General features: G+C 48.9%; 1 protein-coding gene and 1 long non-coding RNA gene across 2 annotated transcripts; both read right to left on the bottom strand.

The window, feature by feature from the left end:
• Nucleotides 1–39363: 39363 nt before the first annotated feature.
• On the bottom strand, nt 39364–41666 carry KCNF1 (potassium voltage-gated channel modifier subfamily F member 1). Its single transcript, XM_081587454.1, has one exon. The coding sequence runs from the start codon at nt 41174–41176 to the stop codon at nt 39689–39691; it is 1488 nt and encodes a 495-aa protein (XP_081443580.1). The 5' UTR covers nt 41177–41666; the 3' UTR covers nt 39364–39688.
• A 7038-nt stretch (nt 41667–48704) lies between these two features.
• Nucleotides 48705–70745, bottom strand: LOC145545013 (uncharacterized). Its single transcript, XR_014081790.1, has 6 exons — nt 69592–70745; nt 68677–68851; nt 66118–66253; nt 61209–61272; nt 53259–53378; nt 48705–52096 (listed from the first exon to the last, which is right to left on the bottom strand). It is a non-coding gene; the product is annotated as an uncharacterized LOC145545013 (long non-coding RNA).
• Nucleotides 70746–71477: the final 732 nt, after the last annotated feature.

Genomic DNA, 71477 nt, shown 5'->3' with positions numbered 1-71477 from the left:
AGCCTGCATCAGAAATCAAGTGATTTCATTGTGAGAAGAAGAAGAGTCTGGGGTCCCAGAGGATTGGATACCCTTTCTGATTATTTGCCTAAATGAAGACTTTCTTTAATAAAAAGGAGGATTTCTAGTTGCCACAAACTGTTTTGGTTTTAAGAAGGATATTAAGCCGCTATTACATTGTACTGAGTAGTTCCTCAAGCTCGTTTATTTTTTGGCTTGTGCTCATGAGCCATTAATTGCTATGCTAGGGTGACGTTACCAACCTTCCATTTGGAAGGGGAGGTGGTAGAAAGGAAAGGAACTTCGAACTGCTTTTCTGAGTACGAGTTTAGTCTGTCAGCTTTGACCTTTCCATTCCAACTCAATGCCTATTCAACAAAAACCTTGACATTTAAAAAGGCAGCATATCCAGCCCACATCTTTATCTTATAGGCCGACCACTTTTCAGATCGTTCTTTTTTCAGAGCTATAGCCAAAAAAGCAGCCTGGCATTTCTGCTTCTTCTGTTCCTCAGCTTTCTAAAAAATACAAGGGAGACAGGAGGTTGAAAGATGAAAGTGTCTGTTAGCCGATGTCCGTTCCCTAAATGCACTTGCCTTCGCTGGTGGGCGTCTGTGTGTCTGCACACAGCTTTATTTTGCTTTGAAAAGGAGAGGACCGCAGGTGTCAGGAAGCAAGAGAAGACAGGTGGAAACCCACTTCAGTACACCTATTTTTAGTTCAGATTCTATTTAAGTGGAAGTGATAACTCCAAGGTAACTGGCAAAAGAGAATGAGTCTGTTTGCACAGTAATTGTTTTGCCCAAAAAAGGAGTGAGCATCCTTCAGGTATTCCAAAGGCTGAGCGAAGGAGGAAACCAAAGCAGGTTACTTAGAGAAGAAACTTTAAAGAAAAAGGAGGCTCTTTACAGGAATCAGTGGAGTCAGAAAAAGATCCAGTGATGACTAATGACATCTCTGATGGACTCAGGACCAGCCGTAGGACTGCTGTGTTATTTTCCTCTCTTCTGGGCCCCTCCTGGGATTCTAGGTGCCCCAGCAGGGAAAGGTCACTAGTTATGGAGTCTGGTCAGTGCTGGAACTTACCACCACCCAGAGGCATACCTGCCCAGAAATCTTGAAGCCTAGGGTCCACTCTGACCACAGTCTCTAACTCACTGACCCCTCCCTCTCATTGAGGATGCACGTGCAGGTGGACCTTAGGGAGACCTCCCCTCTCTCTCCCTTCCATACTCTCAGCCCTCATCTTGACTACCTTCCTGTGCTGGTGCAGCCTCCATGGAACAGTGCTTAACCACATTCTTGCCAAGACTCTCAACTCCCTTGTACCCCAGGTCATTCCAACCACTTCCCTTCTAGTGCAGATCTCTCGCAGTTCTGGCTCACATCCACCAGGCACACTCTCTCCAGTTCTCTCCCCTTTTCTCTTGGTTAAAGGAAGACAAGGGAGTGAGAATTTGTCTTGCACACCCCGGGGACCTCCTTTAGCTTAGTCCAGTGCCCGGCACCTAGTGAAGCATATGCTGGTAACTGTGTGTAGAGAAAGAAGCATTTCCTTTGTCATATTAAGTGGACATCACGGCAGAATTTAAGCATTTTGTTTTTTTTTTTTACCTCTGCTGATGCTTGCTGTATGGTATGGGATAATTCACCAGCCTGTCTTCCCAGTTTGCTCAAGTACATCTGGGAAGGAAATTATGGCACAAGAGTGGGTTAATTCTGTTAATGGTGATACAGGATGAGCGAAGACAGAAGCTTGACCACCTGAAGAGAGTAGTCAGTCATGAACATGCATTGAAAACCTGCCATAGACAAGATGCTCTTGTGGGTTGCAAAGAGGGTAAAACTCCAGCCTGTTCTAAAGAGGGCAGAACCCCAACGTATCTCCTCTTGGAGGGAAGAGGATCAGGGAGATGGAGATGAGCAGATGGTTGCCCTAGAGGGGAGGGCATAGTGGAGGAGGCAGTGAGAACATGGAGATGGGGAGAGGGCACCTGGGGTCCCAACTTAGCTCTGCCAATGCTCTGGGTGACTCCAGCAAGTCCTTCAACTCCTGGTTTTTCCCAGTAAACGATGGAGTCGCTCTGATCCCTTTTGGTTCCGACCCTCCACAAGTGAAGTCTCATCCAGCTGACGGGTTGTTGGAAATTCTTCCTGGGAATCAGAATGTGTTTGGACCACATGGCTTTCCCTGACTTCCTCCCCCAAGAAAGGAGACTTTCCAGGGTCTGAGGGGAGAGCCGCGAAGAGAGCATTCTGTTGACTTCTGCATGTGTTCTGCACCAATTCTGTGTTGAGTGTGTTGAGTGAGGATGCAGGAAGACAGTCTTCTTAAAAAAAAACACAACCTTTTATTTTATATTGGAGAATAGCTTATTAACAATGTTGGGATAATTTCAGGTGGACAGCAAAGGGACTCAGCCATACATATACAGGTATCCGTTCTCCCCTAAACTCCCTCCCATCCAGGCTAAAGGGCAGCCTTATGAGAAAAGAAATCTGGAGGTCTGAGGCTGAATGAAGCCAGATGAATCTTATTTTTCTATTTGGAATTTCCTTCCAACAGAAACAGATGTTCTCTCCATCCCTCATTTGTAAAAGGGACCTAATAATAATGATTAATAATAATAATAATAAGCATGTCAATGAGTTGTCACGAGCCCTGGGAGATGACACATGGAAAGCTCTGGAACAGGCCAGTCTCGGTGGAGACTGTTATTAACTTCACCCTCTTTCCTGCCACTTAACTTTTCTCATCTCCATGAGTTCTGAGAAAAGCCCCCTAGGGCGCTTCAGTTTCCAGCTTTTCTCCTGGGCAAAGCCACTTTCGTTATTTTTGCTTTGAATTCAACTGAATTAAAAAAAAAAAAAATTAGTTCCTGTTCTTGCTACTGTGTCTCTTCCTTTCAAAGAATTTCACACAAGCGAATGCAGCCTTGGCAGCCATATTATATTTCAAGAAAATTAAAAAGAAGAAATGTTATTTGAAAATTATAGAAAATTGGCAGGTAATGGGGCACAGCTCTGATTCACATTCAGGATAGACTTCCTCTTGTTTGGCAAAGGATAGGCTGAGGGAGAGCAGGCAGAAGGATATGAAAGGCAGAGAAATGCCTAGAAATGCCTCTTACTTTCCCTTTCTCATCTACATTTGGGGACAGTTGGTAATCCCTTTCTGTCTCTTTTAGGGGAAATATAATTCTGAAATAGTGTGTCTCCTTCTTAGGAACATTCTAAAGTCATTGGAACAGCAGATCCTCTTTTGAAATGACCCGCATGTAATGCCATGTAAAGAACAAAAATGGAAACCCCCAATTTCCAAAAGATAAACGGTAGATATTCGTTACAAAAACACTGTTTTCAGCAAGCAAAGGATCAGTTTGGGAATAGCTGTCACTTGTGAACCTAATTGTAAAGTTAAACTTCAAGCTTTTCAGTGAATCACAGGGGAAAAAATACCTTAGCCCACCCTTAATATTTTCAGGAATCTTTCTCAATTTTCAGTGAAGCTTGGATTTGCCTAAATGGATGAATCAAGTCCAGAAAGACAGAAAGATCAGGCCCAGCAGCGAGCAGGGGAGATCCTGAGTTTTCTGTCACTGGATTCACTGGATGCTGGAAGGGGCCTCCTGGCCTCCTTCTGCAGGGACGAGAGGCAGTGCCGGGTTCTCCTCTGCTTTGTTTCACTGTCAGTTTTAGGTTTTGAGGTCAACTCTTTAATCAAAGTTTGGCTATTTCCCCCCAGGGACCACATCAGCAATTCTTGCACTTGTCACTTGGGGATGGTGGAAAAGAGGTGGCACTTCTGGCCCCAAACCACGTTCCTAAAGGTCATTTAGCACACAGCTAACTTCCTCTGACAATCACGCCCTCGCTACCCAAATACTCTTTGCAATAAAATGACAAGCCAAAACATAAACAGTTTTGAGAGTTTCCAATATATCTTTAAATAACTTCCTATTGTTTCTTTCTCTGTTGTATGTGTTTGTTTTGTACTACAAAGGTAATAAAGTATTTTAAGGATTGTTTAGAAAATGCAAATTTTAAAAGGAGGAAATAACAACAGCTGCCAAACTTTCTACTTCGGGATAAGACTATCAATATTTTGGTGGAAGCTTTGTGTGTATGTGTATAGTATGCACATATTAGCCATTACGTCATCTATTCCTTTGATAAAATATTTATTAGTGCACATTTATTATATTCTTAATCTATGAACAAAATCTGCATGAAACATACTGTTTTGAAATGTAATATTTTCACTTAATATCCTTGCATAACAGTAAACAACCTCTTTCAAAATCATTTTAATGGCCTCATAGCATTCCACTGACACTGGCATGCCTATTGGTATCGAAGCAGTAGGTCTCTTGAATTAGTAAATAAATACATACAAATGTATTACTTCAATATGGCTCAATATCCTTTCTCATCCCAATCAATATCCTATTATTAATATTTGTACTAATAGTATTATAATTCTAATAATATTAATAGTAAGATCAACAATGAATTTTTATGTGCCTGACATTGTTAACTGCTTTACATGAAATATTGTATTTCATTTAATAATAAATCAAATTAAATAACACAATAATCCTATGAGGTATCTGTCAATATTATTATTACCTATCAAATCATAGCATCCAGCCTAAATTCTCAGTGCACTGGGAAAATTGGGCTTTTTCAACTCTGAGTCTTCAAATTCTGGTTTTCTAAAGCCAGAGAGAGATGATAAAATAAAGCTATTTTAAAAACCAATAAATGTACCAGGAAATACAACTTCAAGCAGTACGTAATAGCATACATTTCCAAGGTTAAAAACTGTTTTTGCTTTGTTTTGTCTTGATAGTATGTTTAGGCTGTGCTTCTGCTGTTTAATCTGAAGCAGTATTAACTGACTACCATTCACGAAGGCTAATAACTTCGGATCACTTTCACTACCCTCCACCTCCTTCCCTCAACTCCTCCTCGCAATTTTCAAAAGGGGATTTATTTCGGCTATGGTGGGTCTTTGTTGCTGCGTGCAGGCCTTCTCCAGTTGCCACGAGCAGGGGCCACTCTCCAGTTGCGGTGCGTGGGCTTCCCTCAGTGGTGGCTTCTCTGGTTGTGGAACATGGGCTCTAGAGCGTGGCCTCAGTAGTTGCAGCACACGGGCTTAGTTGCTCTATGGCGTGTGGGCTCCTCCGGGACCAGGGATTGACCTTGGTGTCCCTTGCATTGAAAGGAAGATTCTTAACCCCTGGGCCACCAGGGAAACCCTTCCTTGAAATTTTAAAGTAATATTTATACTTCTTCTGTGGTTATCCAAGAACCTAATAGTTACCTATGCTGTGCTGTACTAAGTCTTTCAGTCATGTCCGACTCTTTGCAATCCCATGGACTATAGCCCACTCCTCTGGTCATGGGGATTCTCCAGGCAAGAATACTCGAATGGGTTGCCAAGCCCTCCTCTAGGGGATCTTCCCAACCTAGGGATTGAACCCAGGTCGCCTGCATTGCAGGCAGATTCTTTACCATCTATGCCACCAGGGAAGCCCAAGAATATGGGAATGGGTAGCCTATCCCTTCTCCAGGGGAACTTCCCAATCCAGCAATTGAACCAGGGTCTTCTGCATTGTAGGTGATTCTTTACCAGCTGAGCTACCAGGGAAGCACTAATGGTTACCTACTTCAGTTTACATAATACATGTAAACATTTATTCATTGATCCATCAATTATAGGTCTTGTCTCTTCCTCCCCTACCATGTGAGATGGATAATTAGTGTCCCTGCATTTCTACCCACCTCTGCTCACTGCACCCACATCCCAGTTTTTTATTTCACCATCGCTTTTACATTGTCATTCTTCAAACATTGAATTTCTGTCTTTTACTTCCAATTTTTAAAATCTTCCCCAATTTCCCTATGTATTGAACACTGAAATCAAACAAACAATGCCTGTACTATAATGACTGTGTAAATGATATTCAAAGTAGAGCCAGTTAACAGAGGAGGAATTATGTTGCCGATTCTATGACGCTGGAAATATTCTAAACAAATTGTATTTTCTTACATTCTCTCAGTTACTCAAAATCATTTCTTGTTTCATTATTACTTTTTCCCTACAAGATGAACCTCCTTACAATGAACCTCACTTTCCTGTTCTCATGCCCTGTGTAGTCCCTCCTCTCACTCAGTCATGGTTGACCCCTGGGGCCAAGAAACACTCTGGCAGTGACAGTGTGCTATTTCCGAGGATAAGCCACAGAAGCCATCACCATTTCCTCCTTCCCGTCTCTGGATCACTTGTTCTAGGGGAAGCCAGCTGACATGTTGGAAGGATGCTCAAACAGTGCTGCAGTGAGGAAGGGAATAGAAGGCTTCCACTGGCAGCCATCATCAACTTGCCAGTCACAAGAGAGGGGCACCTTGGAAGCAGCTCCTCCAGCCCCAGGCAAGCCTTCAGATGACTGCAGCCCAGGCTGACACTGACAAGCAATCTTCTGGGAGACCCTGAACCAGAACTGCCAAGCCACTGATTTTCTGACCTGCAGAAACTATAAGAGAAAAGAAATGTTTATGATTGTATTAAGCATCTAAGTTTTAGGGTAATTTATTCTGTTAATAGACACTCTGATGCTGGGAAAGACTGAGGGCAGGAGGAGAAGGGGACAACAGAGGATGAGATGGTTGGATGGCATCACTGACTCAATGGACATGAGTTTGAGCAAACTCTGGTAGATAGTAAAGGACAGGGAAGCCTGGTGTGCAGCAGTCCCTGGGTCCCAAAAAGTCAGACATGACTTAACGACTGAACAACAACAATAGAGACTTTAGTACTTGGAAAAAGAGTGTGGCCACTACAGAGAAGCTAAAAGTATAGTGAGATGAGACACTGGGCGGGGGGTGGGGGGTGCTTAAGAGAGTTGAGTATATACTGTTCGTGAGCTTCAGCAGTGAGAGAAGGAATTTTTGCTGTCCTTCGTTCAGATCTTCTGGAACAGTGCCCGGCATAATACTGTGCTCACTCGCTCAGTCGTGTCAAGCTCTTTGCAACTGTAGCCCACCAGGTTTCTCAGTCCACGGGATTATCCCAGGCAAGAATACTGGAGTGGGTTGCCGTTCCCTTCTCCAGGGGATCTTCCCGACTCAGGGATCGAACCTGCATCTCTTGCATCTCCCGCATTGGCAGGCGAATTCTTTACTGCTGATCCAGCTGAGAAGCCCACCTGGCATATTATTACAGGTACTCATTAATGTCTATTGAACAACAGAATAACCAGATACATTATGTATCTTTACTAACCCCTGATGATGCAATCTCACTTCCAAATATATTTAAGAGAAGACGAGAGGAGGATGTGGTCATCAGTCTCCTCTCCTTCCAGCTCAGTGTGTCTCAGAATCATCTTCTTTATCATTCCCCGGGGGCTTTTTAGACTTTTTAGATTTTCCTGTTTGCACCAACCCCCATGAAACCTGAATACCACAGATATACCGCATATCTGTTTATGCTCTGTATGGCTTCACTCTCTGCTTTATACATAAAAAGAGTAAAAAAAATGTGTTTACCCTGAGAACTGATTTTTGCCCTCTTGGAGGTAATATCACTCATGTTGGGTATTCATGATCTAATGCAGCAGAATATTCCAACTTTAAAGGATGTAAGTAGGTTTCAAAAAACAGAGCTGGGCTGCAGCATTGTGATAGAAAGAGGAGCTTAGTCATTTGAGGACATGTCTGAATTCTGTGCCATTAATCCTACTGTGGGATTCCCAGATGGCTCAGTGGAAAAGAATTCTCCTGCCAATGCAGGAGACGCAGGTCTCCTGAGTCGAAAAGATCCCCTGGAGAAGGAAATGGTAACCCACTCCTGTCTTCTTGCCTGGGAAATCCCATGGACAGAGGAGCCTGGCGGGTGGGCTACGGACCCTGGGGTCGCAAAGACTGACACGACTGAAAGTGAACAGGCACACACACAATTTTATTGTCGCCCTTGTGCCGTGAAGCCCCTCCTGACAGCTTAGCTGAGCAGAAAGCCAGCAAGTACCCCTGCTGATCTCAGGAAAGCTTTGTCTCATGATCACTCCCCGGGAGCATGGAGCCGAGACCCATGCTGAGTATCTATTCAGCCCTGGGCCTCCTGGACACACTGTGAGCTGGGAAGCCATGGTCCTGTCCCAGCCAGGAGTCAGTTCACAAATTCGGGTGGCCAATACCTCGGAACACAGTGACTTCTCACAGAGACGAGAGTCAACCAGGAGAACACTGATCCTTCAACCTAGAAACATCTGGTCCTCCTCCCCTATTTGGTCCCCTTGATGCCCCAGCTGGAGACAGCTGAATCCTGACCGCGCCCCCTCGGCCCCGTGCCGCCCTCTGACCCCAGCATCTGGCACGCTCATTGCTCTGTGGTTCACTGACCCTTTCGTGCACGTGCTTCTCCTCCTAGAGGGTCTCGCTCCCCTCCCTACCCTGGCCCAGAGCCCCAAGCACAGTGGGCTGTGGGCTCACGTCTGAAGCAGGAACCGCGGGGGCCCAGGGCCAGCGCTCTGCGGTTAAGGACACTTCTCCATCTGCCTACGGGAGAAGGTGCTAATTAGACACGTGCAGATGCGGGGAAAGAACACCAACCCAGAATGAGTCAGCTTTAGATCATCTAAGTATTATTAAGGAACAGCTGGACAGCTGATTGTCCAGGGAATAGCGGTCGTATCAAATTACATGCTAATTTGAAGAAACTGATAGCGACTCATTACTGAGGTCCCCCTGTGGAGGTCAGGGACGCTCGCTGTGTCTTTTCAGTGACTTTCAGAGTTTCTGTCCACACTGCTCAGCTCGGTCACCAGGGTTGTCCTTGCAGCCTCAGGTTCCCGGTTGCAGCTGGAGTCCTAGGAAGCCCACCCTGGAGTCTGAGGGAGGTAGAGGCCGAGGTCCGGGGGGAGGAGGGCCTGGTTTCTCCCCATCGCCCAGCTCTCCCAGTGAATTTGAAGGCTCAGACATGTTGTCTTGGCCCTTTGGACCCACCACTTGTGATGGGGCCTCCCCCCTCTCTTCCCTGTGAAGAAAAGCATAGTTTTTCAAAGAAAAGCCTTGAGCAATGAGAGTAATAAGGCTGGGCTGTCTGGGCCCGTGCATCACAGCAGTGCCAAAGCCTCCTGAGGTCCAGGGGAGCTCGCGCGGACAGGAGCGGAGGTGGGGGTGTGAGGGCTGCTGGTAGCACTCCTGTGCCGCTGGGGTCCAGAAATGATGGGCAGAACCGCTCTGGCTGCCTGGGAGCCTGGCCCTGTCCTCTTGCTCTCCAGACGGCCTTCACCTACTGCAGCTTCTCATTCTCCATCCAGGGTCCCAGAGGAGCTGTGATGGAGGCGGCGGCAGGGGGCAGCCCCCAGGCCTATGCAGTCCTGCCATGCATGCTGCAGGGCAGGCCCACCCTCCAGACTGGGGGGACCTCATACCCTGTGTCTAAATATATTCAGGTTGTGTACCGAGCTGACAAATTCTTAGGTAAAACACATCCCATTCTATGATCTTGGGCTTCTCTATAGCTCAGTTGGTAAAGAATCCTCCTGGATTCCTGGGTTGGGAAACCCTGGAGAAGAGATGGGCTACCCACTCCAGTATTCTTGCGCTTCCCTTGTGGCTCAGCTGGAAGAATCCACCCGCAATGCGGGAGACCTGGGTTCGATCCCTGGGTTGGGAAGATCCCCTGGAGAAGGGAAAGGCTGCCCACTCTAGTATTCTGGCCTGGAGAATTCCATGGACTGTATGGTCCATGGGGTCGCAAAGAGTCGGACATGACTGTGCACCTTTCACTTTCACTATGACCTTGACCAATATACCTTTATAATCTCAAAATGAAAAATTATCTGTGATGATAGAGCTTACAAGCCTGGAATTTAGTAAAACATGAAAGATGTCAGGAGTTAATATTCTGTGTGTCTGATTGTTGATGGGGTGAACCCATTCTCCTTGGGGGCCCCCATACACCCTCAGCCCTCTGCCTGGGATTCTGACCCCTGACCACTGCTAGGCTGGGTCCCCCTCATCTTGAATAATACTACTGTACACAGCTGCCTCAGTGGGTAAAGAATCCGCCTGAAACCCAGGAGACACAAAAGACAGTGGGTTCGATCCCTGGGTGGAGAAGATCCCTCGGAGGACAACATGGCAACCCACCCCAGTATTCTTGCCTGGGATAATCTAATGGACAGAGGAGCCTGATGGGCTACAGTCCATGGGGTCGCAAAAGAGTCAGACATGACTGAGGTGACTAAGAATGTAGGCATGTACCTGTTAATCTCTTTGCTGTCTGTCTTCAATGAATGAATGACATACAATCAATGGTGTGAAAACTTTAGAAATTTCTAGGTAAACAGAAAACTAGTCCAAAAGAAAAACATGAGAGACTTACAGGCATATATAAATTGCTTAAAACAGCTTTTGTTTTTGTGCTCAAAATAAAAAGTGTAGGAAAAAGAACATTTAATTGCACTTTTCATTCATTCATTGCATGGTGGACAACCTGGGGACAAGAAGGGGGTCACATCCCAGTGACCACTACTTCACCTTCTCTGAGAAAGACCCCAGCATCCTCAGATGGGCTCCCTGTAGTTTATGGCAAAGGTGTATGCAGCTGTCTTCTGGACAGAATGATGGACATAAGAATGTATACCTGCCCCATGCTGGACCACTCATAGCATCCCGCCCCTCTGGCCATGGTTAATTGGCACCAGGGCATGTGACCAACCAAGAAAAATTGTGAAATTCTCAAATGAGCAAAAACAGATTGGATATCCTTTTAGTGGAATGCTAGACTTTGCCTAGGGAACATTTTGGGGGTTATCTGATCCTACAAGGGTCTGTGTCTTTCATTGTCTTTGATTATTATTCAAATATTTAAAGATTAAACTCACTGTAGAGAAATGAAGGTGATTGCCATTATTTCTGTTCATAGAAATGCAGTTTTGTCCTGCCAAGTTGCAACTGATTAGTATCCTCTGTAGAAGAAGATAGTTTTATATCTAGTAGCAAATTCATTTCTGCCTTCCTGAGTGCATGTGTATTTACTTGTGTACACACACATATGTATCTCCTCTTTGGATTCTTTTTTAAACTTGATCTTTTCCTCTTGCTGGATCTTTCATTAATTAACTAGTTAAATAAAATATTTGACTTATATTCATCTCCTATTTCTAGGAAAGAAACAATTTTACTCTTAAAAGACATTGTATTAATCCTTTGACAGACCCAAGCAGGACCAGCTGGAATTAGGGGATGTTGGTTGCCATACTGCTCTGAGGCAGAAGTCAGCCTGCAGTCAGAAGAAAATAAAACTGACATATCAGGAGAATCACAGAGGATAGAGAGAAAATTTTGGAAGCTCTTGGAAGTCAAGAGGTGAGGTCTGTCTTTAGCCCCCACTTTGCTGACTGCTTGACTCTCCTCTAACCTACTTCAAGTAGGGTTTCCATCAACTGCAACCACAAGAGGGCTTGCCAGTATAGATCTCACACTGAGAGATTGATTTAAGAGGTCAGGAGGAGTTTCAAAAATCCAGCTTGAGCTGCTAGAAAGTAATAGGCAACAGATCCTGGAGGAAGGAACCGAGGTCCCCCCCACATAGGGAAACAGCAAGGAAAAAAGGTGATTCCTTTGGCAATGAAGGTATGAAAATCACTCAAATCTGGAGATTCATTGACTGCCAAGTCTGAGGAGAGAGCTCAGAGTCGAGATGCTCGCTGAAGTCCTGAGGACCAAGGCCTGAGAAGTGCACCCCCAGCAGCTCAGGTGCAGACGCGTGTTGGTGGCCATCCTGTCGCTATGCCTGAAGGACAGCCTCCTCTCTTGGGGACAAAGCACCTGGGCCCGAGGAATTCCCAACCTGGACAGACCACAGCCAGCCCATCTGCCCTGCCCTGGATGTGCCCACGGGGGCTTTGTTGACAACTAATCATTTATGTACATGTGTGCGCACTAAACTGCTTCAGTCGTGTCCAACTCTTTGTGACCCCATGGACCGAAAGCCCGCCAGGCTCCTCTGTCCATGGGATTCTCCAGGCAAGAATATTGGAGTGGGTTGCCATGCCCTCCTTCAGGGGATCTTCCTGACCTGGGGATCGAACTCACAGCTCTTATGTCTCCTGAATTGGCAGGCTGGTTCTTTACCACTAGTGCCACCTGGGAAGCCCCTAATCATTTATATCTAACTTTTAAATATGAAATTAAAGAATGAAATCCACTATGAGGAAACAAAAGGAAGACTCTTACTATCTCATTATTTTTTAGAAAAGTTGTGAATCTTTAAGAAAGTTCACCTTATCCCCTTCTAAAGACACCAAGTGATTCATGGGATGAAGAAATAGTAGCCAAACTTTTCCAAATTACTTTTTTTCTTTGGCTGTACAGCATCTTATTTCTCTGACCAGGAATCAAACCCATGCTCCCTACAGAGGAAGCACTGAGTCTTAACCAATGCACAGCCAGGGATGCTCCGCCCAAATTACTTTTTTTTTTTGCTCTTTTTATTGTGCTTCAACAGGTGGGCCCCTAATGCTTCCTGTAATGGAAATGGTGAGGGACAGGGAAGCCTGGCGTGCTGCAGTCCATGGGGTTGCAAAGAGTCGGACACGGCTTGGTGACTGAACAACAACAACAAAATGGAAATCTACAGTGTAGCGGCAAGTGAGCAGACCCCGAGTCCAAGAAACTTGGATTGGAACCCTGGTTCTGACATGAATGAGCTAAGTGACCTTGGCTGAGTCCCTTAACCTCCGCGAGCCTCAGTTTCTTCATCCAGAAGATGGGATGTCATGCAATTATGATGAAGCACGCCAGGGCCCAGCGAGGAAGAAGGTCTCCAAGTTCAGTAAAGGAATTCTGGGGTCTCTAACTACTCAGTCTTTTCCTGGGAGCCCCTTTCACTTCAAACTTCCAATCCTGGGGGGCAGGAAGGAGGATGCCATTCTTCAGACACACCCTTTCTGATATTTTACCTCAGTGTAAATTGACTTCAACTTGAGAAGAGGGCCAGCTGGAAAGCTATTCCAAGGACTGGTCCCATGCAGCTATGAACAGGAAACAGCTCGTGTGAGGTGAGGTCAGAGGTGCCTGAAGAGGCTGCCCCAACTCCGGCTTCCAGAAATTCCACCTTCCTACTTAATCCCTTCATTCTAAGCTCGCTCCATCCCCACCTGTCAGGGACAACACCTTTCAGAAACAGCAGGCGCTTCAGAGCCAGACATCCAGGGAGGAGTCGCAGGCTTCACCCACCAGCTCCCAGCGCAGAGAATGTCTCAGCCACAGAAGGAAGAAACAGCTGTCGCCAGGGTTTCAGCGAGATGCCGCACATCACGCCTGCCCCGTTGTGCTCTTTCTGGTATTATTATTTAGGTGCTGTTCTCCTGACGAAGCCAGAGGGACGGGGCAAGAGGTCAGCGCTTCCTTGAGGACAAGGGCACCGTGGAGAGGGAGAGAGTCCTGGAACACGGTGCCTGGTCTTCCGGGGAGGGCTGAGCCGGCCAGGGCCACGCGTCCTGACATTCCGCAGGCCCTTAAAACGGCTGATGTCTCTGTGGTCAGGGGTACCTGCCTTGTGTTTGTCACCTGCCCTTGAGCCCTTGGTGGGGGGCCGGGGGCAGCCGTGGCACAGACCCTGTAAGGAGGTGCCCGCCTCCCCCTGGGGAGCCCCAAGCCCTCTCCCTCCCCGGACCCTCCCCACCCCATTCCCGCTGCTACAGCACCTCATTTCCTGAGCCCGGCCACCCCGTCCAGGAGCTGAGCTGTGTTGGGTTTGAATGCCTCAAAAAGCAGGTTGAGCAGTAGAATGAACGTCAGCTCGGAGGGAAATCTGACATGAAAGCCATGTGTAACTGCCCCTGTCCTCACGACAGTGCTGACGGGGGTGGGGAGGGAAATCAGGGAGAACTCGGCTGGCTGGGCTCCCCTCTTCTTTTTACCATGCAGCCATCCTAGGAGAAGCCCTTCACGCTTTTGCTGCCTATCCCCGTGGCCATGGGCACAGAAGGAGATTTCTGCTCAGGCCATAGGGTTTCCCTGGTGGCTCAGCTGGTAAAGAATCCGCCCACAATGCGGGAGACCTGGGTTCGATCCCTGGGTTGGGAAGATCCCCTGGTGAATGGAATGGCTACCCACTCCAGTATTCTTCCCTGGAGAAGTCCATAGACTATTCCATGGGGTCACAAAGAGTCGGACATGACTAAGCGACTTTCACTTTCAAGGTCGGACCCATCTAGAGAAGACATCACCTATGGCCAGAATCTGGCTTTCTGTGACTTTTTATCTGCATTAAACTTATTATGAATAGCTCTCTCTCTGTTCCAACTGCCTCCCTCCCTAGTGACCAATCAGAGATGCCGCCCTTGGAGACCCACAGGGAGGGTCAGGCCCTGCTGTGACCCCCAGGACCTTCCTCCTGAGAACTCTGTGGAGATCAGCAGAAAACTAAAGGAAGAGTCGTGAGAGCTGTCCTTCAGGAAGAACTGGCCCAAGCAGGTCCTGAGGCTGAGGGCATGTGAGCCTGTGGGCAGATGGCTGGGCTGTGGTCACACAGCAATTAACTCCGGGTGTCCAGGGAAAGGGGAGAAGGGAGAAGGGAGAAGGAAGAAAGTCTGGGTGTCCAAGAAAGCTGCTCAGAGGGCAGCTGTGTGATGTTTAAACATCTGTCGATTTCCACAGCTAGACACACACCAGCTCAGGCAAGGGTGCTGGACTCAGACTCGGTGAACTGACCTCTTTCTGTCTCTCAAGCCACATCTATCCTGCAGTCTCCACATTGTGCAATGACCTTTAGAGACCTCATATCTGGGCAGGAGGTACTGCCTACTGCCCCCGCCCGGCCCCCAACATGATGGTGTCCGAACCTCTTGCTTGAGCCTTCTAGGCCCTTCTGCATCCGGTTGGTCTCAGCTCACAGCACTCAGCATATCGCCCTGCATCCCAGGATCCCCTGCATGATTTGCAGTCCCCTAGCCTCAGCTCAGACCTTCCATCCAGTCCAGGAGGCAGGTTTTCTCAGCCTCATTCTGCAACAGGAGTCAAAACCCTGTTCTGCCACTTTCAAGTCATGTGTATGTACGTGTGCTACTTGTCCGACTCTTTGTGACCCCATAGACTGCAGCCCGCCCAGGCTCCTCTGTCCATGGAATTTTCCAGGCAAGAATACCGCAGAGGGTGGCCATTTCCTTCTTCAGGGGATCTTCCCAACCCTGGGATCAAACTCAAGTCTCTTGTGTCTCTTGCATTGGCAGGCAGATTCTTTACCACTGTACCACCTGGGAAGCCCCTTCAACTCATGTGTCCTCTATCAAAATATGTCACTTTATGCACCCCAGCTTCCACATCTGTTAAACGATAGCTGATCCCAGCACCGCCTGATAGGGTGGTGGAGGGTTAAAGGACCCAAAGATGTAAGTGCTTAGAACCGTTCTGGGCACAAACCTGAGCTATGGCTGCTGTTATCAGTCCTGACAACTGTTACTGTGGTTCTTCCTCTTCAAGAACCAGCCCGAATCCCCCCTCCTCCAAAATCCCTCTACAGATGCCCTCCCCAGCTCCCGACCACGGTTCGTCTCCCTCTTACGGATCCCACGGTCTGCGAGCCTCTATTTTCGCCTCATCACCATCTGGCTGGCCCTTGGTTATTTTGGTGAATCTGACACCCTCAGACTGAGCTTCTAGAAGGCTGGACAAGGCTTATCCTCCAGTGCAGAGTGGGCAGCCCCCAGTAGGAGGCCCCAAGGGCAGAAACAAGCCAGGCTGAACCGGCCAGGGCAGGTTGCGCCTGCTGACATCTGGGCTCCGAGGAGTGAGGTGCTTGAATACAAGAAACATAAGGCAAGGGTGGCGTGACTCTGGGGCTGAACGTAATCGCTGTGTAGGATCATTCAGCACAGCACCTGATGCCCAGGAAGGCATGAAGGGTGATTCCTTCTTCCCTTCCTCTCTCCCATAAAACAACCATGAGATTTGCAACAGTATTCTCTCTCCCCTAAATTTTTTTTTAATACCAAATTCAGCGTCAAGCACAAGGTATCTCAGGACCCTGAGTTGGCTCCCTGGGCGATGTCTCAGGAGAGAGATAAGGGCTGGGGTTCATCTGAGGACCCTATGGGGACCCATTCCCCAAAGGGGGCAGTTGAAGGGGCTTCTGTGGCCCAGACTGCAGGGGACCGCAGGAGGCCTTTCCCACAATACTCGGAGGCTCTCTATTCCCGGACGTTGGTGGCATGGCCAGGACCCGTGGGAAGAAGTCTCGGGCAGGTTTGGGCTTCATCTTTGTCTGGAATCTTTAGAAGTGACATTGAGACAAGGCTCAGTTTAGGTAAATCATTAGGGAGATGATCCCAGGAAACGGAGGCCAGTGCTGATGGGAGAAAGCAAGAGAAGAGGGCAGCAAGGCAGAGCGTCCCCCAGTACACCCCACTGTGGGCGATGATGGTCATCCGTTGGGACCTGCAGCTTGCAGCACACACATCTGAGCTCGCCCAGCAGGGGAGGGAGTGGGGGTGTTTACCCCACTCCTATCAGTCATCGGTTGGGGTGCAGGGAGCCTAGGGTGTTAATTTGCCTGTATTCCTGTATGCTAGCCCTAGGAGTCAGTAAAGTGCAGTGTTTTGGTAAGACCTGCAGGCCAGGGACAGGAAAGGAGACCATAGCGTCTGCTTTGGGTCTCCGTGAATAGGACTGTCGAGCCCCTTAGGGTTACTATGGGGAAGTGGCCTCCGGAGACTAGAACTCTCCCCACTACAGTGGACAGTCTACTGCTTCGCAGAGACGTTTAGGTCTCTCCTGCCGTGAGAGCCTACGTTCTCATGATCAAGAGTAAGATAAGCCCCACCTCTCTTCCTCAACCGCCACTCTCAGCTGGTCACCTTCCTCTGCTGCCCTCTTTCTATTCCTTCTTTCCCTTTTAGACACTCCATTCCTGCTGTTGGGTCCCCTCTTCTAGTAAGACTAAGATTATGAAAACAGCAATTATCAGCGTATACTAGCGTATGAGGTAGGTACGAAAATTGCCCCATTTTCACAGTTGAGGACACTCAGGCACAAGAGGGTGAGTGGCCAGCCCAAAGTCATGCAGGGTGTCCAGCTGTGGATCCTCAACCCCTGCAGGCTCATCTCTGAGAGTCAAGGCACCGGGTCTGGAAGTTTCACCTTTGTCTGGGCTCCCCCTCAAGGCCTCAGAGGAAGCAGGAGCTGAGCTTGACTGGGATCCAGGACCAAATAGTCCTGCAGCTCATTCCTACCATTTCAGGACTCCGGGGCTTAGTCCTGATCTGAACTGCGATAGAAGCTTCTAGATTTAATTTCTTCTTTTTCAAAATCTGCGCTGGCTGGAAAATACGATCACTGTTGGGCTCACTCAGAAAGGGACTTACTTCTCAGTGTCTAGTGTCCTGTTTCCTTCATTGACTTTGCTTCAAACAGCAAGTGCCCATCAATAGCCCCTCACTGATGAGGTTTCTAATGAATCCATGGCTGAGTGAGGCAAATGGCTTTCTCTCCTCCTAAATGGGGAGGAAGTTTCCAAATTATGCTAATTGCTTAAGGTTTAATGGGTACACTTAAAAATAGTCCCAAATATCAAATGAGCCAGGACGGTGCTACCCAGAGGGAAGTATTTGGATGAGGGTGATGTTTCTCAAAGTAAAAACCCAAAGCAGAAGCTAGCACCTTTGGAGAGGGTTAGAAAAAAGGAGATGGAAATGGTAAAAAAGCTTAGTATCTGTGTTCTTCAGGGGATAAAAGGCAAGAAGACCTGCTCATGCCAGCTGAGGGGCAGACTGTGAGGAGGTTCTGCATAGGAGAAAAGGGAGATGAAACCTCACACAGATCAAAGTCAGGACTACAACTCAACAACAAAAAGACAGTCAACTAGCAAGTGGGCAAAGGATCTGATAGACGCTTCTCCAAAGAAGATCTGCAAATGGCCCATGAAAAGATGTTCAACATCATTAGCCATCGGGAAAATGCAAATCAATGCCATGTGAGATATCACTTTACACCCACCAGGATGTATGCTATAATCAAAACAACGGAAAAGAAGTGCTGATGAAGATGTGGAGAGATAGGAATCCTCGTGCATTGCTGGTGCAAAAAAACAGCATGGGGGTTCCACAAAAAGTTAAGTATAAAGTTTGCATGTGACTCAGCAATTCCACTTCTGAGGATAAACCTAAGAGAAATGAAAGCATATGTCCAAACAAAAACTTATTGTATGCAAAGGTTTGTAGCAGTGCTCTTCTTAATAGCCAAAAAGTAAAAATAATCAAAACATACATCAGCAGATGCATGAATTAACAAAATGTGATGGATTGACACCATGGAATATTATTCAGCTGTAAAAAGGAATGAAGTCCTGATGTAAGTTACAACCAGGATGAACCTTGAAAACAAATGTCATAAAAAGAAAATAAATGAACACTAAATAGAAAAAAAATTTAATTATTGAGTACAAAAAAAGAGAAAGAAAACAAAAGTGAAAAAAGCCACACACAAAAGACCACATATTATAATGATGCCATCTATATGAAATGCTCAGAACAGGCAAACCCAGAAACTAGATGAGGGCCTGGGGGAAGGGATGAATATGGAGCAAATACTTAATGGAGCAGGGTTTCTTTTGGGGGTGATGAAGATGTTCTGAAACTGGAGTGATGATGGTGGCATAACATGGTGATCTAAAAGCCACTGAATTGTAAACTTGAAAATGGTTGAAATGGTTAATGAAAAACAGAGGCTGCCTTCATAATTCATAGTTTGCAAGGCCTAGTACAAAATGAAAAACCAAAGACCCTAGTTCAAAAAGTATTATGGATTTCAAGAAGGCAGGAGCAGGGCAGTGAGTCAAGCCTGGGGCCCCATGTGACTGCACAGGTCATACTTGCAGAGGCAGGAGTGAACGCCCACCCCAGGGCCTCTGCACACGAGCCAGGACCCCAGCTCCTCAGGCCCAGGCTGCGTTCTGCCCTTCTGGGCTCCCCCCACCTGCTGCTGTTCCGGCCCCAGCTCTGCCCCATGGCTTGTCTCTCCTCAGGTCCTTTCGCCATCCCTTCCCACCACTAACAGTGTGAGTGTGTTAGTCACTAGGTCATGTCCGACTCTTTGCGACCCCATGGTTTGGGGCCCACCAGGCTCCTCTGTCCATGGGATTTTCTAGGCAAGAATACTGCAGTGAGTTTCCATTTCCTTCTCCAAGGGATCTTCCAGACCCAGGGATTGAACCTAGGTCTCCCGCATTGCAGGCAGGCTCTTTACCGTCTGAGCCACCAGGGAAGACTAACAGTGGATTCTCTCTTATGTGTCCACAGGCATGTTCCTAAGATCGGGGTCTGGTGGGCCAGCTCACTTGTGTGTGACAACTTTCCCAGGGACTGTGTCGTAACATCGCTGGTACCTTCCTCCTGTGACTGACGTGGGGACCACATGGTCCAAAGCCTGAGGCTCCTGCAGTAGAGGTGGGGGCCTGGAGGGAACCATATCCCGTGGATGAGACAGAGGCTCCATTTGAAATGTCTGCTGTTCCCAAAGCATCACCCTCATGTTGAGCTTTATCTTCGTTAGAAAATGTGTCCTTTCTCTTAGATTATAGGCAGCTTGGCGCTGTGGTTCATTTGAATCCAATCCTATCCCAGGTGGATGACAGGAGAAGAATCACCATCAGAGCTACCTTCCCAGACCTGGGGCCCAGTGACCTCAAGCCATTTTTCACCTCCAGATGCAAAGCATCTCCTCACACGTCCAGCTCTCTCAGTGCTGCTGTGGGGCTGAGGCTCTCGTGTTTCTGAGGGGCTCCAGCAGGACTAAATGAGCTCTGTGGTCAGTGGGGAGGAAGGCAAGCCACCCCATTTCCCTGGAGAGGCTGCAGGACGTGGTGAACAGAGCCCAAGCCCTCACTAGGACTCCTCACTTCCCTCCCAGGCCGACAGCTCCTCCTGGGCTGGCTTCCCAGGACGTGTTACCCTTTTCCCACCATTGCTGTCCCCTGCTAGTTCCCACCTGCCTCACCAAGCCTGGACCATGGCCACCAGACACTTTCACTCCAATGTGCCCATCAGGATATTGACCACCATCAACAAAGCCATCGCTGGGGAGAAGGCAGAGAACCTGAGATTTTACATTCTAATGGGATTCTACTGTAAAATACACCTCCCTGTTTCACTCCAGAAACAGAGTGGAGATTTTGTTACTGATGCTTTGCTTCAGTATCTTCTGTAGGAGATACTTCTATCCATAAACTGGCATTCCTGGCATCTATTACTTTTATGAACCGACATTTCAGAGATAGCCTTAAGGCAATAGAATCTGCAGTAGTCAAAATGGAGCATTTTTTTCTTAAATACATTTTCTTAAAAGTAGACATTTTCTATTGTTGCAAAGTAATAAATATTCATTTCAGAGAAGAATAGAAAATGCTGAGAACCAAACAGCAGAAAATAAAATGATCCCCTTGGGATTACTGCTCTTGACATACATACGGTGTTTCTTTCTATGCATATATGTACTAAAAAATGAATCAAGGCTTATAATGAATATATTACTAATTTGTAGCCTGCTTTTTTTAGCTAACAATATGCAGTAACTTCTATCTATGTCACTGAATATTCACCTATTACTCATATATTATGAATAATATAACCATATGAATAATATAGATACATTCTCCTAAATATATATCTTGTTAACATATTATTTTAATAATCATATAATATTGAGATAGTTTTAAATTGATCCTCTATTTTATCTACCTGTTTGCTTTTGTGAACAATGCTACTATGAGTATTCTTGTAGCTAAGTCTCTGTATTTACTGATGATTATTTCCTTGTAATAACTTTCTGAAGATAAAATTACTGGGTCAAAGAGTATGCAAAAATTAAAATTTTTCAACTGTGTCATCAAAATGCATCCATAAAAGTTATGCACATTTACAGACTTGAGAGTAGAGTCTGAAATTGCCAATTTATGTCTGCCTTTGCTCACCAATTATTGCCAACAGAAGAATAAGGCAAAATGATAGTTCATTTTGCATATATTTGATTAATATACAGTTGAACATTTATTCACATATTGATCAGTTACATTTGTTTTTTGTGATATCTTTCCATGTTCTTTTACCATTTTTTTTTTACTGAAATATTTTTCTCTTTTCAATTGATTTTTAATGGTTACTTATACATTATGGTTGTTGAAACTCTTACCAGCCATATACATGATAAATATATCTTCCAAGGTTGTCGATTGCCTTTGGTTTTATTTATGACTGATTTGGGAAGTATAGCTGTTCTCTTTTTATGAGCAAATTTATCCATTTTATTTTTTAAATTTATGATCAAATCTGCCAATTTTATCTATCAATTGTTTATTTTATTTTTGATAGTTTCTACCTTTGGTAGGTTTCAGTCTTTTTCACTGAGGGTTGTTCTGCAGATAGTTCTGATTTTGGTGTGCATGTGGGAGGAGGTCAGCTAAGGGTCTTTTTACTCCACTATCTTCACTAGTCTCTTTTTATTTGTGATAGTTTTTAGCTTTGTCATTATGCTGTGTTTTTTCCCCCCCCTACTGGAATGGATTGCCATTTCCTTCTCCAGGGGATCTTCCCAACCCAGGGATCAAAACAGCATCTCCTGTATTGCAGGCAGATTCTTTACCACTGAGCCACAGGGGAAGGGCATGTCATCATGTTTTAAAGATCTTCTTTTACCTTCACTATATACGGTAGTGAATGATCTTTTCTCCCAGTACGTTAATACGTTTAATCCAACTTGAATTTATTCAGTTCTGTGGTATGAGTTTATTTTATTCTACCACTCATCTGAAATGAAAATAACATATTTGAGGCTATATGTCTTTTCCCTCCCTGGCTGTTAGGTATCTTCTGCTCTGACTGCATATCCAGTTTTCTGTTATTTGAAAATCAGCTTTGGTTTCTGCAGCTGAATCCTCCTCCTCAATAATCCCCAGCCCCCGTCCCAGCCCTGCTATGAGACACGTCAGCAGCTACACCCAGAAAGACATAAGAAAGGAGAAGCTTCAAAGTTCATCACATACTCTCTATGGGTTAGCCCGGTGCTTTTGGTCATTTGCGGGATTCAATCCTCAAACAACAAAAAAGTGTTATTATTTCATTTTATGAAGAGGACACGTGAGCCTCAGCATTATCCCACAACTCACCACAGCATCACTTTACATAAATGGCAGAACTGAAGTTCAAATCCAGCCCTCCTCACTCTGAGACCCTCAAAACCCATGACTTCACAGCTCACCCAGCACCTTTGCGAGAGAGGGGAGCAGGCAAACTCTCCACCTGGCAGGGAGACCCCTGGAAGGCTCCCTCCTGCCAGGAGGGAGAGAGGGGTCTATCTGGCTCCAGGAGGGAGGGGCCATCTGACACGACCTGCTCTTTGCTCAGAGACGCGTCCCTCGGAAGAGGGAAATGTCATAGGAAGGATGCGGTCTGCTCCTTAAGACCTGATTTTCCTCTGCAGGAAAGGAAGATGTCTATAAATCCTGTATCATTGCACGGTGACAGAGAGAAATGGCATTCAAGTGGGGAAGTGAGAAAGGATCGGGGAGGCCATCTGTTTGGTGATTCTTATTCTATTTCATTCTGCCAGAGTCAGAAAGGTTTTACATTCACTTTACGATCTTCTTGGCAAATCCAACCAAGGACACATTCTTAATGTGAAATGTCCTTGTGTCCCCGTGGACCCAGAGACGAGCTGCTTTGATTATCTCTGATTTCACAGGGGTCCTCGCCGGTCCCCCACAGGCTTCACAGCACCCCGCAGCATGTAGGATCCTAGTTCTCCAACCAGGAATCGAACCTGTGTCTCGTGCGGTGGAAAAGCGGAGTCTTAACCACTGGAGAGCCAGCCAAGTCCCACCGTCACCCTCTCTTGGAAGCTCTTCTCCTAACTAATAATCTGACCTTGTGTCCCAGCGTTAGACGCCCCAGTCACTCCTGTGTCCTCTGGGATGGAGTTCAACCTGGCGGGAGACCCCGGGTCCTTCACGACATGGTCCCGGCTGCTGCAGCCCCATCTCAGGCCCCTTTGCACACACACTCCATGTGCCTGGGTGTCTTCTGCTTGCAGTGCCCTCGCTGTTCATCTCAACCATCCCCCGCTTGGTGAAGTGCCCCTGTATTCCCTACCCACCCCCCAGCTATTAGCAAGGTAGCAACCAGACACAGCTGGATATGAGGTGGGTGACCAAGGCGAACCTGGGATCACCACTTGATGGATGAGGAAAGTGAGTCTCAACGAGATTGATGTGCTTGGTGGGGAGCCAAACCCTGGGCGGTCGGCTCTGGGATTTAAAACGGTCCAGAGAAACTCCAGGGGGTTGGTATTTATTTTTGCAGAAAAGAGCTGGAAGGGCTGGCTCCAGTAATTACCATTTTTTCTGCACTCTGAGGGCCTGCTATCTTTGGCAAACTAATTACTAATAAGGTTTGCTCAACAGCCAGCGTAATCACTAGAGAAACTGTCTTTAAGGACTTATTCTACCCAATTTGAGGCATGATGTCATAAGCTCATGTTCTGAGAAACCCGTCCTGGGATGTTGCGGGGAGGGGGTCCAAGCGGGGTGCTTCCTGGGCCTGGAAGCCTCTTTGAACCTGTGAAGTGGCCTCCTGCTGTCTCTGAGTGACTGGACTTCATACTTTTAATTTGTACTTTTATGAGTTATCTTAAATTTTTATAATAAATATATATTATATTTATAATAAGAGAAAACACAGAAAGTTCTTTCTGAGTGCTACCCAGAGCCCTTTCCCAGGGCCCCTTTTTCTTTGTGCCAAGGGGCCTGTCACAGTCTTCCCTGGGCTGGACAGAGTCAGCAGGGTAGGCTGGCACTACACCCGACAGGCTGAGAGATGGAGAAAAAGACACGCATGCAGGTGTCCAGGGAGGGGTGGGTCCCAGCTGCCCGCGGGCAACCAGCTCCTACCATGCTTGTGTTAGTTGCTCAGTCGTGTCCAACTCTTTGCAACCCCATGGACTGTAGCCCACCAGGCTCCTCTGTCCATGGAATTCTCCAGGCAAGAATACTGGAGTGGGTTGCCATTTCCCTCTCCAGGGGATCTTCTTGACCCAGGGATTGAACCCGGGTCTCCTGCATTGTACGTAGATGCTCTACCATCTGAGCCACCAGGGACATCCTCTATCATGCTTATTAAAGCATATTCTCCTCTCCTTGGCCCATTAGAGTGTCCAGGGCTGAACGCAGGGCTGCTGGGCCGTGCCTCTGCGTCGTTGGTCACAGGGACTCGGTTCAGCCGTCACACTTTTCCTTGTCAAACACTCAGAACCAAATGGAGATGTCTTACTTTTTCTAACAGGTTCATTATTTCCTCCCCCAAAGCAGTTCCATTGATCTGTTCCTAAGAGTTGGTGTAAATATTCTTTTTTAGTTGCTATTGCAAATCATAAATACGTGTTTAAGTTTTTTAAAAAGACTTGGACATATTTCTACATCCCCAGAGCACCCCTGATGGAAGAAAGGTCAACTGCCTTCCTGTCCAGCTTTATCTCCGGTGGGGTTCAGAGAAGGGAAATGCAGATGGACCAGACTCCAGGGCCATGCACCCTTGGCTCTGACGGCTGTCTGACCTGAGAGGTGGATCCCTTGCCCTCTGGACCTCAATATCCCCCACAAATGCAAGAAAAGCAATGAGCAAAATGAGCTCTCTGCCCACCCACTGTCTGGAGCCCGAGCGTCTATGGCCATGGGGAAAGCTGCTGGCCAGCCCGCTCTGCCCAGAGACCCGCTGGGGACACACTTAAGGACCCTAACCTGGAGGATGGGGGCATAAGGCCTCCTGTGTGGCTCCCAGGTCAGATCTGTGAAAGTGAAAGTCACGTCTGACTCTTTGCGACCCCATGGACTATACAGTCCATGGAATTCTCCAGGCCAGAATACTGAAGGGTAGTGTTTCCCTTCTCCAGCAGATCTTCCCAACCCAGGGATCAAACCCAGGTCACCCACATTGCAGTCGGATTCTTTACCGGCTGAGCCACCAGGAAAGTCCAAGAATACTGGAGTGGATAGCCTAACCCTTCTTCAGTGGATCTTCCCGTCCCAGGAATTGAACCAGGGTCTCCTGCATGGCAGGCAGATTCTTTACCAGCCATGGTAAAGCTACCAGGGAAGCCCAACTGCTCACTTCTTGTAGGACAACACTCTGCACCCAAGTTCCCATTTGCAAAACAAGGAGGAGTCAAAATAATACTGCCTTGGGAGGTATTGTCAGAATAGGCGTGGTGAGGGCAGGAGAGGGAGGTAAGGAGGGTGGGGTTGATGCAGGTAACTTACAACACCTTGCGTGGAGCTCACTGATGTTAGCTGTTAGTGTCTGGGGAAGGGGCCTAGGGCAGGGCGGGACTGCAGGAGGCCCACCTCAGCCTGTCCTATCACGTTCATTGTCATTTTCCCTGTCTTTGCAGCAGAGCCTTAAGATCCACATCAATACTCCACCGTTTAAGACACTGGAGGAACTTTCCTGGTGGTCCAGTGACTAAGACGCCACATACCCAGTGTACCCAGTGCACCCAGGGCAGAGGGCCCAGGTTCGGTCCCTTTCAGAGAAGTAGATTCAATATGCCTCAACTAAGAGTTCGTGTGCCTCAACTAAAGATTCTGCTTGCTGCAACAAAGATCAAAGATTCCGTGTGCTGTAACCAAGACCCGGTGCAGCCAAATAAATAAATAAATATTAAAAAAAAAAAAAAGATGCTGGAAAGACAGCATCTCTGGAGGATGTGCTGGAGGGAGGAGCTCTCCCTGGCTGCATCCCCTCAGCCACACCCGGGACCTGAGCGACCTCAACCCCTGGTTCCCTCCCAGCCCAGTCGGGACTGGAGCCTCCAGCCCTATCTCACTGCCTGTCCAGCCTGGAACCCTCCTCCAGTCACTGCTGGGCTCCGGTCTTCGGCTCCAAGTAGCACCTTTAGCTTCCTTCCTGAGGCTGGGTGCTGGCAGCCCGAGAAACAGAAGAGGTGCCTGGGCCCTTCACTCAGAGGGGGCCCCTCGCTCCATCAGTGACTCGCTAGCTAGGGGTGTGCAAAGTCCACAGACGTTTCTATTGGGCCTTCAATGTTGTCCAGGAGGGAAGAGGGCAGGCAAGGGGCCAGAAAGCAGGAGCAAAGTGGCCATCGATGGAATGGCCACCTCCTCTGCCTCAAACACGAGGCCTGGTTATCTCTGATTCATGCCAACCCTGGAAGGAAGTGTTATTTCTCAGCCTCAGAGATTAAGCAATCCCTCCAGCCTAACAGAATCAGTAACAGTGAGAATCAAGGTTGGCTGACCGATGGCTTTGTACTTTCCACCACTGTGTTTCTCCCAATAACCCAGAGACAGCTAGTTCAAGGGACCAGGTACTCAGTCCCACACCACAGCTTTGTTTAGTAGCAGGAAGATTTGTGTGTACGCAGATCAGACCGCTGTCAGCTTCTAGGACAGTTGATATTTCAAATGATCTGTCTCATTGTCCTCATAATCCTTGAGGATGTCTTGGAAACCCCAGTCTTTGTGCACTCAGATGGCTTCCAGGGTCCCTCCTGCACCCATAAGTATCAGAGGTTCATCACCAGCCCAGGGCCCCACACTCTGGCTTAGAACTCCGAGCACCTTGAGAGTCAGGGGACTTTTTTTCATCTTGGCAGTCTCTCTTGGGATGGAGCAGCACCCCACACATGCGATGTTTCTCTCCTGCCTTCCTAAGGACGGGGCTCTGGCCTCATTCATCTCAAAATCCCTGGACTAGGGCAGGGCTAGCCCAAGGTAAGCCCCATTAGAATAAAAGATGCCCTCTTCACTCTGGAAATTACAAGAGTTTCAGGGCTGCTATATCAGAAACTGAGGGCAGGGACCCAATATATATTTCTTACTTTGTCACAGTTTCCATCCGCCTTAGAGACCCCATCCTCTCAAGGTGAGGCCACCAGGCTAAGCAGCTGCTCTCTGGGCTCAATTCTCTGAGTCAGTGTTTGCTGACCATCAGAGCCAGCACAATGATGGGTCCCAAAGCCAAGTGGCCAAGATCTTGCAGTACTGACCCTGGTCCAGGCTCCCACGGCCCTAAGCCAGTTGTCCTCAAAGTGTGGTACCCAATCAGCAGTGTCAGCATCACCTAGAAAACTTCAAAATGCAAATTCCCAGGCCCTCCTGCACTCCACTAAATGAAAAGCTCTGGGTGGGGCCCCTGGCCTCTGTTTTAACACACCCTGACTCAAGGGACAAGAGTTTGAGCAACCTCCGGGAGTTGATGATGGACAGGGAAGCCTGGTATGCTGCAGTCCATGGGGTTGCAAAGAGTCAGACACAACTGAGCGACTGAACTGAACTGAGAGGCTCCTGATTCGGGCTCCTGTGTGAGAACGCTGCCCCTACACTGCCCTTTCCTTCACATGACCAGAGCACAGCCTCCACACCCAGAGATGCTGTGCAGACCATGGTCAACCAGCCTGGGCACAGGGTGCCATGGAGAAAGTGAACCAGGTGGCTAGAGGGCCAGAGGTAGAAGGACTCAGGATTTGAAAGTGGGATTGGAGCTGATCCCTGAAGGATGTGAGTGAGGATCCTGCCCCTTTGAGGCAGGAAACAGGGGGTCGGAGGCAGGGGTCAGAGCAGGATGGGCTGGGGGGCCAGGAGAGGGGTCAGAGGGGTCAGAGGGCCAGGAGAGGGGTCAGAGTTTCTCCCTGTGGGTAACGGGAGTCACATGTTCTGACAGCTTCTTTCCAGGCAGGACTCCAGGAGACACCGCCCTGAGTGTCTGTTGTTTGCACTTCTGGAGTCTTTGGATGGAAGAGCTTCGGTGTTCAGGTGCAAAGGCACTTTCCTCCCGGACTTGCCTCTGCCCAGTTCAGGTGTCACAGGCTGGACGCCAGTCTCCAGGCCGGGGAGCTGAGAGGGGACACAGACAAAGCCAGGGAGGGCTCCTCTCTCCATAGAGCCACGGTGGGAGGCGAAAGTTGGCTAAGGGAGAGGGTGGGAGGGGGAGGGAAGGGGTGGGGGAGTGAGGGAGGGGTGAGTGCTGGAGGGGGTGGGGCCTTCCAGTCAAGGCTCTCCCACCCCCATAGGACCCCTCCCTCTAGCAGCACAGGCTGGCCCTCTGTCTCTAGGACCCTCCTTGTGGCTTTAATTAGGATGCTGTCTTGGCCTGTGATGGAGAAGGAAATGGTAGCCCACTCCAGTATTCTTGCCTGGAGAATCCCATGGACAGAGGAGCCTGGTGGGCTACAGTCCATGGGGTCTCAAAGAGTTGTGCACGACTAAAGCTGTCCATAGTGTTTGGCCTGCTAAGGCCCCGCCAATCCCATGATTTCAAGGCTGTTTCTCAATTTCTGATTCTGCCTCCTCCAGAGCAGCGATCTGCCTTCTAGGCTTCAGTTGTGCCTCATTCATTCCACAAGTATCCTGGAGCGCTGGCCCTGGGCAGCCACGTGGCCCGTGACCCGAGATTTGAGACAGGCATGACCTCCTGGATATTCTTCTCCTGATGTCCCATCATCTATGCAAAGGATGATTCACAAGGACCAGACACTGGGTTAGAGGAGAAACAAAAACCAAGAGGACGGAAAGGGCTCCCTCAGCCCTGTGAGTTCCTCTGGGCAGGCTGGAGGGAGAAAGTGTGTCCATGTGTTGATCTTTGGCCCAGACAGGTTGGGGGCAGGGCGCATAGGAGGCCCAGGAGGAATGGGCCTTGGATGATGTGGCTATATTCAGATCAATTACACTGTGCAACAAACATTTGAATCACTTCCAGAACCCTAACTGCTTGGATTTGAATATGCATGAGAAGCTGCCCAGAAATGACTAAAATACATTCGTACATATATATAGTCCAAAAGCCAAACAACTCTGGGGTGAAGAATAACAAAAGGCAGTTTTCCACTCTGGTGAAGGGGTGTTGGATTAATTGATGAAGACTCATTCACAGTAAATGCGCAGATCCAGGGCCCACAGGAGCCCTTCCATCCTGGCTGCAAGCCTGAAAGGTAGGAAGCATTTTCCCCATTCACAGATGGGGAATCTGGGACTGTGGGAGTTAAGACCACTGGTCAGTGCTCCAGGCGGAGTTTGAGCTGGTGTCTCTGGGCTCAAAGCCCTGCCCTTTCCATGCAGTCTCTGTCTCAGACATTGAAAAGATCCCACTGTCTCCCTCTGTGGTTCTTCAGGTTCAGGCTCTACAAAAATAATCTTGACTTCTGCTTCCTGAACTTCTGCACAAGAGAGGAGTCAGCGGAGACCATGAGTAGATATTGAACAGGAGCGATCAGGAAAGAAAGATGTCTTGGAAATTTGGTGATAACGCCAAAAAAATTCAGACAGTTAGAAGGATGATAAAACAGGCATAGCCAAACACTGAATCAATAATATAGACAATAAAACCAAGGAAACCTTCAAACACAGGACAGAAGGGCAAGAGAAAGCAAAATATACACACACAAGCAAAGCAAAGTTACTGTTAATAAACATGAGGCATTGGTACTCAATTTCTTTTTTTTTAAGTTTTTATTTTATATTGGAGTATAGTTGATTAACAGTGTTGTGTTAGCTGCGGGTGTCCAGCAGAGTGATTTAGTTATACATATACATGTATCTGTTTTTTTTCTAATTCTTTTCCCCTTCAGGTTATTACAGAGTATAGAGCAGAGTTCCCTGTGCTATACAGTAGGTCCTTATTGATTATCTGTTTTAAATATAGAAGTGTGCACAATTTCTAATGAATCTGTGGAGGAAAAAAACCCAGACATGCAGGAGAAAAAATAAAGCAATAACAGAGGTGAATTTCTCTGTGCTAAAGAAAGACTTAAGTCTCAAATTGAAAGTCACAGCCAAGTGTTGGGAGGAAACCTTAAAAAGAGGTGAGCTTTTTATGTGAAATTTCATGTCCTCAAAGAATTTCAGAATTCCAAAGATATAGAGAAATCCTAAAAGCGTCCAGAGTGAAGAGTCAAATGGTCTAAAAAAGAAACAGATTTCAGACAAATTACTCAGTCCAACTGCCCATTCCTTATAAGGGCAAAATAAAGACATATTCAAACATGCAAAGACTCAGAAGGTTTATCATCCATAGGCCTATCCTGAAAGATACACCCAAGGACATATTTCCAGTAAAACAAAACAGGGATCCAAGAAAGAAAATGACATAGTAGCCAAGAAACTGTACCCCAAACCCTGGAGTGTAATGTAAACAAGATCACAGGATGACAACTGTGACACAGACCTCAAGAGCAAATAGTACAAACCCAATCAGGGTCGCACAGAGTTGGACACGACTGAAGTGACTTAGCAGCAGCAGCAATCAGGACATTGGAAGGCTCTGAAAATAAATGTTGTCAAGAGGAAAAACAGATTCATCTTCAATAAATACTTGTAGGGAAGAAGTGGATACTCCTAGTGATAATGAGGAGGTATATCAAAACATGATATATTAAAAAATTATGCACTGCCCCTTCACCTAGTGACATCAGATTCCATCTCCCCTACATCTGTGATGAAAAGTATTACATAAGCATAATATTTAAATGCTGAGTATTTATTTAAACTTGTTTAGAATCATCCAACTGTCAAAGCAGAGAATAGCAGTCACAGAACAGAGTGTGTGTGTTTTAAAGCGTGGGCCATGAAGAGATTAGGGGCCTGGGGGCCAGACAGTAGGGGAAGAGGGGAGGCAGAGGGAACCATGAGACTCACTCCTACATCACGAGAAGTCAAGAGATGCTGACCAGAGCTAATGTGTTCAGAGACAGAAGTTCCTGTATGTTATAGAAAACAGTAAGAGTAACTATAGAAGTAAACATTTTTAAGCATGACTGGCAGAGATTGTCACTAATGTAGTAGGTAAAATACCTGTTTCCTAGTGAGGGGCAAGTTCTTTCATTTAGTCACTACAAGTTTATTAAGCACAAATTACGTGCTTGGCATTGTGGTGTACTCTGTTCAAAGGTAAGCCAAAACCCAGTCCCCAACCTCAAAGAACTGACAGTCTAGTGAGAGAGCCAGGTGTTAATTATATCAATAAAATCACATAAATAAAGGTAAAATCGCAAGTGTGATGAGTGTAGGAAGAAAGACAGATGGTGCAGTAAGAGGTGTTTGACTAGACAGGGAAACTGGAAGGACAAGGCTAAGTCAGCAAGCAAGGGGGTGAAGAACAGTTCCATCAGAGGGAACAGATGGCGTATGCAAAAGCCCTGTGGCAGAGGAAGCAAGAAACTGAAAGAAAACCAAGATGCTGAAAGACACAGCAAGCGAGAGCAGGCAGTGGAGGGGGCCTTTGGAAGAGGATGTCGGGGACTTATCTCCATGTAGATCGGGGGAAGACTTGGGTCTAAAAGTATCAGGGCAATTACCATGTTCTGTTCCAAAGTCCTCGGTAAGAGAGAGGTTTCCCAGCTTACCCTATGAGGCTGATGTAACCCTGATATCAACACCCAGAAAGAATGGCACAAAACAAGAAAACCGTAAGCCAGTCTCTTTGTGAATATAAAGGCAACAGCCTTAAAACCACAAGAGAAATCTGGCCGGGAATTAAATATCTTATGACCATCTAGGTTTTATTCCAAGAGTGCAAGGGAGAAAAGGGTTTAGCATCCAGTTTAGGCCAGTGAAAATGAAGGGACCATCTGCTGGGGACTGGGGGAAGTTCCCCTCCTCCCTACCTGAGCTGCAGGAGCACGGTGTCCCTCCTCCCTCTGTGAAGGTGAGCACACCCCTGCAGCAGTCAGAGGATGAGGCCCCCTGGAGAGGCAGGGTCAGAGCTGGGAGAACCGCCCAGAGGGAGAGGGAGCCAGGCCCCTCTGACCTGAAGCTGCCCACCTTAGCCTGAGCACCGCCCTATCCGCTGAACCTGTGCAGTTCGCGTTTGCTGGTCACCTGCAGTGAAGCCTCCCAGGGGCATCCCCGACCCCGTGAGCAGAGAGGGGGTGCAAGAACAGCAAGCCACGCACCCTTATCCTAGAGCTCTCAAAGGGATGTCAAAGAGTTTGGACCTCACCCCAGGGATTGAAGCAAGGCGGTGACTTGTTCAATGGGCAGTTTTGACTAAGTCCTTTGTTGCAGGATGTCAGAACTTAGACTGGAGGCTGGGAACAAGCGAATGGGCTTTTATGGTAAACCAGGCTCCGGTGGTGAGGACGGGGACCCCAGAGGTGCCGTCTCCCCTGAGCAACGAGGGATGAAGGCTTCAGGAAGTGCGGGCGCTGGAGGGGTTGAGGTTCCCCCCGTAAACCAGGCACTGCCTCAGGGCATCCAGGGAAGAATGTGTGAGCATAGCTCCAGAGCCCTGCCTGCAGAGAGGGGACCAGCTGCCGGGAGAAGGGGCTTCAGATGTTAAATGAAACAAAATGCTCCCCCACCCAGCTCCCAGGTATGATTCCATGTCCACTGTGCTCCCAAAACTGAGTCCCCCCGACTTGGAAGTGAGGTCCCCTCCCTGCCCCCCTGGGAAGGACAGGAACAGCAAGGCCTGGAAATGAGGCTGTGGAATCCACCAGGCTCTCCGCTCAGGCAAAGTTGGCCGTAAATCTCTCCTTGTTTACACCGCCTGCCCGGAGTGGGCACTGGCTGCGCGTTCAGAAAATTCCCGGCATCAGAACAAGCAAGGCCTAGGAGATCATCCAGGACGCCCGTGGACATGGCCCCAGGTCCTCGGGAACTGGACACAGGGCCGGGCACAGGAGCTGGACCCAGCGGAGTGTGGGCCCATCTGGCATGCACTCTGAACACCTAGAGAGCTGCTCTGTGCCCGAGACATGATGTGAGGCCCAGCTATAGAAGTGGGACACGGGCCCCACTCCCAAGATACCGGACCACCCTGCGCAAAGTGCAAAGGAGCCAGGCTGCCCATGGCACCATGCCGTGCACATAGTGGGTGACAATAAGTTCATCCTGTATTATTTGCTGTGGCCCCATTGTGTGCCAGGCACTGCTCTAGGTGCCCAGAGACACATCTGTGACCCAGATGCCAATCTGCCCTGAAGAGCTCACAGCCCAAGTCACCATCCACAGACAGCAGCACTGGGGAGAGGCGGCCAGGGGGCTTGGACTGCAAGGCCTCCTTCCCCAGGAGAGTCTCTGTCCTGGCCCAGCCCCTCTGCCCACACTAGTGGGACACCCTGGAAAAGTTCATTAAGCTCTCCAAGCCTTGGTTTTCTAGAAAATGTGTGAAAGGGTCAGTTATAGGAGAGACTAGTCCCTCCGCCTGTGCTCCTGGCTAAGAAGAATGTTTGGGGTTCCCATCTCCCATGGGCCAGGCCCCTCCAAGGAGCAGACTGTGGCTGGTGCACCTGGGGACAGAAAGGAGATGTGTCTGCAGGCCCAGCCTTTGTTGGCTGTAAACCAGCTCGGGGAGAAAGGCACGGAACTAGAGCGGAGAGGAGCGGCTTCGGGGTGCACCAAGGGCCTTAGCATCTTCCTCTTTTCATTTAGAAGGCAGGCGTTCATGTGTTTTTGCCTGCATGTGTGCATGCCAACTCTGCCCAGGGGGCCACCTCCCCGAGAGCAGAGTCCGGGACCTCCCAGCACAGTTTCTGCCCCCACGGGGCCAGGATGCTGCTCGACAGGCCACATGGGAGGCAGTCTCACCTCTGAGAACGGAAGACAGCATCACAGCTGGGTCTGGATGCAGGGGTAGAGACCGACAGTGGGAAAGGGGTGGTGGGTAAAGGGCGGCAGGGATGCTAGGGACCCCTGCAAAGGCAGGGAGGGCAGACTCTCCTGTCCATGGGGTGGGAAGAGCCACCTGGTCTGGTGTGATGTCGAGGGCAGTGGGAGATAAAGCGGGAGGGCCTCCAGGAGCTGTGCCCTAGGGACCTTGAGAGCTCAGCTTAGCAGTCTGGACGTCACCTGGGGTTGGGGACACTGCAGGGCAGACAGCTGGGCTCTGGCTCAGGGCTCCCACTCCCACTCAGGTGCGAGGTGTAGACAGAAGCTGGCACTCTGGGGGCTCCAGTTTACCTGCGAGCAGGCTGGGCCTCCCTGGGGCTTGTGCTCCCCAGGGCTGGGTCAGACGTGCCTTGCCAAATCTAGCAAGGAGCTAGACACGTCAAATATGGCCAAGACAAACAGCTTTGAGCAATGGCTCCCAACCCCCTAGCCAGCGTGCGCACCAGCAGATGCCAGCCTGCGTGTTAATATCTGCACCTTCTCTTGGCTGCCACACAGGACAGGTCCCATTTTCCCAGCCAACCCTTGGTCAACAGGCACCCCATTTTGCACTGGGGGACAGAATGTGACTTCCGGCAGCTCCTGTTCAGGGCGAGTCTTTTCCCTCCTAGGCTTTGCCCGGGGAGGGACCCAGAGGCTAAACTTGTTGCTTCAGAGGGGATAATGCCCTACCAGGTGGTGGGCACCAGGTCCAAGCTGGAGTTCTGCATGACTTCCCTTTAGCTGTGTGACCACAGGCACATTGACCCAACACCCAGGTCTCACCCGAGGCCAGAGCAGTCATTCCCTTGGGTTTGTTGTTGACAGAGGGAAATAAAGCCATGGTTACAGCAGCCCCAGCTTCTAAGTCTGGCGGAGAGCCTCAATAACAGTGAAATGATGGAGCATATAGTCTCCTAATTCTTGTTTTCATTTTTTTCCCTTCTGGAACCCCACGGCGTCCCTGCGGCAAGACTTGGGCTGCTATAAGTGGAGGAAAGCACTTACAAGCGCTACCTCCGCAGATTATCGGTGCAGCTGAAACTCCCTTTCAAATCTGCCGCCAGACGTGTTCCCACAGCCCCATGCACGGAGCTGTCATCTCAGAGGCGGAAAGGTGGGAGGTCTCTCCGGAAACACCTGTCTCTCGTCTCCCAGGGAGATGTCAAGAGACTGTTGAGACACTGAATTCTCCTCCCGTGGGGGAGGAGGGAGGACCAGCCATCTACTTCCCAGCCAGGGGGGCGGGTGAGGGGAGGCAGGGGCCCCTGCCTGGAAACCATTTCCGACACTGGCCTGTCATATGCTGAAATGACCCCATTAGAGGGACCCTTTAAGCCAGGTCATGTGCTCCCGTTACCATCACCCCCCAGCAGCTGCCACGGTCTCACCTGCCTCTGTCAGCTTTCCTCAGGGAGCGTGGGTGAAATAATTCCAGGTCTTGCCATTTTCACGGATTTTTTTCGCCCCATTTTCTGGATACTGCATCTCGTAGGTGGTGGTGTGTGGTACCTGCAGACCCCAGATGGTGAGTTTGAAGCTGCAGACACCTCCTACAGTTGCCAGGATAGATTCTGAACCCAGCGTGGACCGAGCATCTGGTCCAGAGCGCCTTGCCCAAGAAAATGTTTTCCTTTTCCTTCTTTTTCTTTCCTTATAAACACCACCGCCAGAACCAGTCCATCTGCAGTGATGCCTTCCTGGGAGATTGGATGACGGCACCCTGAGCCTTATCAGGAAGCTCGGGGTAAACGCCAGGTGGAGGCCCGGAAAGTGTCACCGCCTGGCTCCGAGTGAGTGTGGGCTGCTGATGCTCGGTCAGCTCCTGCACCGAGGAGCAGGACGGCCACCGGCCTGTTGCCTCTGCTCCCTGGGCCTCAGTTTCCCAATCTGAAAAACTGAGGGTGACCAGCTCACTGCGTGATTCGTGTACACACACACACTGCCACAGTCACCATTCTCTATTTTCAAAACGGGTTCGTTGTATGCACCCAGCTTTAACAGAAGTGGGACAAGCGGGAGTCCTCCAGCTGGCCGCGACCTTGAAGACTTTAATTAAAGCCCCCATCACTGGACTGTGCATGGTTTGGAGCCACAGCTTTCCTGTCAGTAAGGTGCAGGGGACGAGGTGGGTGGTTGGACCAGATGCTGCCTATTTTCCTTTTACTCGGATATTCTTGTGATTCCAAGAAACCTACCTTTCTTTCTCTCTCTCTTTCAATAGAAATTAACAGCTCACAGGAGGTTTGTCAGATCCTTGAGAGTCAGAGAAGAGGATGTCTGGTGATGGTTCCAGGATGGGGGGCTGGGGGATGTGATGAGAGGAAAAGAGGCAAAGGAAACACTTCCCAGAGCAGGAGCTAGGACCACAGAACCTCACACAGGACACCAGGAGTTGGGGTGTCTTGGGGGATAGAAGGAGACGATTTGTGATGCCAGGGCTCCACGAGATGGGCATGGTCTCGCCCTCTCTGAGGTGGCCCCACTCTCTGTGTCTTTGCTCACGCAGCTCCCCTCCTTCTGTTTCTGGTGGGAGCCCCACTCATCCATCAAGGCCTGACTTAGAGATTTCCCTGGCAGTCCAGTGGTTAAGACTCCAAGCTCCCAATGCAGGGGGCAGGAGTTTGATCCCTGGCTGGGGAACTTAAGATCCCACATGCTGTGAGGGACAGCCAAACAATAACAACAACAACAACAAAACCCTGACTTAGTGCTCATTTCCTGTAGCCCAGGGTTGGCACACTGTTAATGGAAAGGGCCACGAATAAGCAGTTTTGACTAAGGCCACGTGACCTCCATCACAGCTCTTCAACTGTATCCTTGTAGTTCTAGAGCAGCCAGAGATGACCTGTGAGCTAGGGGCGTTGCTCTACCCCTAAAAGAATTGATTTGAATTTTGGGTGCTTCTCATGTGTCACAAAGTGTTACTCTTCCTTTGATTTAAAAAAAAAAAAAATCATTTTAAAATGCAGAGACTGTTCTTAACTCGGGGTCTGTATAAATACAGGCAAGGGGCCATCGTTTGCCAGTCCTGCTCTGGCCTCTTGTTTTGCAAAATGCAGTTCATGGACCAGCAGTGTCACCCTCACCTGAGAGCATGGTGAAAATGCAGAATTTCAGGGACCACCCAGAGTGACTGATTAGTGTATTTCACTAAAAATCTCTAGATGACCTCTGTGCACTCTAAAGTTTAAAAAAAATACTGATGCCTGGTTGTCACCCAGCTATTGGGCTATAACAGGTGTGGACACTGGGATTTTGTAAAGCTCCCTGGCAGATTCTGATGTGCCCCAGGAAGATCCCCAGGGAGAGAGGGCTGCCCCCCCCCACTTGGCTCCCAAAGACCCCTGGTCACTCCTCCTTGACAAAGTTCGTCACCGTGTGACCTCAGGTCATGCCCTGAGCTCCTCCGGGGCCAAGACGCCATGCAATCTTAACAGACACAGGAGCTCAGACAAGATGCCTGCCCTCTCGGGAGTCAGTCTTCTCCTTAGGATGGATGAGATGGGCTCTGAGTGCTTTTGTAGCCGTGAAGACCCTCTCCCCTGGGAACTCCAATGGTTAGGACTCAGTGCTTTCGCTGCCAGATGCCCAGGTTTAATCCTTGGTGGGGGAACCTAAGAGGGACTCACCAGCTGGCTCAGCAGTAAAGAATCTACCTGCAATGCAGGAGACACAGGTGACTCGGGTTTGATCCCTGGGTCGGGAAGATCCCAGGAGGAAGAAATGGCAACCCACTCCAGTATTCTGGCCTGGAAAACTCCATGGATAGGGGAGCCTTGTAGCCTAAGAGCCCACGAGGTTGCAAAGAGTCTGACGCGACTGAGTACGCACTCTCAGGGAACTAAGATCCTGCAAGCCACGCAGCATGGCCAAAAAAAACCCAAAACAAAATCACTGTCTCTTGACCCCAGAGGAATAGTAGGAAAGACACTCCTGGAGTCTCTCCAACCCCCAGCTTCTCCCCGGCTTGGGGCTCAGGGTCCTCAGACTGGCCCAGGCTTGGGGCTTCCCAAGGACTCTGGGGGCAGTGGAGACAAAAAGATGCAACCTCACCCCACTCAGTCCCATTTGTCACATTCAGCAGGCCCCACTGAGCCCCAGGGATGGCCAACAATTCCCTCTTTCCAACCCCCGGTCGTCCCTCCCACTGAGTCCCACAACCCCAAGCCCATCTCCTTCCTCTGCCTTCCATGGTCCCCTGACCCAGGATTTCCCTGGAGAAGAGGGTGAGGGAGGGGTGCACCAGGTTGGCTCAGGGCCCCGCACCCCACAGGCACAGCTCTGAGTCTCTCCTCCCTGAAAGGCCCCTACCACCTGGGGCCTCCCACCTCCTGGAGCCCCCAACCCAATACATGCACAGCCCTAGACTTCTGAATCCTGGAAGAGGCCCCGAGAACGCATCCCTCTTCATGCACATGGGAGACCAAGTCTCAGAGGAGGAGGGACTCACACCCAGGACAGTGCAGATCAGGGACCCCCCTCCTCTCCCCGCCCCCCCCTTTCCCTTCCCTTCCCCTTTCCCTCCCCTCCTCCAAGAGGGCTTCTCCCTCTGTACCAGCTGCCCCAGGTGGGGAAGGAAGAACGGGGAGCTGGGGTTTGTGGGAGGTGGACAGCCACAGGGGCCTGCTGGGACCACCTCCATGCCAAGGGGCCTGCCTTTGACTGAGGACAGTGTGACAGGGCCCTCCGTCCTCCCCTCCCCTGTCGGCATGACCTCCCGGCCCCGTGGAGGCCAGAGTGGGCAGCTGTGGCCCTCACACTCCTCCCAGCACACAGTAACGGAAACGCCTGCCATTTACTGAGCAGCTACTATGTGCCAGGCACTGTGCTAACCACTGTGATCTTCTGAGGTAGTGCTTCCATTTAATAAGTGATCAGAATGAGGATCAGAGAGGTGAATCAGCCAGACGAAGGTCACACAGCAAGGAAGGGAGTGGTAGGAGAGGGATAGTAGAGAACAACTCAGAGATTGCTCTGAGAAGACATCTCAGAGATTTGAAACTAGACGGCATCTCAGAGATTTCCTCCTCAATCCCTGGAATTCAAACTCAGGTCTGTCTGTGTCTGTTTCCCAGGGGCTCTCAGACCAGGCCGGCAGCAGGCTGCAGGGGCCGTGTTCACGCTCGTCCCTGCAGCTGATCCCTCAGAGGTGCTGGTTCCAGGAGAGAGGATGAGCTGGAGGAAGCTCAGCCGCCCTCCCGGGCTGCAGCTGTCTTCTGTCCCAAGACCTCCTCACATCACAGTGAATGCATATGCTTTGGGTTCAGCAGTCCTGGGACTGAATCCTTGCTCTGTGTGCCCTTGGAACTCAATTTCTCCTTCTGTGAGGTGGGAGTACCTAGCTAACAGCGTTGCCGGAAGCAATGGAAAGAAGTTGTGGAAAGGGCCTCACACAGGTGATAAAGACACAGTAATCCCGTTCTGTGAATTCTCCCTCTCCTGGGAGCAAGCTTTTCCTCAGAAGGAGGCAGAAGGCATGGAGCCTCCTGGAATGTGACAAGGCTCCTTGGGCTGAACCCTGAGTATCAGCCCTTCTTTAATTAGCCCTCAACTAAAAATAACGCCCCCCCGCCCCCTGCCACCCTGGGCTGCGCACCTACTCCTGGGTGGGGCTGAACCACATCTGGGAGTGGAAAGGTGGGTGCAGGGTCAAGGAGCGGGGAGCAGCCAGCCTGTGAGACAGAACCTAGAAGACAGGCGGGTGCAGAGAGCCGGAGGCTTTATTGAAGGAGATACAGAACTGGATGAGGGCTCCTACCATCAACCAGACCATGGCCTCCATCACCCCCACATTGTCAGGGACTCCTGGACACCCGTCCGTCTCCCTCCCCTGCCCCTGGACAACACAAAGGGAATCTTACCCCAGACTCATCAGAGGTGCCCAAGAGGGCCTCCAGAGTTCTGTTCAGGAGAGGGTCGGGGGGGAGGATAAAGGACGGCCCCTCCTGGGCAGTCACGGACAGTCCCGTCACACTGGTCCATCCATCTCTCCACCAGCCGGCCCGTCTGTGCCCAGGTTGGCCCCCATCACTTGCAGCTCTGGAGCCGGGTCCTATGGTGCTTCTCCTCGGTCAGCAGGGGGATGAAGGTGTCGCTGTGGGACAGCTTCAGCCGGCTGCTCCAGCTCGGACCTTCCTTCCCGGAGGGCTCCGGCGGCGGGAGGTGGTCCAGGTCACCGCGGGAGCCCCCTGCCTTGCCCTCGCCGGCAGTGCCGGAGTTGAGCTCCATCAGCTCCAGCTCGTGCCTGGCCGCCGTCTCCAGGACTCGCTGCTTGTTGTAGTATCTGACAAAGTTGTTGATGATGGGATGAATGGGCAGGGCAATGGCAATGACCCCACACAGGAAGCTGATGGCTGCATTGAGCTTGCCCAGGGTGGTCTTGGGGTAGATGTCACCGTAGCCCACTGTGGTCATGGTGATGATGGCCCACCAGAAGGACTGGGGGATGCTCTTAAACAGGGTCTCCGGGTGGCTCTGCTCCATGGTGTAGCCCAGGGCGGAGAAGACAAAGATGCCCACGGCCAGGTACATGAGCAGCAACCCCAGTTCCTTGAAGCTGCGCTTGAGGGCGTAGGTGAGGGTCTGCAGCCCAGAGGAGTGGCGCGCCAGCTTGAAGATGCGGGCGATGCGCATGATCCGCAGGGCCTGCACCGCCTGCTGCACGTTGGTCAGCTCCATCATGCGGGCGCCCAGGTGCGTGAGCGTGAGGCTCACGTAGAACGGGAGGATGGCCAGCACGTCCACGATGTTCATGAAGGACAGGGCGAAGTGCAGCTTGTTGGGCGAAGAGATGAGGCGCAGCAGGTACTCCAGCGTGAACCAGCCAATGCACGCCGTCTCCACGTTCTCCAGCGTCGGGTGCTCCACGCGGTTGCCCTCGGCGTCCAGGACCTGCAGCTCCGGGATGGTGCCCATGCACATGACCACCGACGAGACGAGGATGAGCAGGAAAGAGAGCACGGCCACCACGCGCGCCGGACACGAGGACTCGGGCTTCTCCAGGAACTTCCAGACGCACTTCTGGCAGCGGCGCCAGCGGCCCTCGGCCGTGTCCACGCCCAGGTCGTCCAGGATGAGCTGCACGCGGCGCGCAATCTCCTCCAGCTCCTCGCGCTTCTCGCTCAGGTGGCTCTTGCAGCAGTCGTCTAGGAACTTGAGGTCCACCTTCCAGAAGTCCATCTCATTCTTGAAGCAGATGGGACAGATGCCCTTCTTCATGTGCACCTCCCCGAAGTAGTAGACCTCAATGACACACTTGAAGGCGTCCGGGTCCCTGTCGAAGTAGAACTCGCGCTTCCCCGGGTCGTAGTCGTCGCACAGGGAGAAGATGGTGTCGTAGCCCCCGGCCAAGCAGTGGATGAGCTCGGCCAGCCGGGTTTCGGGGTACCGGCTCAGGAGGTCTCCGTACAGCACCTGCCGCACGCCCCCCACGTTGACCACGATCTCGATGTCGTCTGCCGCCCGGGAGTCCTGGCTGCCCGGCTCCGGGAGGCTGCGCTCCCCGGTCCCGTCCATTCTCCTGGCGTGTGCCCGCGCGGCCTCGGCTCCGCGCCCTGCAGCCGCCGCGGGGTCCGCGGGTCCCACCGGTGCGCGGACCCCGGGGAAGCCTGGCCGGCGCCCGCCTGCCTGGAAGCGCGGTCACAGCCGGCGGCTGCGGGCTGGGGCGCGCCGCGGGGGAGGCATGCACCTGGCGGCTGGGGTCCCGGCGGGCATCCGGGCGCTGGGGGCGCGCCGGCGGTGCGGGGCGGTGGGGAGGGGAGGTTCTCGCGGCCACCTGCCTCGCCCCGAGCACTCACCCCGGTTCCCGGGTGCGGCGATCCGCTGCTTCGGCTCGGCCTCTTGCAGGAGTGGGGTCCCTCCTTGTGGGCGGCAGGCAGGGTCCTGGGTCCCCGGGCGCGCGGGTCCCCGCGTGCGCCCCCTGCGCGAGACGTATCCGGTCGCTGCCGGACCCACGCCGCCCGCCGAGGTGTGCGGAGAGGGAACTTGGGCTTGCTTTGCCCAAGCCGTTTCTAAACACAATAGGAATTCCAGCCTGACGTCAAGAGCTTTTCAGACTGTACCCTCTTCTGGTGAAATTCTGCAAGGCACGCGCGGCAGCGGCAGGGGAACGGGTTAACCCTTGGGCAGACGGGCACAGCTGCGCGCCCGCCGCCACCGCCGAGCGCCTGTCCTCCCCTCCTGGCGTCGCGGGTCACCCGGGGGCCGGGACCTCGGCTTGAAAGCGACAGGCCGGCGCTGGCTGAAAAGTTTCTCTCTCTCTCTGCATCGAGAAGACCGATGGTGAGAGAACAGAGCCGCCTGTTGCTCTGCCCGCAAACCGTGCCCAAGAAAGCCCTTCAGACGCCCTCCCGCGCGTCCCGGCCGCGGGTCCCTCCTGGTCCCCGGATGCTTCCCTCGCTCCCCCTAGGGCGTCACTTTCGACCTTCACCGGAGTGCTGTACAACGGCGACAGCCAGTCCAGCCCCGTGAAGGAGAGAAGGGACCTGCCCAAGGTCACACAGTGAAAAGGGAATGGAACCCAGGGTGGGCGCCTCTTCCTCCAGAGATTCCTGCTGTCCTGGCTGACTGATGACACGCTCCTTAGCGGACCGAAAGTCGGCCTCGAAGTCCTCGCTGTCCACCACTTGCCATTTCTCTGCAATCCATCATCACCACCAACCTCCAGAGCCTTGAACCCCTAGACTCCCACCTCTCCAACTCCATCCTTTGTCACCCAGGCCTGTGTGTCCCTCCCACGAAACGTTGCACACCCTCCTCTCTCTTCCAGACTTGCAGCCTCTGCCTGCACCATTCCAGCAGCAGCAGCAGCATCTACCCTGCAAATTATCAAGCATCACCTGTGAACCGGGGACTGTGTTAACAAAAATATTGTAAAGAGAGGGTCGAGGAGGCAGAGCACAGGGAAGTTTTAGGGCAGTGAAACTACTCTGTATAACACTCTAGCGCTGGGTACATGTCATCCTATGCTTGTTTAAACTGTGGAGTGTGCCACACCAAGAGTGGACATCAGCGTAAACTACGGACTTTGCATGATAAAGACGTGACAGTGCTGTTTCGTTGATCATAACAGATGCACCTCTGGTGGAAGAGGCTGAAGGAATGAGGGGGCAGGGAGTATGTGGGAGCTCTCTGTCTTACTGTTTACTTTTGCTACGAACCTAAAACTGCTTTTTAAAAATCTATTAAAAATATATTCTGTAGGCTGGGTCACTGACAGTACTTTTTTTTTCTTCTTTAATGAGATCGTGTAAAGCTGAATATGTTAAAATACATCACACGAAGACAGTTTGGTGAAACTTCTTTTTACAGATTTTATTTTGTTTCCATTTAAAATCAACCTATGATGTGTTACTACAGGAGAAGAAACTGAGATTCAGAAAGGTTGAGTAAAAATAACAGTTATTATAAATGCACCATGAGCCAAGCACTTGCATCTCCATAGCATCCCTCTGAGGATGCAAGATGTCAGGTAACCTGCCTGAAGCACCCACCCAGAAGGTGGCGAAGTTGCAGTGGGAACCCCGGGGGCCTGCTGCCCCAGCCCACAGGCTTCGCCTCCCTGTCCAGGCTGCTCGGCTGCAGAGGGGGAGCTGGGATTTGACCCCACGCCAATTATTCTCTCTGATATAGTGTGGGACACACCTCCTGCACACGCCCCATATCCATCTTCCAGGCCTTAATCATGTTATTTCCCTTCTCTGTTGTCTTCTCTTGCTCCCTAGTACCTCCAGGGTCAAGTTCAAATTGCATCTTAGCCTAGCTTAATGGGCTATTCAAATATTTATTAACTTCTAATAGCAAGCACACACACACACACACAACACATACCCTACCCTGGTGGGGGGCAGGGTTCATATTCCAGTGGAGAATATATTTTTGAATAACTAATAATCAGTTTGCAGTCATCACAGGCTTCCCAGGTGGCTCAGTGGGTAAAGAATTTGCCTGCAATGCAGGAGACGTGGGTTTGGTCCCCGGGTTGGGAAGATCCCCTGGAGAAGGGCATGGCAAGCCACTCCAGTATTCTTGCCTGGGAAATCCCAGGGACAGAGGAGCCTGGTGGGCTACATTCCATGGGGTCACACTGAGTCCGACATGCCAAGTGACTGAGCAGGCACCCAGGCAGCCGTTTAACAGAGGTACGTGACCTGAAAGGAGTGGTGGTTTCTGAGTTCACCTGCAGGGGGCATCAAGTGGTGGTTGTGGGTTTGGAAGGCTGAGAAAAGGTTGGAAGATGAAGAGGCTGCATTTGCTTAGAAACACAGCAATTTTTGGCTAAGGTGTGCATTTGGGGTGTGTGATGGGGACCCCTCAAACAGGTTGAACCACCCCCTGGCCACCCCTTGATATGGTCACGAGGTCCAAGGTGCTGCAGGAGCCCAGGAGTCCACAGACAGCTCAAAGGCACACAGAGATGGAGGCTGGGCAGGTGCTGGTGCCGAGCCTTGAGGTATGAGGACCTCATCTGGTTGACCTACCTCACCCTGGGGAGAGAAGCCTGTGCAGAGGAAGGCATGTGGCTGGTAGCCCCAAGAAACTGATGGATGAAGCTAGAAACAGACTGCACAGAACCTAGTGTGTCCTGCAAGGAGTATGGACGATAAGCCAGTTTTTCAGACCTCGGGTAGTTGATTGGTTGTGCAATCAATTTATTGAGTACTGACCATCATTTTTATTGAGATAGTATGGAAGAGGAAACATCAGAGTGCATCAGACATTGTAAAAATAAATATGGCTTAAATTCCTGAGAGTAACCAGAGGCTGACTGCATGTGGTCCATTCAGCACATCTCAGGGCCCTACCGGGAAGAAAGCTGGTTCTGAAAGAAAGCAGGAAAGGAGGAGGAGACAGATGCAAAACACAGCTGAGAAAATGTCCCCAGACAGCCCAAAGGAGAGCAGAGGCCTGCTGACAACAGGACATCAGAGAGATACAGCGGTAAATCACAGATCAGGACAAGTTGGAGGAGTGGTAAGCAAAGAAAAGCAGGGAGGAAGACTCCTGCTGGAGACAGGAGACCAGGCTGGAGCCAGAGGCAGAGAGGGAAAGTGGGAGGAGCCAGCATCTCAGAGAGGGGAGCTGGCTGGCAATCACTGGCCCCTCCAAACCTGCCTGCCCTGTGCCTCAAACTCCTAGACTCCCTTTCAGACTCTTGGAAGCCTGGGAGCCTTGGTGACTGACCTGCCCGAGCCCCAGACACCCCTCCCCGTTCATCCCACCAAGCGTCACACATCCTCCCAGGGCCATCTCCACTCACCTGGCCAGAGCAGCACGCAGAGGTCAGGTCTGGAATTCCTTTCTGTCCAGTGTTCCCCCAGGCCCACACTACCTTCTCTGCATGGACCGAATCATGGCCAAGGGCAAAAGTCATGAGCTGAAGCCATAACCCCCAGTGAGACTGTATTTGGACACTGGGATTTTAAGACGATAATCAGGGTTAAAAGAAGTGAAGCCTTGGGCTACCCTAGTGGTCCAGTGGTTAAGAATCTGCCTCCCAATGCAAGGAATGCTGGTTTGATCCCTGGTTGGGGAAATAAGATCCCACATGCCTAGGGGCAACTAAGCCCACACGCTGCAACTAGAGAAAGCTTGCGAACCAAAACAAAGAGCTCATGGGGCCCTCATCTAGTGGGATCGGTGTCCTTATAGAAAGAGCCACCAGAGATCTCTGTCTCTCTCTGCACACACTCACAGAGGAAAGACCAGGTGAAGATGCATCAAGAAGGTGGCCATCCACAATCCAGGAAGAGCGGCCTCACCAGGAACCTCGGAAGACTTTGATCTTGGACTTCCAGCTGCCAGGAGTATTTTGTTATGGCAGCCGGAGCAGACTAAGTCATCCTCCTCCCTCATACCTGCCAAGTCTTCCCTAGACACCCCCCTCCTCCAAGGTTCTGGCCACATCCCTTCATCCTCTGACCCCTAGGCCCTGTCTCGATTCAGTGGCAGCTTAGACTGGGATACCATAGGTTTAAAAATATATGTATCTGTGCCTTTTCATTGCAGGTCACTTATGCATAGAAATTTGAGCTAGGAGCTCAGATTCCTGAAGGATTAAACCAGGGGACTAAAGTCTGGACTTTTTGGCTAAAAATGGAAAGTTTCTTGCTGTCTTTATTCAGTCTTGCATAGGACTTCTATTAGAACTGTACATTTCATAATATCATGGAGGGAGGAGGGGACTGGGGAAGAACAAAGCCTTTTATTACATGCAAGATGAAGAAGCAATTTGATTCATGTGGGCTTTTAATTAAATAGGGTAGGGGAAAAAACACAGAGTCTATTTAGGCATTATGGAGGGTAATTGTTTAAATTGTATTTTTTTTTATTGAATATGTATTTTTTTATTTGTTGAACAATAACATTTTAGGCTACAGAACACTTAATTTCCATGGTGCTAATTAAAACCAGCACATGTGTATCTAAGTGATTTGTCTAGACAACGGACTAGGCAAGCTGCGATCTATTCTTTTTTATGGAATAATCAGTTCTCTTCAGTTAAGATTTCTTTGTGTGTTGCTGAATTTAATAATGCCTTTCATTAAAATTCAGTTCTGTACTCCACCAAAAATTTGCATTTCATTATTGCTGAGCACCCATCAGCCTGCAAGCTGCCCCCTCGGGCTGAGGAGCTGATTGACCAGAAGGCTCAGGCCTCCTCCTCCTGTCTAAATAAACTGTGCCTGGAAGTCAAGTGCAGGAGGTCAGCCTGGTGGGAGTGGGTATTGGATGGAGAAGTGGGTAGAAAACAGAATGATTTAAAAATGGATTCATCAGGAAAGTTTTTTTTTTTTTGGCCCCAGCTCCTGAGCTTCCTTTTTCTTTTCTATGGCTCAGTTTTTCCATCTGCAACATGGAAGTAGTGACCTTTCCTTTCTGAGTACAAGATCTCATACGGAACGGGACTTCCCTGGTAGTCCAATGGCTAAGAGTTTGAACTCCCAATGCAGGCGGCCCGGGTTCCATCCCTGCTCAGGGAATGAAATCTGGCATGCTGCAAAGAAGATCTTGCGTGCTGCGAGTAAGAAGACCCAGTGCAGCCAAATAAGTGTTTTAAGAAAAGATCCCACAAGGAACAAATAAAATAATGGGTGTGAATAACCTTTACAAATGATAAGATGCTGAAAATGTGAAGGCAAAGCGAGGAAGGAGGAGAGAGGCAAGGAGCACGGAAGGAGAGTTTGACTTCTTGGGTCCAGTCCTGCTGTGGGCGTGACCCTTTGTGTCTGCATACACTGCCCCCCAGCTCTGTTCAGGTGTGACTCATCCAGCTCAGACTTCAGGTGGGAAGGCTGTGGATGTGACAGGGCACAGCCCAGATGTGTAGAAAGACGTCAAAGAATTGGGATGCACGCAGCCGCCCTGGAGGCTGGAGTATGACCCCCCTCTGGGCCTGACATGGAGTTGCTTTGACTTTCTTAGGGAAAGGAAAATGCCGTGACAACACAGGCACCACCTGATGCAAAGAACTGACTCATTGGAAAAGACCCTGATGCTGCGAAAGATTGAAGGCAGGAGGAGAAGCGGATGACAGAGGATGAGATGGTTGGATGGCATCACCGACTCGATGGACATGAGTTTGAGCAAGCTCCAGGAGTTGGTGATGGACAGGGAGGCCTGGCGTGCTGCAGTCCATGGGGTTGCAAATAGTCGGACATGACTGAGCGACTGAACTGAACTGAACTGAACACAGTCAAAGGGGAACGCTCAGGTTTCAGGCCCCGCCGTGTGGAGTGGAGCAGAGCAGTCACCGGGAGGGCTGTGGGATGCTGTCTGCTTTTGCACTTGCTTTTTAAAAGGAGTGTAAAAGGAGAAGAAAATCCTTTAAAAACAAGTTCCTGAAGGGTTTCCCTGGTAGTCCAGTGGTTAAGAATCCACTTTGCAATGCAGGTTTGATCCTTGGTCTTGGAACTAAGATCTCACATGCTTCAGAGCAGCTAAGTCACAACTACTGAGCCTGAGCACCACAACTAGAGAACCTGGGTGCTGCAATGAAAGATCGTGAATGATGCAACAAAGATACTGAGTGCTGCCACTAAGATCCAGTGCAGCCAAATAAATAAATAGACAAGTCCTTTCACATTTTCCTTTAATTAAAAAATTAATTTATATTCATTGCAAACATTCAAAAAATGTGAAAAGCCTCATATCTGCACACCCAACTTCCCTCTTACCCAAAGTCAGTGCTGTTCATTTGATCTGCTATCTCACAGTTTTCACGAGTCAGGAATCTGGCCAAGGCTTAGCTGGGTCCTCTGCTCAAGATCTCACAAGGCTGTGGTCAATGTTTTGGCGGGGGCTGGGGTCTCATCTGAGGCCTAGGTGGCAGAATTTATTTCCTTGCAACTATAGAACTCATGGAGGCTTCATCTGCTTTGAGGCCAGCAGGAGAGAGTCTCTGATCTAACTGATTAGGCCAGACCCGCCCAGAAGGATCTTCCCTTTGATTAACTTAAACATGCACTATGGTATTATTATTTAAATTAGCACCCCCAAAATGAAATAATTAGGTATAAATCTGATGAAAGTTTGTATAAGGTCTATATGAGGACAACTACAAAATACTGGGGAAAGAAACCAAAGAAAAACTAAGTAATTGGAAAGGCAGTCCATGTTCATAGATAGAAAGACTCATTTTGTCAAGATTGCATTCTTACTAACTTGATCTGTAAATTCAATGCAATCCCAATCAAAATTCCAGCAAGTGACCTGAACAGATACCTCACTAAAGAAGATATGCAGATGGCAAGTCATTATATGAAAAGATGCTCCACATTCTAGACCATTAGAGACTTGTGAATTAAAACCACAGTGAAATACCATTACACACCTCTAAGATGTTCAAGATCCAAATAACTGACAACACCAAATGCTAACAAGGAAAGGCAGCAGGATATATGCAACAAGGATATATTCAATGATGGCAGGGATGAAAAATGGTACAGTCACTTTGGAAGACACTTTGTCAGTTTCTTACAAAACTGCTCCTTGGTATTTACCCAAATGAGTTGAAAACTTATATCCACATGAAAACCTGCACACAGATGTTTATCACAGCTTTAATCATAATTGCCAAAACTTGGACTTAACCAAGATGTCCTTCAATAGGTGAGTGGATAAATAAACAATGGTACATCCAGACAATGGAATATTATTCGTTGCTAAAAAGAAGTGAGCTATCAAGCCATGAAAAGACATGGAAGGAACTTAAATGCATATGACTAAGTGAAAGATGCCAATCTGAAAATACCACATCCTGTATGATTTCAACTACATTACATTCTGGAAAAAGAAAAAACTATGGAGGCAGTAAAAAGATCAGTGGCTGCCAGGGGTTGGAGGGGTGAGGGATGAATCAGAAGAGCTCAGAGGTCTACAGAGCAGTGAATCTCCTCTGTATGATACTATGGGCGTGGGAAGGATATATACCATTATACCCATAGGGTATACAGGGGCTTCCCTGGTGGCTCAGATAGTGAAGAATCTGCCTGTAATGCAGGAGATCCTAGTTCAATCCCTGGGTTGGGAAGATCCCTTGGAGAAGGGAATGGCTACCCACTCTAGTATTCTTGCCTAGAGAATCCCATGGATAGAGGAGCTTGGCGGGCTATAGTCCATGAGGGTGCAAAGAGTTGGACATGACTAAGTGACTAACACTTCCCATAAAGTGTACAACACCAAGAGAAAATAATGACGCATCAGTGTAGGTTCATCGATAGTAATAAAGATGCCCTCTAGTGAGGACGTTGACAGTGGGAGTCTGTGCCTGTGTAGGGGCAGGGGGTATGTGGGAACTCTTTATATTGTCCCTTCAATTTTGTTAGAAGCCTAAAACTGCTTTAAGGAAATAAAGGTTATCAATTTAAGAAGATATTTATCTATTTGTCTGCAGCAGGTCTTAGTTGCAGCACACGTGATCTTTAGTTTCTGGCATGTGGGATCTAACTCTCTGACTGGGGATTGAACCCAGGCCCTCTGCATTGGGAACTCAGAGTCTTAGCCACTGGAGCACCAGGGAAGTCCCTTAATTTTTAAAAAAGTGAATAGCTAGTGATTTTAAAACAAATCTATCTGGGTGTGTATGTCCAAGTCCAGTGTTTTTCACTGAACTTGGCTGCCTTATAGGAAATCTGATTCCCAGCAGAGTGCAGGGGAAAGGGAACCTCAGGAGTGGGGACAGCCAGCCCCTCCATACGCCCTGTGGATTTCAGCAAAGGGCCATGGGCCTCAGCTCAGCTCCTGACATTAACACACATTTCCCTGCCCTGCAAACATCTGACAAATGCTTGTCTCTGGCTGCCTCCAGCTCCACATCCACTTCTGGCCAGAGAAGGGGGCGTTATGGGGTCAAATGAGGAGAGAAAGGGGTACAATGGGGGAAGGGGCGTGGGCTGAATGTGAACTGGGAGCAGAGTGGGAAGAGGAATGGAGAGAGGCAGGGGAGGGGGATGGGAGGAAGGAGAAGAAATTCGGGAGTGTCTTCTCATGTGTCGAAGAAAATGTCACATCAGGCAGGACTTGATAATTACTGTCATTTGTGGGATGTTTCAGTACAAGAGAACCAAGTAATTATGATGTCAGGAGCTCAGTGCCTTCCTTCAAATCAGCACTCAGTCACCAAGCGCGTACGGTTTCCCATCCTCAGGAGCTTCCTGGGCCTTAGTCACACCATAGGCTGCCCGCCAGAGCCCTTTGGGGAACCATAAGTTCTTCCTTGTGTGGTTCAGTTCAGTTCAGTCGCTCAGTCGTGTCCGACTCTTTGCGACCCCATGGACTGCAGCATGCCAGGCCTCCCTGTCCACCACCAACTCCTGAAGTTTACTCAAACTCATGTCCATTGAGTTGGTGATGCCATCCAACCATCTCATCCTCTGTCATCCCCTTCTCCTCAATCTTTCTCAGCATCAGGGTCTTTTCAAATGAGTCAGTTCTTTGAATCAGGTGGCCAAAGGATTGGAGTTGCAGCTTCAGCATCAGTCCTTCCAATGAATATTCAGGACTGATTTCCTTTAGGATAGACTGGTTGGATCTCCTTACAGTCCAAGGGACTCTCAAGAGTCTTCTCCAACACCACAGTTCAAAAGCATCAATTCTTCGGTAGTCAGCTTTCTTTATAGTCTGACTCTCACATCCATACATGACTACTGGAAAAACCATAGCTTTGACTAGATGGACCTTTGTTGGCAAAGTAATGTCTCTACTTTTTAATATGCTGTCTAGGTTGGTCATAGCTTTTCTTCCAAAGAGCAAGTGTCTTTTAATTTCATGGCTGCAGTCACCATCTGCAGTGATTTTGGAACCCCCCAAAATAAAGCCTCTTACTGTTTCCATTATTTCCCCAACCTCGTGTGGTTACAACAACCTAATAGGATGTCACATGTGTACCAGGCCATCACCCCTTCCACATCTGGCTTGTCCTAGGAGGGGGACAGAGGCCTGTGATCTGGTGGAAAGGAGAGAGGGCAGGGTTAGCACTGTACAGCCCAGCAGAGCCCAGCCAGCCCCAAGGGGAGATGGCCAGACTCTGACTTCCTCCTTGATCAGTTACTGGGCGTGGATGGTCCTGCAAAGGGCATGTGCTCCGCTGAAGCCGCTCCCTGTAGCTACAGCGGGCCCAAGAGGAGTCGACAGCCACGGTGGCCACAAGCCCTCACTAGGCAGATGAGGCTAGGGCGCTGCATCTGTGGGTCCTCCGAGTGCCAGCTCTGAGGAGTGTCCCAGGTCCCTGCTCTTTTCAAGGCTGATTCATCTCACCCAGCTTCTGAACCAAATAAGGGCAACTGCACCGTGGCTATTCCTCTTAGGGCTTTAACTGCAGGTCTGTGCTTCCCTTTAGGGAACAGCAAGCACCTACTTGACACAGACTGTCCTGTATGACCCTGGGTGTGGGCCTTGGGAGGGGCTCAACCAGGGGCTGGTTTCCCTCTGACCTCCTGCCCAGAAGTAAGCAGGAAGGCATGGCAGGCCTGAGCCCATATCTGGTGGCTCATATTTCCAATAAGTCCTGAGATCAGCTTCGCACTTTCAAAGCATCCACAAAGGGCAGGAGGTGTTAACCATCCACAGAAGGGCTTCTGAAATACAGTCAAGACATTTGGAGACAGAATTGGTCCAATCTGCCACTTGGTTTGGCCCTGCCTCCAGCTCTGTGCACCCAGGGCACCAATGGCCCCAGGCTTGGCCACAGCCCCCTGGGGAGGTGACCTGGATGGCCACACCCAGCTTACAACCAGGTCTGAACCACATGGTCCAGGCTTGTCCTTGACCCCAGTGATGGCTGAGCCCACGTGGCCACAGCCAAACTGACCTGGCTCCTCCTTCCCCTTCTGGACTCAGATGAAGCACAGTGCTTGGTTCTGTTTTCCTAGGTGACTGCTCCACGAGAGCTCTCTGAATTGTGGGAGTTAATCGTGGTTCAGATGGTAAAGAATCCACCTGCAAATGCAAGAAACCTGGGTTCGATCCCTGGGTTGAGGAGATCCCCTGGAGGAGGGCATGGCAATCCACTCCACTATTCTTGCCTGGAGAATTCCATGGACAAAGGAGCCTGGCGGACTACAGTCCATTGGGTCTCACAGAGTCAGACACAGCTGAGTGACTAAGCACATTAACTCCACCTGGGAGAGAGGGGAGACCAGAGGGGCTGCTGATGAATTTCTTGCTCTTCCCAGAGACCCACCCCCACTGCCACCCTGTGGACTGTTCTGCATACGCATATTTCCCACGTGTGTGTTTGTGTGTATGGTGGGGGGAGGGGGTTTCTCCCACCAATAAACAATTCCTCACCACGAGCTGGGTATCCTACAGTTCAACTCAATTCTGACACTGTCCACTCAGAGATCGACAGGTTAAGGGCTTGATCAAGCTTGCCATTCTCCACTCAAACTTCCGGGGCCAGTCCCAAGTTCAGATTATCACCTGGGCTTCTGACCAACTGGCTATAGGTTGCAGGTTCCTATGACCCCCTCCTTGGGTTCAATTCATTTGCTAGAGTGGCTCACAGAACTCAGAGAAACACTGTACATTAGATTATTGGTTTATTGTAAAAATCTACAACTGAGGAACAGCCTGACGGAAGAGATGCAAAGTGTGTGGGGAGGGTTGTGGAGCTGCCATTCCCCTTCCAGAGTCACCATTGTCCCAGCATGTCCAACCCAGAAGCTCTCTGGACTCTTTCCTTTGGGGTTTTTATGGAGCTTCATTACAAAGGCATGATGAGTTAGACCACTGGCCTCTGGTGACTGAATTGCATTTCCAGCCCCGTCCCCTCCCCAGATGTCTGGGGGATGGAACTGAAATCTCCATGCCTCTAATCTCTTGGTTGGTTCTCCTAGCCACCAACCCCATCCTTAAGGACTTTCCAAAAGTCACCTCATTAACATAACAAAAGTCACCTTTATCCCTCTCCTTGCTTAGGAAACTCCAAGTGTCTTGGAGCCCTATGCCAGGAATTACCGAAAGACCAAACACATGTGACCTTGTTTCAAAGGATGGTCTTTGCAGATGTAATCAATTTCAGATGAATTATGAGTTATACCAGGTCCTAACCCAATGACTGGTGTCCTTATAAGGCTCATGTCACCATTCCCACACTCACCTCCCAATGCAGGAAGCTGGGGGACTCTTTTCTGGAAAAATGTTAATGCCAGTTCCTCTCATTCTTCTGTCCAAGTCATTCATCTGCTCTGAGTCGATGTGTAGAAAAGCTTTGACCAACCTAGACAGCATATTAAAAAGGAGAGACATTACTTTGCCGACAAAGGTCAAAGCTATGGTTTTTCTAGTAATCGTGTATGGATCTGAGAGCTGGGCCATAAAGAAAGTTGAACACTGAAGAACTGATGCTTTTGAACTGTGGTGTTGGAGAAGACTGTTGAGAGTCTCTTGGACTGCAAGGAGATTAAACCAGTCAATCCTAAAGGAAATAAATCATAAATATTCATTGGAAGGACTGCTGTGGAACCTAGAACTCCAATACTTTGGCCACCTGATGCAAAGAGCTGACTCATTGAAAAAGACCCTGATGCTGGGAAAGATTGAAGGCAGGAGGAGAAAAGGATGACAGAGGATGAGATGGTTGGATGGCATCTCCATCTTGATGGACATGAGTTTGAGCAAGCTCCGAGAGTTGGTGACGGACAGGGAAGCCTGGTGTGCTGCAGTCCATGGGATCGCAAGGAGTCAGACATGACTGAACGACTGAACTGAACTGAATTGAAACTGGACATCTCAGAACAGAAATTGTATCATAAGGATGTTGTCAAATACACAGGCAATCATGAATGTGAGAATTCTCAAGACCCAAAAGGTACTGCACGGCGGTCCTCATTATAGTTTACATTATGACTGTGTCAATCTATCTGTGTATGACCAACTTTTGGCCTCTCTCAAAATTTAAACAAAACCCTGGTGACGTGTACAACTACGTCCCATAAGACCACAACCTTCTCAGCAATTCATTTACCACTGGATATTTAATTGACTAGTGCTGCTGCTGCTAAGTCGCTTCAGTCGTGTCTGACTCTGTGCAACCCCATAGACGGCAGCCCACCAGGCTCTGCCGTCCCTGGGATTCTCCAGGCAAGAACATTAGAGTGGGTTGCCATTTCCTTCTCCAATGCATGAAAGTGAAAAGTGAAAGTGAAGTCGCTCAGTCGTATCCGACTCTTCACAACCCCATGGACTGCACCTACTAGGCTCCTCCATCCATGGGATTCTCCAGGCAAGAGTACTGGAGTGGGGTGCCCTTGACTACAGAGCTCCCTAAAAATAATTCAACATAAACGGAACCTTTAAGGAAATATTTCCCTTGTTATGCTTTGTACGAAGTAACTGTGGGGATAAAAGTAACAAATAACCCCTTCTACCCACAGATGATTCTCTTGACTCAAGAAGAACAAAGCAAAATGTCATCCCCAGATTTGGCACGAGTGTGTGTGGCCAAGGGTCCAATACTGAACAAGTTTCCCTAGCTCATCAGGCATCTGTCAGCATGCTCACTGAAATCAAATGAATAAACTCACAGGCATTAGCTCAGATAAACACCACCTGCCTCTTCATTTTATAAGATGACTTTTTAATCCCTCCATGTTAGAAATGTTCTTCCTAGACACCAAGCACTTCTTGAGGAACACGGTTTCTGATGAGAGGGAAATCCCCCTCCCACCGCGGCCCATTGCTTTGACAGGTGTTAATTATACTCTTGATCAGAGAGAAACATCTGCACACTGCAGCCTGGGGGGAAGTGGCACTTTGCGGCTCAGCAGGCAGAGGATAGGAAGTTGCTGGAGAGACTGACTTCCTGACCGCGTGGCAGCCATCCCTGGGGTTTCCCATCACGGTGGCTCCCCAGAATCTCTGGAGGGCAGCTTCAAGGGGAAGCCCCCAGATTCATCAGCTTTCCTCCTCTGCATATGCTGTTTTCCCTTCTCTTTCCACAGTCAGGTCCCCTGAATTGTTTCACCGCACCATCCTGGACTGGCCATTCTGAACATCTTTTCGTAGGCTTGTGGCATTGTTATTTAGTGGCAGTGATAACCTTGACCTCACATGCCGTTTTTATCCCACTTAGATTTCTCCCTAAAAATACATTTATATGTTTGACCACAGAGTGCTGCCTAGATCTTTAGACCTCCTGGTGGTGTTGCTCAATGTACAAAATATAGGCTGTATTGGGATTTCGCTGGTGGGGCAGTGGCTAAGACTCCGAGTTCCCAGTGCAGGGGACCTGGGTGAGATTCCTGGTTTGGGAACTAGATCCTGCATGCCACAACTAAAGATTCCACATGTGTATGGCAAAACAAATACAATATTGTAAAGTTAAAAAATAGAAAATAAACTAATTTAAAAAAATAAATAAATAAAATGTGGAGGAAAAAAAAAGATTCCACATGCTGCAACTAAGACCCAGTAGAGCCAAATAAATAAATAATTAAAACCAAAAAAAAGAATATAGGCTGTGTTACCAGTGCTCCTTCTTTTTAACTTAAAAAAAAAAAAATCTAATTCCAAAATACATCTAGCCCTGAGGAATTGCCCACTTGTACTTGAGTGACACTGGACAGCTGCCTTGACTCTGTGCGCCAGACTCAGGCAGACACTTAGCAGACAGACAAGAGCCGTCCTGATGTCTCCACGCCCTGAGCACTGCTCCTTGAGGCAGGATGAGGTGGACACGACTGGCTGCACCTCTCATGAGGGGTCACCTCCCCATCGGTCAGGTATAGTCTCTACTTCCTAACATCTAGTCCTGTCTGCTTCTGGCTCTGAAACACCAGCTGTGAATCCCAGCATCAGGGACCCCAATTATGTGTTGATCCCAAACCCCCTGTGTGGCCGATTTGGAGATGGGACCAATAAGGAAGCCATTAACGTGAAGTGAGGCCGCAAGAGTGGGTCGCTGATCCAATGGGATGAGCGTCCTTATGAGAAGACACGCTCGAGAGAAGTGCTGTTCACCTCCCCCCAGGCTCTCTCGGTGTCTCTCTGTCTGTCTCTCTCTCTCCCTCTCCCGACCTCCTTCCTGTGTGCACCATGCAAAAGTCAGGTGAGGACCCAGCAAGGGGTGGCCGACTTCAAGCCAGGAAGAGGGCTCTCATCAGAAACCAACTCAGCCAGCACCTTCATCTTAGACTCTCTAGGCTCCAGAACTGTGAAAATACAAATTTCTAATGTTTAAGCCACTCAGTACTTCGTCATGGCAGCCCTAAGACATGTAAGTCTAGTTTAACAGATAAGAAGCAAGCTCAGAAAGGTGACATGAATCTTAAAGGAGAAGTGAGATGCTAACAAGCAACCGGGGGAGGGGTCCCCCTTTTTGCGCAGAGGGGTGAGGGCTCAGAGGGGCAGGGAGAGGCTGATGGACCTGAAGAGCAGGGCAGTGCCTGCATGTGGGTGAGGCCTCGGGATGTCATCCTAAGGTAAGCCTCTGTTTTGAATAAAAAACGGGGGCATACGTTTCCACATGAATATGGATAATAAGTGAGTCTAATTCTGGGAAATCAAGTTTTGAGGGTGCAAGCCTGTGTGCCAGAAGTGGGTGGCAGAACCTCAAAAGACCTCAGTCCTGAGAATGTCAGGGACACCCACCTGGTGAGCAGTACCTGAGGTTCTTGTCACTGGGACACAGGTGCCAAAGAACACGTATTATGAAGACCACCAAAGAGGTGGGTGAGAAATGCTGAACCACATGGTGGTAAGAAGAGTGCTGCCTAAGCCATCAACACCGTATAGAAAATCAGCTTCCACTGTTCACAGCCAACCTCTTCTCCGTGGAAACTGGGATACGCCACAACATTTTCACCTTTCTTCCTACTGTTTTCTATGTTAACCACAAACCTACTTCTTGATCTCAGGCAGATGTGCAAGCAACATCACAAGGTCCCAGGCTGGAAAAGGGTGAAAAAGAGTTCTCAGTATCTTTGTCCTTACCTGTCTTCCACTGGCTGATTTTCTTGTTCCCACTGGCCCTAACTTTTCTGCCCTTGAACAAACGTCTGAAGGGACAACTCCTCTCCCATGCAAATGGGCACTTCTGTTCCTCTGGCAGCCAGAGCGAGAATCTTGAGTGGGGTTTAAAAGAAAATGACATCTGGGCTGCTTCCTAAAAGCTTCCTCCCCAATACAGAATCCTTTAAATTATAATTGCTGACTTGGTCCTGTTATCAACCACCTTCTCTACCCCCTCAAGCAGCTGGGCTTAAAAACTATCTGCTGATTGCCTCCCTGGGGTTGGCTTTTAAACTCTTCCAACGCTGGTAATGCATGCGTGCATGCGTGAGTGCTAAGTTGTTTCAGTCATGTCTGACTCTGTGCAACCCTATGGATTGTAGCCCACCGGGCTCCTCTGTCCGTGGGATTCTCCAGGCAAGTATACTGGAGTGGGTTGCTGTACTCTCCTCCAGGGGATCTTCCCAAACCAGGAATCTAGCCCCGCGTCTCTTACCTCTCCTGCACTGGCAGGTGAACTCTTTGCCATTAACACTACCTGGGAAGCCCAATCCTGGTAATAGTGTATGTTTTTATGCATGCAAGCATGCACACAGCTATTTATTTAACACTATGTGCAAGACAGTGAAGGCATTGGAGGAAGGGATCACTGCCCTCCAGCAGGAATGTGTGTGAATATGTGAAAAACTAATTTGCAAAGCAAGAGTTGAATAATACCAGCACCAAGGGAAAAGATAAGCCCTCAGACAGAGATAGCTGCATCTTTAATAAAGCTGTCACCCCGCCAGACTCAGACACTCATGACAGCTCTGAGTGCTCAAGGCAAAGACAGCAGACCAGAGAAGGAGGGAGGCATTCAGCTACTGGGATTCTTAGCGTGAAAGGAAGATTGGCCTTTCAAAGCCATCAGCAGGAACAAATGTTTCATTTGTAGCCCTGGCAGCCTATCTGTACCAAATAAACAGCTTAAACAAATAGACCTTGATTTTGATGGTTTTAAAATGGGAGTGATGTTGATTTTCCCAGCGCCTGACTTTTGCAAAAATCACCCCATTTGAGCTCTAGAGCACTCTATTCCCCATCTCCTGGGGTAAATTGACTTTCAAATGAACGTAGCTGAACACCCAAATTGCTGTAAGGATGAAGGCTGAGAAGTGTGCCTACCTCCTACATGGCCACGATGGCTTCTGAAGGGGTTTCTGTGACTATTTTCAGACCATAGGTGCTGCACCCTTTTCTATCCCAGCAGACGTGAGAAGGCCAATGGAGCCAGATCTGGGTGAGGGCAGACTCGGGGCCAAGAAGCTGGACAGGGCGTCCTCTGATCTGGAACCCAAGAAATACCAGAAAAACAATCCTTTCTCCTTCTCACTTAACCTTTCACACAAAAGGACAGAGGAATGAATACTCAGAGTCGTGGTCCCAGCCCATGCCTGGGGACACAAGTGTAAAGGCTATCGGCTAGACTCTTACAGGGAGGATGGTTGATCACTATATCCCTCCATCGCCCATCCATCAGGGTGCCACCAAACATTTCACAAGCCCCTCCCACCACACACTTCTTATTAACCTGGGTGCTGTCAAGGAGGAAGTAGAAACGAATATGATAATATCTTTGCAGTCAAGAATTTCACACATACACATGTAAGGACATAACTAATGTAATACTCATAAAGCAGTCTCTTTCAAACTTGTGGCTGGGGACTTCCCTGGTGGTCCAGGGTTTAAGAATCCACCTGCCAGTGCAGGGGACGCAGGTTTGATCTCTGGTCTGGGACGATCCCACATGCTGAGGAGGGGCTAAGCCCGTGCACCAAAACGAAAGTCCTCGAGCCGCAACAAGAGAAGTCACCGCAGTGAGAAGCCTGGGCACCCCAACAAAGAGTAGCCCCTGCCTGCCGCAACTAGAGAAAAGCCCACACTCTGCAACAAAGATCCAGTGAAGCCAAAAATTAATTAATTTTAAAAACTTGTGGCTGAACCTCTGGCTCCACAGTAATCAAGACAATGTGATATCAGTAAAAGTAAAGATATGTGGCTCAATGGAACAAAACAGAATCCAGAAAGAAAGCCATACTTGTGTGGTCCATTGACATTTTACTAAAGTGAGAAGATAATTTGTGGAGCAAGATTAGTTTTTTCAACAAATGGTACAGAAACAATTGGATATCCACATGCAAAAAAAAAAAAAAAAGGAAGTACAGCCCATACCTCACATCATACATAAAGCTCAGCTCAAAATATATCATAGACCTAAATGTAAAACCAAGAACTATAAAACATGGAGTGAGTGTGTGCTAAGTTGCTTCAGTCATGTCTGACTCTTAGTAACCCTATGGACTGCAGCCTGCCAGGCTCCTCTGTCCATGGGATTTTCCAGGAAAGAATATTGGAGTGGGTTGCCATTTCCTCCTATAGGGGAGCTTCCTAACCCAGGGATTGAACTCTCGTCTCTTATGCCTCCTGCATTGACAGGCAGGTTCTTTACCTTCAGTGCTACCTCGGTAGCCCCATAAAACATGGAGAAGAAAAGGTACAAGAAAATCCTTCTGACCTGAGAATTAGGCAATTTGGTTTTTTTTTTAGATAAGACACAAAAAGCAGTTATCAAAACAGGAAAAAAATTGAACTTCATCAAAATTAAAAACTCTTTGAAAGACATTTAAGAAAATGAAAAAACAAACCCAAAACTGGAAGAACTATTTGCAAAACACATACATGATTTTTAAAAATTCAAAATATTTCTAAAATCTCAAAATTCACCAAAACAAGACAATTTTTAAATGAGGGAAAATATTTGAACAGACACTTAAGTGAGGAGGCAATATGGATGGTAAATAGCACATGAAAAGATGTTCAACATCATTAGTCATAGGGAAATACAAATTAAAACTATGAGATACCACCACACTCCTATAAGAATGACTACAATTCATGTATATATATATATATATACATATATACATATATATATGGAGAGAGAGAGAGAGAACTAAGTACTTGGTGCTGGAGAAGACTCTTGAGAGTCCCTTGGACAGCAAGAAAATCAAACCAGTTAATCCTAAAAGGAAATCAACCCAATTCATCAGAAGGACTGATGCTGAAGGTGAAACCCCAATCCTTTGGCCACTTGATGTGAAAAGCCAACTCACTAGAAAAGATCTGCTGGGAAAGATTGAGGACAGGAGGAGAAGGGGGAGACAGAGGATGAGATGGTTGGATGACATCATCGACTCAATGAACATGAGTTTGAGCAGACTCCTGGAGATAGTGAAGGACAGGGAAGCCTGGTGTGCTGCAGTTAAACAACAACAAACACACAAGATACAATCAACTGGGACTCTCACACACTGCTGGGGGGTAGTCACTTTGGAAAACAGTTAGGCAATTTCTCAAAAAAGTCCAACAAAACCCTACTGTATGATCTAGTCATTCCCTCCACATCTAGGTACTTTCCTAAGAGAAATGAAAGCACGTGGGCCTAGAGTCGCCCTGAATGTTCACGGAAGCTGTATTCATAAAAGCTCCAAGCTAGAAACAGTCGAATGTTCTTGAACGGCTGAATGGACAAATAAACTGAATCAGGTTCCTACTGTGGACTCAGCTACATAAAGGAACAAACTACTGACATGTCCAACAACCTGGATGAATCTTAAGAACTTTATGCTCAGAGAAAAGCTACTATGTGACTTCATCTATAAGCCATTTAGAAAAAGACAATACTCTAGGACAGAAATCTAGAGGTTGCCAGGGGCTGAGTGTGGGAGGAGTGATTAACTTCAAAAGGGATAAGAGTGAACTTTTGGGATGAAGCCAATACTGTCTGGATCGCGATGATGCTTATGCAGCTATATATTTGGCAAAACTTCCAAAACGGCAAACCTAAATTTTATGATATGTCAATTACATCTTAATAAACCAGACTTAAAATTTTTTTATGATTATTACCATACTCAGATAATGTTCTCTCTTTTTAAGCAAAAGGGTACCATTAAAAGAGAGAAATGAGGTATTATTTATGCTAATTTCTTCTAATTAATACGTGACTAAGTACTACATTTTTGTATAGAGAGAGCTATAAATAATATATCTCACTCACATGGTACGCTCTGTACATCGCATCTGACCGGGAACTTTTAGAGTCACTGCTTCTAGAATGGTCCCTGCACAGAATCAAAATGAGGAAAGTAGTCGTGAGTATTAATTCTCTGCTTCTCACTCACACAGCTGGGGGAGGTAAGCATGGCCAACGTTATTATTATCTCCATTTCATAAATGCAAAGATACAAATGTGCAAAGATGAAGCTAGAGTTTGGTAAAGGTCACACGGCAAGTGGGTGGCAAACCCTGAATTTGAATCCACATCCTTTTACAGAGAAAACTGTCAATGTTCCTCAATCTTCTCCTCAGAAACACCAAAGCGGAAAGCGTGGGGCAAGAGCTCTGGATGGAAACGTAAAGCCCACTTGAGGGGAAAATCGATGAGCAGGGCGAGAACCTGTTTACAAACCTGTGGGCTATTTTGGGTGCTTTCCACAGACCGGCTCAGCAGCCGTGACGCCGCCCACGGCTCAGCCCGAGCCTGCGCGGTGGCACCGGCCCGGGTGTGACGGGAGCCGGAACTCACCAGATGCTGTGCTTCTTTGCTCTGATGAGACCCAAAGCGGAAAGAGCTCCCCTGAGGACAGACGACCTGGCCCCCAGCCCTGCTCCAGCCCGCGTTCCTTGTATTTCCTCGGAGCTCAGGACCCGAGGCAGGCTGCCCTGAGAATCTTCTCGTGTGGATAAGCTGACGCCAGTGTCCCTACCCTGTGGACCTTACTTTCCCCTACCTCAGGGCAGGGGGGAGTGTCCAGGCCCCCCCCCATTAGCCCCAAGAGGCCTCCCTAGGTCACCTAGCCCTTGGTTGGCTCCGTCTTGACCGTCCCAGGCAGCATGTCCTTGGGTGAGCTGCTCTCCCTGCCAGCTCTGCGGTTTCATTAAGGGGCATTTACGAAAAAAGCTCTGAGGAAAACGAAGTTCTGTGGGAAATTCTGGGCTAAACAAAGAGTTATGGTTATGGGTTGAGTTGTCCCCCAGAGAAAAGGTATTCCCCCCCTCAAAGGCCCGTTGCCAGGCCCCATAGAGAGCCTGCTCCTGTTCAGTGAAGGAATGAATGAGCCCCTGATTGGCAGTGGTGTCATCCTACTGACGGATGGCTAACCCTCCACCCCTAGGGCCTCACCCCACAGGGAGGCACCATGGGACATTGGCTCGCCCCTCCTGATCTCCCATCCTCCCTACCCCTGCATACCTGAGTTTCACCACGCTAGTTGACACTAGTTAATTTACACCACACTAAATGTCCGTGCTTCGTCTCCTCTCGGCCTTTGCACATGTTCCCCCCCATCCCCATCCCAAACCCACCTTCTGTCCCTGGGTGGATGACCGTCCTTCCCCACTGTGGCCCTTGGGCTGTGAGGCTTCTTAGCTACACAATTAGAGGGGAGCTGGCTCCTCCCTAGCCAGATCAGAGGTTCAGATCCAACATCAGCCTGATATGGTGGAACTTCGACTCTATCTCAGAAACTCCAATACTTTGGACGTTTTGGCTGCCTGATGCAAAGAGCTGACTTCTTTGAAAAGACCCTGATGCTGGGAAAGATTGAGGGTGGGAGGAGAAGGGGACGACAGAGGATGAGATGGCTGGATGGCATCACCAACTCAATGGACATGAGTTTGAGTAAACTGTGGGAGTTGGTGATGGACAGGGAGGCCTGGTGTGCTGCAGTCCATGGGGTCGCAAAGAGTCAGACACGACTGAGCAACTGAACTGAACAGCATCCATGGTTAAGAGACCACCAGCCTCTCCCATGTCATTATCAGGGATGACGTCAAAGCCCTACCATTACAGCTGTTATGACATGGCCGCCTCAAGAATCTACCAGAATTGACTGCCTTAAGCTCTTGGCCTCAGCTAGTCTCCATGAGTTTTGCAACTTACAGAGGAAGGAAACCAAACTTACAGAGAATCGATCTAGGACAAATTTACCCCTATCTGTAAAGAGGACAGTTAGCAGTGAGGTCACAACAGGCTGGCACTCGAGCAATGCTGTCAACAAGCTAAAGCAAAGGCAGTGTGATAGATGCTCTATGGAGGTCCCAGGGTGCTCTGTAGAAGGCCAACAGCACAGAGAGAAAACACTTAAAATGAGTCCTAAGGAAAGAAGGCGCTCCTTAGTGCACAGGGGAAATGACCTGGATGACAGGGGAATAGCTCAGGCAAGGCAGCAAGAGGTGTGAGCATGGGTATACGAAGTCCCTTAACAAACAAACAAAGATTAAATGTACACAGGGGAAGAAATACAATAAAAAGAAGCTGGTGGTAACATCGGTTTATTATAGTAAGCATTAAATTTACCCAGCTCTAACTTTCCTGGAAATCAAAGCATACAGGAAATTCACCAGATTATATAACTTTCACTGCTTGATATAAGTAAGTACACAGCTTGTCAAGGAATTATATCTTCCAAAAGCTCTACCTGGCATATGCTTGGTTTTAACATTAAAAGGAATTCAAAATTAAAAGCAAGATGGGTAGAATTTGTCCACTGTAATATCTTAGGAAGTCTTAACAACCTATATATGTTAGGGCTAATCTCTCAGTCATGTCCGAATCTTTGCAACCCCACGGACTGTAGCCTGCCAGGCTCCTCTGTCCATCAAATTCTCTAAGCAGGAATACTGTAACGGGTAGCTAATCCCTTCTCCAGGGGATCTTCCCGACCCAGGGATCAAATCTGGGTCTCTTGCATTACGGGCAGATTCTTTACTGTCTGAGCCACCAGGAAAACCCTACATATGTTACCGGGAACAATAAATAATATAATTCTAAAAAGAATCCAGCACAGAACCATAATGCAGATAATTAGATGCCTAACCATACCTTAACTCTGCTAACATTTAAATTACTTAGGGTTTAGTCTAAGCTGCCGTGTCAGAGGCCCCCGAATACAGTGACTTAAAATAGAAATGTTTCTCTTTCACATAACATTCTGAATGCAGGCAGTGGGCCAAGGTTGGCAGGTATCTCTGCTTGATGAGGTCATTTAGGGACCCAGTTTTTTCCTGTCTTGTGCTTTGCCATCGCGGGGCTGTCATCACTGTGCATGAGGAACTCTGGCCCCTCAGAACCACCTCATCATTCCAACCCAGGAAAGATGAAAGAGCAAGCGGGGCAAGAAATTTACATACTTTAAAAAACAAGTTGATCTTCTAGCTAAGACAAACCATTGATATAAAAATAATCATCTGGTTAAAAAAATCATAATAATTTGGAAATGGCATGTGCCACTTCCTCTCCCACCCTATTGGTCAAAAGTTAATCATATGGACACAGTTAGCCTCCAGGGAGGCCAGGAAATGTGGTCTGTGGTTAAGGTTAAGGTTAGGGTGGACATATGTCTGCCTACAACTCACAGGCTGCTGTTGCCAAAAGCAAAAAGGGCCATTAGCCTCTGCCGCAACATCTAAATACAGGTGTTCACAGAGAGAAACCAACTGAACAGCAAAGGATAAGTGGCTCACTAAGGCAGTGAGCTCATCTGTCGCAAGACTTTCTATTTCTCTCAGAGAAAAAAAATCCTTTTGCTGCTGACCCTCAATTATGAATAAAGAGAAGAGAGCATTAGAACAATTCAGGGAGACTTCCATAAACCCTCCAGGCAACAGTTCACATTTCTACTCCATTAAGCCCTCTGCCAAGAGAAAGGCCCACGTATGCAGGTGGTCAAGGTAACAAGCTGATGTCCCCCTCTTCTCACTTCTGCCAAACGTGGGTGATGTTTAAACACCATCAGGCTGCCTCACACCACCTAACCCATCCCACGCCTTCCGCAGACTCTGAAACCCTCAACAGCCCCAAGAGGGCAGCAGCTTGGAATCCTTGTGCGGAGGTGGCATCAACAACTCAGGCCCCCAGGAATGTGTTTGCTGTGGATGAAAGGCTCTTCCCCACCTTGAGTGGGACCAGGGTTTAAGGGGTGGCTCTGTGACTCATGGAGATGCATCAAAACAGGAGACGATTGGGAGGGGATCACATACCTGCAAGCTGAGCTGGCGTTTGATGAGGTTCCAGGGACTGACGGCAAGAATTCTGCACTCTCCCACCCAAGGCACTTCCCCGGAAGGGAATGAGCCCGAGGAACCTGAGGGGCACCCCTCTGGAGGACACCATCTGTGCAACAGTGGAGGCCCCAGCCAGGTGGGCCCGGATCCAAGATCACAGACAGAAGCCTTTGTAATAATCTGGTTCATGTCTCCCTTCTCCCCAAAGACTCCAAGTTCCATAAGAGTAGGGGTCACGCCTGTCTTCTGTCCTGTTATGTCCCTCGTACCTGGCACTGACTAGGTGCTCAGTAAACCTTGGTTGACTGACATCCTTTCAACTCTCAGGCCCACCTGAGGCCACAGTGCAAGAACATTTATTGGCTATCTGCTACCTGCTGAGAACTGAAACGGGTGTTTCTCCATATGGTATTTTCATTCATTTTAACAATATTGACAGCTAGGGATTATCATCCTCATTGGGACAGAACCCAGTGAGCCCAGGCCCCCTCCTAGATTGTGTTCTCGTCTCAGAACTACAGGTTTCCAGCAGAGGCAGACCCTAAAAAGAGCTCAACCTCTCCAGCACACAGCCAGTCCCTTACCTAACCCTCACACAAGCCCTGTGGGCTGCGAGTCCATTTTCCACATTTTTCATAAGAGGAAACAGGCTTGGAAAGGTTAAATATAACTCCCACAAGGCCCTCAGCTACAGGCACCAGAGTTGGGTGTGAACCCAGGTCAGTCTGACTCCCAAGCACCAATTCCTTCCACCTACGTGGACTCAACACTTGAGCTTTTCTGTGGACTGAATCGTGTCCCTCCCACAAAGTTCATGTGTTGAAGCCCATGTAACTGTAGTGGACGCGGGGCCTTTAAGGAGGTGATGAAGGTCAAATGAGGTCATGAAGGTGGGCCCTCACCTGGTAAAACTATCCCTTCTAAGAAGAGGCACCCTCTCTCCATCACTTGAGGACATAGCTGGAGGTGGTTATCTGCAAGCCAAGAAAAGGGTCCCCACTGGAAACTGACCATGCTGGAGAATTCCAATCTTCAGCACTGCGAGGGAAAATAATTTCGGTTATTTAAGCCACCCAGTTTTAGGGCATTTTGTCACAGCAGCCTGGACAGGCTAATGTAAGATTTTTTCTAACACGAAATAGCTCAGAGTTGAATGGAACAAGTATGGAAGGAAGGATTCATTTCCCCATTGTTCAATATTTTAGGGGAAAAAAATAGGCTTACTATCTCCCAAGGACATCACAGAGTTTATAGAAGAACTGGGAATTGCTGGAGGGCCCCGCCTGCTGGTTTAACTTCCTCATAAAGAATTTATGGGGCATAAGCACTCTCCAGGAGCTTCCAGAATCTCTTAAAGCAATTCCTCCCAGTCTGAAGAGGCTGCCTTATAAATGCCTGGCCCTCATCACCCCTCTCTCTAGGGAGCAATGCCTATTCCCTCTGGAAGGTGGCAGTTCTGCCAAGAATTGCTCAAGCCTTCCCAGATACACAGCGTGTTCAGAACACCGAGGAAGGGGATTGGCGTCTCCCCAATTTCCGAGAGAGGGAACTGGAGTTCCTTGTCTGTGGGGGGTAGGGGTGGGGTCCCTGGACTCACTGAGTAACAATCCTTGAACTCTGTCTCTGGTCTTGAGATATGAGTTGAAAACCTGTCTCCCATGTCAAAGTACAATGTAAGGAAGTACATCTGAATAAATTGTGTTAAATAAGTGAATCAATTTGTGGGCAAACAATTACATCCAAAATGACAACTAAATAATTAGAGCTATTTGAACACCGTGTCAGCCGGAGAGAGAAATAACACAAAAATAAACAGGAGGAGTGAGGAAGGGAAGAAGGAGGTGGGAAAAGTGAGAGAAGTGCGTTTCCCTCTCTGTTGACCTGAGGCTCCATCAGTCCCCCTTCCAAGTCAGTCTGTCTGCTGTCATAAATGGAGGCCGGGGGCGGGTGGTGCTGAGACTCAGAAAGAATTCCATCAAAGCCCCCTTGAGGTTCACCTCATTCTGTCCCATCTCTGCTGAATTGTGCCGAGCAAAGCAGTGTCTGAAAGTGGGAGGGTCTCGTCTCTGGGCTCAGCCAGTGGTCTGTTACCATGAACACATGGCCGGAGTTCAGGGTCCTCCAGCGCTCTGATCGTACCCTCCTGGGGACACCCCAGGTTTGCTGGTAAACTCCAAGTTTGTGCTTCTACACACCACATCTCATTGATGCTTCATAACACCCTTAGGAAGAAGGTATTGTAACCAGCTTCATTTTACAGGAAAGGAAGATAAGGCTCAGAGAGGCACATTAACTTTTCCAACTATATAGTGAGTGACCAAACCAGATTTGAACTCAGATCTTCTTGGCTCCAAATCCATTGCTCCTGCCACCCTTCCAATTTACCTCCCAGTCCTGTGTCCCATCTCCCCTTTTCATACACGTATACAGGCCTAGACAAGTTTGGAGCTGGGCACAATTCAGACTCACCTTGACTCTGAATGTGTTAGCCATATGTGCCCTTGGAAGGAAATTATTTGAACCTGTTAACAAAGGGGATGTAAAAGCATAGAATTGAAGCCTGGGAATGAGCCTTGTAAATCGCTGAGCCACCCCAATGTGGGTTGATGCCAAGGTCGAGGTGAATCACTGAGTGTCTACCAGCAGGAAACAAGACTGCCCAGGCCAAGTTCACACCAACAAAGTCTCCTCAAGCTCTTACCAGACTCTTTCCTAAGAGAAAATCCCCCAGCCCTGTCCCTTCCACATCCCACCATATCCAAAATCCTCCACTTCTCCATCAACAAATATAACTTAAACACATTTGATGATTCACAGCACAGAATAGAAAGACACCCCACCATCCTAGCGGGTACTGGCTCTGCCAAAGCAAATCCTCAAGGTTTTCAGCAGCATCACACACCCTTTTTCAAAAGTGAGTTCAGCCTTCTCAGTAGACGTTTAGCCAGAAACAAAGTTTCGGATCTACATTTTGAACTCCACTGGAAATAGAAATGCATTTGCTTTTACCACAACACGTAAACTAGCTCATTTCTGAGCTCTTTGCATGATCTTGTTTTTTCACGGATGTGGTACGAAGGGGTAAGACATGAGATTTATATGTAATTCTCTTATAAATGTTTTCCCCCGGATATCTAATTATCCCATTCAAACCCAAGTACATTGTCTTCTAAGTTTCCAAGTGGTTTAATAATAGAATTGCTTCATTAACTCTGATACTTGCTTGGGAATCAAGCAGAAAAATTAGAGAAGAGCTAGAAAAACAAGCAGCTGCAGTCTCATGTACTTCTGAGTTCTAAACACTCACGGACTTGGAAGCTGAGGTTGTTCTATCAAAAAGCCATTACTGGGAGCCCTTTGGTTAACGGACTGTCTGCTGTCCCTGCTCCTCCCACGCCAGCCCCTTCGTCCCCCTCCCTCCCAGAGGCGGAAGTCATCCTGTCTCTCCCAGCCACTCTCACCTACTTTCTTCCCATCATCAGTAAACTGGGCTCCACTCTCCTGGATAATAAATGCACAGAACTGGGAAGACATGCACCCTCCTGCTCCCGCATCCAGTCTGTGACCATGACTCGAGTAGGTTTCTTCTCCATCTTACGCAGAGACCAGGGTGGTGTGAATCACTGTGTCTCTCCACTTCGGTTGCACAGAGGAAACAAGAACCCAGACAGTAGAAATGACTTGACCCAGATGACATCGGCCCCACCCCTCCTTCCCTCCCTGGCAGCTCTCAGGTGGAGGCACACTGCCTGCGGACCGGCTCCCTCCTGTATCACCCCTTCCTCCCACTTACCCCTCCACAGCCTCGACAGTCATGGCTTACCCTCCTGCCTGAACTCTTCAAACTCTGCCCAGGCCAGATCAAGCCCTAACCTTTCACTTGGCATTTGGGGACCTGAGGGTTCACACTCAATCTATCCTTTTCTTACTACTTGGGTCACAAACTTCCAAATGGGTTGTCTTCCAGGCCACCCTGCTTTTGGTTGCCCCGAGCCTCATCTCCTTGCAACTCAGACAACCAGTCAGCATCTTTCTGCCCTCTGTGGCCCCTCCCTGGCTGAGTCGCCCAGATATCTCAGTGTGGGCACCCCCGCCCCCAGCACCTGTGGCTCCCTGACCTGGCAGAGCCCTCTGGGAACGTACCTCCTCTCCCTGGGCTGTGGGCTCTGCAAGGGTGGGAGCCATGTCCTATTTGGGGGCCCAAAGCTTAGCACAAATCAGACATTGAACAATCAGGCACTGTAGTGAATGAAGCACCAGGCCTTTTTAAGAGGGATAGTTCTCCGCATATTAAGTAATTTCCTCTAAATTGACACTGGAATTATTGTCTAAATTGTGAAGGATTTCCAACTGAGTTGCTGAAATAAACTCTTTACCTTCTGGAAATATTGAGTAGGAAAATACTTGTACTTTGATTGTAGGTAAGACCCAAGCTGAGAGACTTTTGCAGAGAGTCACCAAGGAGTCCCCCGTGAAAAGGGGTACAGAGCTCCCAATGGGGATCCCTGAGTCAAGAGAACCATCCCTCAGGACCCCCCACCACCTCCTCTTCCAAGTAGAGACTGGACTGAGGGGGACAGGGAGAAGGACACACATCCAGGACCAGGGCTCACAGCACAGCAGAACTGGAAGGACATGTCTGAATAGAGCTCAGATGCAGATCAAGACACCATAGACGCAGTCAAAGGGGACCCAGCCGATGCTATCAGATGGCAGGGGCCTGGCTCTGAGAAGAGGAGGCCTCTCATAGCTGGGCCAAGGGCTTTCCACTCAGCCATCCCCAGCAAGCACCTCCTCATGGCTATCAAATAGGCTCCAGCCCACTCAAAGGGATGCTAGGCATAGAGGAGGAACATTTCCTCTTGGTAATGTCTTTTCTTAGAAACATCATTTCCAGAAATAACCTGCTGACTTAGCCCACCACCACTGGCTGAGAGTGAGTCTCATCCCACATTTAAACAATCACTAGCAAGGGAAACAGAATTATCATCACAACCAATCAAACTTAACTTCTTAGGAGATCCCAGGAAGCATGGAGCCCCCATAAGGGAACAAAACTGGGGTTCTGCTGATGAGGAAGAAAGAGGGTAGTGGTAGTACCAAGTATGAAACTAGAATCTCAGCCCAGCACACTCAGACCTTCCCAGCTGACTTGATCCTACACACACCCATACTGTAGGGTGACATGACCTCCACGGGAGAGGCAGTATCTGGATGGAGGACAAGTTCTCATCAGTGGCGTTAGAAAACCTGGATTTTCCAATCCGTTCTGATACTTGAGAGTCATCTGGCATTGGACAAGTCACTTAACCTCTCTGAGCCTGTTTGGTCAACTGACAATGGGATTATAATTCTTCACCCAGCTGAGGAATGGTGTGTGTGCTCTGTAAAACCTTATTCCACGAAAAGTGGCCAACTTGTCTTCTCTTCAAAGCAGTGTAAAGATGATGGTGATATTAATATAAGATGCAGTTGGCTGGCTGGCTCCAGTGGTGGCTATTTTGGGAGGAGCAGTTACCAAGAAACACAAGGCTCTGGTAACCTTGACAACCATAGGTAAGACAGAAAGATGGCGCATTGACTTTCTGGATTCCATTCTTATTTCCTCCTCGTGAAGCTTGGTATCTGTTGATTTGTTTGTTAGATGAGGCATCTGCCAGGGCCAGGCAGGGCCGAGCATTGGCCAGGCTGGACTACTCTTAGACAGAATGGTCCAGAGGAGCTCTGGAAGGACACAGACAATTCCCTACTTCCGAGGTCCCTGGGGAAAGTGCCTGCTTTCTGCCTGGCTCCTTATGGTCCTTGGCACCCCAGAAGTCCAGACTACATCAAACACTGTGTGCAAGAGCCAGATGGTACAGGGCAGACCCTGGTGAGCAGTTACAAACTCAGAGAGCAGCTATAAGATGCAGGCAGGGCTGCCCAAGAAGAGGCAACAATGATGCTCCTTTGTAAACTCAAAGTGTTTGAGGGCTTCCCTGGTGGCTCAGATGGTAAAGAATCTGCCTGCAACTCAGGAGACCCTGGTTCAATCCCTGGGTCGGGAAGATCCCCTGGAGGAGGAAATGGCAACCCGCTCCAGTATTCTTGCCTGGAGAATCCGATAGACAGATGAGCCTGGCGGGCAACAGTCCATGGGGTCGCAAAGAGTCAGACACGACTGAATGACTAACACATACGAAAGGCACGTTAACACAAAAAAAGTTACTGCCTTGTAAACTCAAAGTGTTTGAACCATTTTTTTCATTGAGTAGGTATAGAA

This window comes from Giraffa tippelskirchi, chromosome 4 (genome assembly GCF_054371585.1).
Source record: "Giraffa tippelskirchi isolate mGirTip1 chromosome 4, T2T-mGirTip1v1.2.pri, whole genome shotgun sequence".
In the NCBI taxonomy this organism is placed as follows: Eukaryota; Metazoa; Chordata; class Mammalia; order Artiodactyla; family Giraffidae; genus Giraffa; species Giraffa tippelskirchi.
The sequence above is the reverse complement of the archived record's forward strand: the minus strand, read 5'-3'. Positions and strand labels throughout refer to the sequence as shown.

Bases quoted from the DNA above. Each gene is read 5' to 3' on its own strand.
- KCNF1 (XM_081587454.1), bottom strand. From the start codon at position 41,176: ATGGACGGGACCGGGGAGCGCAGCCTCCCGGAGCCGGGCAGCCAGGAC.